Source organism: Pleurodeles waltl, chromosome 3_1 (genome assembly GCF_031143425.1).
Source record: "Pleurodeles waltl isolate 20211129_DDA chromosome 3_1, aPleWal1.hap1.20221129, whole genome shotgun sequence".
Lineage (NCBI taxonomy): Eukaryota > Metazoa > Chordata > Amphibia > Caudata > Salamandridae > Pleurodeles > Pleurodeles waltl.
Genome location: NC_090440.1, coordinates 1,837,952,673 through 1,838,024,761, shown reverse-complemented (window position 1 = coordinate 1,838,024,761; position 72,089 = coordinate 1,837,952,673). Strand labels below are relative to the sequence as shown.

Sequence of the window (72,089 nt, the reverse complement as noted above, 5' to 3'; positions counted from 1 at the left end):
TTTTTAAACTGTTTCCTGTGTTTTATTTAATTACTGTTTTGTGATATTTGAATGCTTTACACTCTGTCTCCTAAGTTAAGCCTTGTCGCTCGTTGCCAAGCTACCAAGGGTTGAGCTGGGTTTAATTTACTGAGACCTAACTGGACCTAAGTGGAGGTTAGTGGCCTATTGCTAAGCGTACGTACCTACCTGCCCTTACCAATAACCCATTTTCCAACATTTTTGGTGAGCAGTGGTGGGATCCTGTACTTGTGTTCAGTATCACATTACAGTTTTAAGTAAAACAAATGTAAAATCCTTTAAATTGTCCTAGTGCAAAAATGTTTTTAATTTTTAGTTTGGATTCATTTCAATTATTGAATTTTTGTGATTTTTCTAAATTCTTGTTTCCAATTTTTGCAAAAAGTTTTTGTTGACACAAAACTATGGAACAATGGAGCTTGATCTGGCTAGCCCACCCACACTGACAGTAGTCCAGCTTAGGGAGTTGTGTACTAAAAGAGGGTTGCCTGCAAGCACTGACCTCAGGAAGGATGTCCTGATCAAATCTCTGACAGCATGGGCTGAGGCCCAAGAGGTAGACTCAGCAGAAGCTCCAGAGGAGGGAGAAGTAGGGGAGGATGCTAGCTCCAACCACTCAGGGGAGGGAGGGCATCTGAGCCTAAGTGAGGATGAGGAAGACCGGTCCTCATTACATACAGTCACTAGGGGCAGACCCAAAGCTAGTTGGGGGTCCCTTCAGGAGGAGAGAACCTGTCCCTCAGGGAAAGAGAGCTGGAGGCCCAGCTAGAATTCATAGCTTTGGAGGCAGAGGAGCTGGCCCTAGAAAAGAAAAAGTGGGCAAGGGAAGAGAAAAGAGATGGTGGCAGTGACAAAGAGGCTGAGGTGTCCATGGGTGGGGTTTTTTGCCCCAGATTACCCAAGGGGGTGGTTCCTGCCTATGTGGAGGGGGATGATATAGATAAGTCGCTGGGGGCCTTTGAGAGGGCCCTCCAGATGAGGAGAGTCAAGCCTCAGTACTGGGGTTCACTTCTTTGGGAGTTGGTTCCCAACTCTGGGAGGGATAGGCTGCCAACCTTGAGGGGGGAGGAGGCAGACTCATACCCCAGTATGAAGAGTTGCTTGACTAAAAGGTTTGGTCTGACCCCAGAGCAGTATAGGCTCAAGTTGAGAGACACCCAAAAGACAAGCACCCAGTCCTGGGTGGACTTTGTGGACATTTCAGTAAAAGCACTAGAGGGCTGGATACAGGGCAACAAGGTAAGTACCTTTGAGGGGCTGTACAATTTGATTATGAGGATGCACCTTCTAACCAATTGTGTCCAAGAGAAGCTCCGCCAGTATCTACTTGACTCTAAGTTGACCAACCACAGAGAGCTGGGGGAGGCAGCAGATGACTGGTTAAGAACTAGGGTTAACCAGAAACCCCCAGGGGGTGATCAGAAAAAGGGAGGACATGGTTCTTCTCAGGGGAAGAACCAAGGGAAAGATGATAAAAAGCCCAAGGAGTCCTCACAAGAGTCCCCAAAAACTTCTCAGGGTGGGGGAGCCCCAAGCCATTCCACTTCTAAGGGGAAAGGGTATCAGGGAAATAATTATGATCCTGCTAAAGCGGGAAAGTTTCAGGAGCTTGCTAAGGCTGGCAAGTGTTTTGAGTGTAATCAACCTGGACACAAAAGAGGAGATGCTATCTGCTCGAAGAAGCCCCCCACTGGTGGGCAATCCCAGGGGGTTGCTAGTGTAGGGTTGGGGGTGGAAGTTGGCCCAGGGCTGGGATCAGGGTACACAGAGGTCACCTTAGTATCCGTGGGTGGGGTGGACATTGCAACTATGGCCACCTTACCTCCCAGCATGGAGAGGTATAGGCAGAGGCCTAAAGTCAATGGGACTGAGGTGGAAGCTCTGAGAGATACAGGAGCCAGTGTGACAATGGTCACAGAGAAGCTGGTTTCTCCAGAACAGGTCTTACCTGGTGTCTTCCACCAAGTGACTTATGCAGATAGCAGAACCAAACTCCATCCCATGGCCATGGTGAGCCTGGAATGGGGAGGTGTGACTGGCCCTAAGAAGGTAGCTGTAGCTCCTGCCCTCCCAGTAGAGTGTCTGCTGGAAAATGATCTTGAAGCATCTGAATGGTCAGAGGTGGAGAGAAGGGTCCGTGCACAGATGCTGGACCTCCCTGAATGGGTGTGTGCTGTGACCAGGTCACAGGCAGCACAACAGGGAAGTGCTGGACACTTGGACCCTGGAACAATGGGCCAAGCCTCCAAGAAGAAGAGGAAGGGCACTGGGTCAGGCTTGCCAGCCCCTACAAGTACAGAGGGTCAGGAGGAATCCAATCCTGAGGGGGAGGGTCTGACCTCTGAGGGAGGGCCACTTCCCCTGCAAGCTCTGCCTGACTTGGCAGAACTGCAAGGGGCAGGTGGGCCCACCAGAGAAGAGTTGTGCCAGGGACAAAGAGAGTGTCCCACTCTTGAGGGCCTGAGGCAGACTGCTGCCAGGCAAGAACAAGGGGATACCAGTGGGACCCAAAAGGTTTACTGGGAGGATGGAGTTCTCTACACCGAGGCAAGGGACCTCAAACCAGGGGCAACCAGGAGAGTAGTGGTCCCCCAGAAGTATAGAGAATTCCTCCTTACCTTAAGCCATGATATCCCTTTAGCTGGACATTTGGGACAGACCAAGACCTGGAACAGGCTGGTCACCCATTTTTATTGGCCCCAAATGTCAGAAAAAGTCAAGGAGTTTTGCAGCTCCTGTGTCACCTGCCAAGCCAGTGGCAAGACAGGGGGCAAGCCAAAGGCTCCCTTGATACCACTGCCAGTGGTTGGGACTCCCTTTGAGAGGGTGGGGATTGACATTGTTGGTCCCCTAGACCCACCAACTACCTCAGGTAACAGGTACATTATGGTGGTTGTGGACCATGCCACCAGGTACCCTGAGGCAATATCCTCCGGACAGTCACTGCTCCCACAGTGGCTAGGGCCCTACTTGGTGTGTTCACCAGAGTGGGGTTCCCAAAGGAGGTGGTCTCAGATAGGGGCACAAACTTTATGTCAGCCTATCTGAAAGCCATGTGGGATGAGTGTGGTGTTACTTATAAGTTCACCACCCCCTATCATCCACAGACCAATGGTCTGGTGGAAAGATGTAATAAGACCCTGAAGGGCAAGATCATGGGTTTGTCTGACAAACTCAGGAGGAGATTGGATGTTCTCCTCCCATGCCTGCTGTTGCCTACAGAGAGGTGCCACAGAAGGGGGTTGGATTCAGCCTCTTTGAGTTACTGTTTGGGCACCCTGCAAGAGGCCCATTGTGCTTGGTGAGAGAGTCTTGGGAGAAGCCTCTCAAGGAGTCCATGAAGAATGTGCTAGATTATGTGCTGGGCCTGCGGTCACGCATGACTGAGTACATGAAGAAGGCAAGCAGAAAACTGGAGGCCAGCCAAGAGCTCATGAAGCTCTGGCATGATCAGAAGGCTACCATGCCTGAGTATCAACCAGGACAGCTGGTGTGGGTTTTGGAGCCCATGGCTCCTAGGGCACTTCAGGCCCAATGGACTGGGCCCTATCCAATTGTGGAGAAGAAGGGTGAGGTCACCTACTTGTTGGACCTTGGCACCCCCAGGAATCCTCATAGGATCCTGCATGTTAACAAGTTGAAACCCCACCAGGACAGGGCAGACATGACCATGCTGATGGTCACTGATGAAGGGAAGGAGGAGGAGAGTGAACCTCTGCCAGACCTCCTGTCCTCAAATGCACAAGATGGGTCAGTGGAGGGAGTGGTACTCTCTCCCAAGTTGACAGACCAGCAACAAAAAGACTGCAAACAGGTTTTGGAGCAGTTTGCTAGTCTGTTCTCCCTGACCCCTAGACTCACCAATTGGTGTGTCCATGACGTTGACACTGGTGACAGCTTGCCTGTCGAGAACAAGCTGTACAGGTTGTCTGACCAGGTCATGGCCAACATCAAAGCTGAAGTGGCTAAGATGTTGGAGCTCCATGTAATTGAGCCCTCTGACAGTCCTTGGTCCAGTCCAGTGGTGCTGGTGCCCAAACCTAATCCCCAAGGTGGGAAGAAGGAATTGAGATTTTGTGTGGACTACAGAGGTCTAAATGCAGTCACTAGGACTGATGCTCACCCTATACCTAGAGCTGATGAGCTGATTGATAGGTTGGGGGCTGCCAAGTTCCTGAGCACGTTTGCTCTGACCTCAGGATACTGGCAGATTGCCTTCAGTCCAGGAGCTAAGGAGAGGTCAGCATTTTCCACACCAGAGGGCCACTTTCAGTTCAAGGTGATGCCCTTTGGCCTGAAAAATGCTCCTGCCACCTTCCAACGGTTGGTGAATAGAGTCCTGTCTGGGTTGGAATCGTTCATTGCAGCTTATATGGATGATATAGCTGTATTTAGTTCCACCTGGGAGGACCACCTGGTCCGCCTGAAGGAAGTGCTTCAGGCCCTGCTTCAAGCAGGCCTGACTATCAAGGCAAGCAAGTGCCAGATAGGGCAAAGCTCAGTTGTGTACCTGGGCCACCTTGTTGGCGGAGGCCATGTACAACCTCTCCATCCCAAGATCCAGACTATCCTGGATTGGGAGGCTCCTAAAACCCAGACTCAGGACAGGGCGTTTCTTGGCCTGACTTGGTACTACAGGAGGTTTGTTCAGAATTATGGGACCATAGTGGCCCCTCTGACTGAGCTTACCTCCAAGAAACAGCCCAAGAAGGTCATTTGGACCCCAGGGTGTCAGAAAGCTTTTGACACCCTAAAACAGGCTATGTGTTCAGCACCAGTGTTACTGGCCCCTGACTATAGCAAGGAGTTTATAGTGCAAACAGATGCTTCAGAGGAAGGGATTGGGCAGTGTTAGCACAAGTGAATGAAGAGGGCCAAGATCAACCAGTTGCCTTCATCAGCAGGCGACTACTCCCCAGAGAGAAAAGATGGAGTGCCATTGAGAGAGAGGCCTTTGCTGTGGTCTGGTCCCTGAAGAAGTTGAGGCCATACTTGTTTGACACTCACTTCTGTGTACAAACTGACCACAGACCTCTCAGATGGTTGATGCAGATGAGGGGGGAGAACCCAAAACTGTTAAGGTGGTCCATTTCCCTACAAGGGATGGACTTCACAGTGGAGCACAGACCTGGGACTGCCCATGCCAATGCAGATGGCCTTTCCAGGTTTTTCCACTTAGCTGATGAGGACTACCAGGGTGTAGGTTAGTACCCATCACCTTTCATTTGGGGGGAGGGGGGGAGTGTAGGAAAATCCTCCCTTTTGCCCTGGTCACCCCCACACTTTTTGGACAGGTACTGGTGGTTACTGACTCTTGGCTGTGCCCTGGGTACTGCTTACCAGTCCCAGGGCCAGTGCTCTGTGTAAAATGGATATGCAAATTAAGCTAATTATAATTGGCTAAGTTAACCTACCTATAGGTCCCTAGTATATGGTAGGTCATGTAGGTTTAGGGACCACAGCATAGGTGGTGCACCCATAGGTACACTTCTGGGGTGCCCAGTGTCATTTTTAAGGCAGGCCTGTCTTGCTGGCTGCTTTTAAATTAAAGTTATATGCAAATTCAACTTTGGAATTAAAAGTAGTTCCAAAGTCTTAAACTACCTTATGTTTACATATAAGTCACCATATAAGTCACCCCTAAGGTGTGCCCTATGTACCCCTAGGGCTGAGTGCCATGTAACTATAAGCAGGGACCTTATAAAAATAGTTTTATAAGCCCTAATGAGGTAAAAACAGCCAAATTCGTTTTTCCCTCATTGTAGTGAATGGCCTCCATAGGCTAGAATGGGGAGACTTTATTTTAATTTTTAAAGTCCCCTTAAATGATGGATACCAAGAGTTTGGTATCAAATTAATTGTTATAATAAACCACACAACTTCCAGTTGTTGGATTTAATATAACTTGTTCAGGTAAAGAGTTTTAAACTTTACCTGAAAAGTTGCCAATTTCAGCCCTGCATTGTTTTTGCTGCTGTGCTCTGATTGGCCAGCCTCTATCAGCCTGGCCAGGCTGCCTTGATGAGGTGTGACACTGGCTTCACACAAAGGAATGTGCCTGTGGGAGGGTATCTCCCATCAGCAGATGGTGAGGCAGGAAGGGGGAGGGCTGCCAAACTGGTCTTTAAAGGCAGAGAAGGACATTTGGAGCAACCAGCAACACCCCCACATCCTGCAACCCCAGACAACTAGGTGCCCCCTTGATTAGATTAGGAGAGGGCAGGAGAGGGGTGTGTTTATGATTTTTAGCCACACCAGTGGGCGGGCTCAGCCAGATGTAACCTCCAAAAATCAGATTCAGCCATGATGGATTTTTTGGAGAATGTTGCCTCCTGGGATTGATTTTTGCCACACTTACCAGGAAGTGGTCATCACAGGGGGAAGGGCCCTGATTGGAGAACCAGGACCCCTCTGCTTTTCACCCAGGAGCAAGGATAAAACTGGCAGACCTGCATCCACACCTCAGATCCCCATCAGATTCCAACAAGGAAGAACCAAAGGAGAAGAAGGACTGCCCTGCTGGACCCCTGGCCTGCACCTGGAACCTGCACTCAGAAGGACTGCACCAGCTGCACACTTGGGCTTCACCACAAGAAGGACTTTGCCTGGCTTCAACTGGTTCAAGGAGGGACTCCCTGTTTGCTACAGGTGAAAAATTGCTAACCAGAGTCCCCTGCACCAACTCCTGAAGAAATCAACCAGCTGACCACTGCCCAGTGGCCAAAAAGGAGTTTGCGCCAGGAGCATTCTGGGAGTTGTATTCCGCACCTCCAAGGACCATCTCAAAACTTCTGGACCCTTGGGGTGAGCTGTGGACCCCAAAAGAACCTTAAAATTACATCTGGGAGAAGCTCCAGAAGTCTGGAAAAGTTTGGAGAACTTTTGAAAAAAAGCTCCTTAGAGGGACCGACCCGCCGCGGTATCTCTAGCCGGCTTGCCTCAACCGCGACCCGCCGTGATTTGCTCATTCGTCCCGGTAAAGAAAATCTCTGAAAAAGAGACTAAGGGGGTTATTACAACTTTGGAGGAGGTGTTAATCCGTCCCAAAAGTGACGGTAAAGTGACGGATATACCACCAGCCGTATTACGAGTTCCATAGGGTATAAGTGGAGGTTGTGGAGGTTGTTCTTTGCAGTGGAGAAGTGTGGCTCAATGGTTAGAGCAGCAGACCCTGATGCAGAGGTCTGGCCCGGGACCAGGGTTCAATTCCCGCCTCAGTGGGTCTTGGGCTCAATTTCCTCGGACCTGATAACTCTCACATCGGTGCCAATCTAATCATGGGTCCCACTCTGTAACTCTGGGCAATAGCTTGCTTAATCTCCACAATGGCCCCAACAGCGCTGGGATGCCTGGCTTCACCTGGGAGGTGCCCAGGAGTGGGCACTTCACAGGGAAAGCCAGGAAGGGTTCCACAGCGGTATGCATACAGCGCCAAGATGCCCGACTCACAGGGTGACAGTGCGCTATACAAGTACGAAGTTTACAAGTTGTAGGGTCTTTCGTGAGGGAGAGGATGAGCTGAGTGTTGTCTGCGTAGGAAACTATGTTGATGTGGTGGGTTCGTGCGATGTTGGCGAGGGGGTCCATATAACGTTGAAGAGCGTGGGGCTGAGCGAAGATCCTTGGGGAACGCCACAGATGATTCTGGAGGCTTCTGACAGGAACGGTGGGAGACAGACTCTCTGGGTTCCGCCTGAGAGAAATGACGAGATCCAGTTGAGTGCCTTGTCACGGATTCCAGCGTTGTGGAGGCGTGTGCGGAGAGTGTGATTAAATACCGTGTCGAAAGCTGCGGAGAGGTCCAGGAGGATGAGTGCTGCTGTCTCTCCTTCGTCCAGCATGGTCCTAATGTCGTCTGTGCAGCAATGAGTGCAGTCTCGGTGCTGTGGTTTCTGCGGAATCCGGATTGGGAGGTGTTAAGTACCTTGCTGTCTTCCAGGAACCAGGATAGTTGGCTGTTTACCATTTTTTCGATGACCTTGGTTGGGAAGGGGAGGAGGGAGATCGGCCGGTAGTTCTTGGGGTCGTCTGGGTCTGCCTTTGGTTTCTTCAGCAGGGCGTTGATTACTGCGTGCTTCCATCTTTCTGAGAAGGTGGCTGGCTCGAAGGAGCTGTTGATGGTTTTGCAGAGGTGGGGGGGCGATGTTGCTGTTTGCCTTATTGAAGATATGGTGTGGGCAGGGGTCCGATGGTGATCCGGAGTGGATGGAGGCCATGGTGGTGGTGGTGTCCTCTATGTTGATGGGGGTCCAGGTGTGGAGGAGGTGGGTGTTGTTTGGAGCATTGGGTTCTTGGGTGTTTGTAGTCAGCTGGTGGGTCTGGGGTTTTAAGCTATTGTGGATTTCTTCTATCTTTCAATGGAAGTGGGTTGCCAGTGAGTTGCAGAACTCCTGTGATGGCGGGGGTTCGTTGGAGCAGGTCCTGGGGGTGGAGAGCTCATTGACGATGCCAAAGAGCTCTTTACTGTTGTGAGCGTTGGCATCGATGCGGTTTTTGAAGTGGGTCCTTTTGGTAGTGCGGATAAGTTGGTGATGTTTGCGTAGGGCATCCTTGAAAGCGATGTGGTTGGAGTTGGTGCCAGGTGGTCAGGTGGTCAAGGTGCCAGGTTTTTTCCAGTCTGCAACATAGCCGTTTGGATTCCTGTAGTTCTGGGGTGAACCAGCTGGCCTTGATTCTGTGGGAAGTGTTTGGAGGTTTTCTGAGCGGTGCGAGGGTGTTGGCGCAATCTTCTATCCAGCGATGCAGGTTGGTGGTGGCTGTGTTGGGGTCTGAGGTCCCAGGGGATGGGGCCCGGGCGAGAGTGGAGATCAGTTGATCCGTTGATATTTTGCTCCAGTGGCGTCGGGGGGTTGTGTGCGGTGGTGGTGAGTGACTGGTTTCTGGTAGGAGAAGTGGATCCGACTGTTTCCATCCGCATAAAGCGTGCCAGGCCTCATATTGCTGTGCTGCACCATTGCCCCTACCGTGCCACTATATTGGCAACAAGGGGGTGCACGCCCTCGTGCGAGCAAGAAAGACGCTGCAAATGAGGAAAAAAAACTGAATGTTGAATCTCCATGAAAAGTGGCATGTGCAAGCAGGGAAAGATGCTGTGAAAGTCCATGCCTGTAAAACAAACAGAAAAAACAAACATTTGCAATGCAATGTGTCTCACGTTTGCTCGAGTTAACGCTATTAGCGTTGTAAATGCCTAACTGGACTTTTCCTGCCAAATAAATTGAAAATGAAAAGTAAAACAGTTGACATAAGCGAGCTGATTCAAAGCACCACGGCTGCCATGAGCATGAGCATGAAGGAGAGACACAAAAGGAAAAAGAAGTTCGTTCACAGTCAAACGTATCAGGAAAAGTACGTATCAGGAAAAATGCAATTATCCATGGAACAGGGTCAGTGGCCAAGGCGTAACAAAACTGCCCCAATGAGGGACAAACGTAAAGCATTTACCAATGATAACAAAGGATTTTTTAAGGGCAAGCTGTTAGAAATGGGGTCTGTAGTTGGCAGAGGTATACACCCTTGTCCAAGTATGGACCACAAACCTAGTCAGGGTAAGTCACACACAATCCAAATTATCCTGTGCCCACCCTCTTGTAGCTCGGCACTGAGCAGTCAGGCTTAACTTAGAAAGCAATGTGTAAAGTAATTGTGCAATAAATCATACAGTAACACAGTGAAAACCCCACAAAAATACACCATACAGGTTTTTAAAAAAATAGGATAATTATCTGGTTAAAGTAAGGTCAAAACGATAAAGATTCAATAAGAACAAGTTGAAATATCACTACTGCAGGTATAAAAAGAGTCTTAAATCTTAGAAATCGACAGTTGTCTCTTGATTACACAAAGTACCTGATTTGCGTAAAAAATAACACGCACGGAGACCGCAGAGGAGGAGTTGCGTGGAAAAATAGGGTGTGCGTCGGATTTTCCAAAGCAGTACAGACGATGCGTCATTTCATTCCACGCTGCAAGGGGCTTTGCATCGTTTTTCGATGTGCAGTCTTGGTTCCTCAGTGCGATGCGGGGATCTTTTTGCCTCCCAGGGACAAGGTGGGGAAATCCTAGGCATGCTGGAAGAAGTCACAGGCATTGCATCGATCCGGTATGGCGATGCGTCGAGTTTTCTGTCACATGGCAGGTGCTGCATCGATTTTCCACTTGGAAAGTCGGCCTGCATTATTCCGGTAGGGCTGTGTGTCGAATTTACTGTCGCAAGGCAGGCGCTCCGTCGAATCTTCACTCGGGAAGTCAGGCTGCGTCATTCTGGTTCAGCTGTGCGCCGATTTCTTGATCGTAAAATGGCTGCACGTTGTTTCCGGCAGGCTGTGCGCCGATTTTTGGCGCACAAGGAGTTTCCTGAAGAGATGAAGTCTTTTTGGCCCTGAGACTTCAGAAAACAGGAGGCAAGCTCAATCCAAGCCCTTGGAGAGCACTTTTCAGCAAAGTCAGAGGGAAGCCAGGCAGTTCCTCTTGACATGTTGCAGGTTCAGGTCCAGAGGTGTCTGAGTTGGTGGGGTCAGAGAGCCAGTTTATATACCCAAAAATGCTTGTGAAGTGGTGGAGACTTCAAAGAGTGGTTTTGAAGTACACAAGTTTTCCTTTCAGTACAGGTCTGTTTGCCAGTGTCCCAGTAGGGGGTTTGGCTGTCCATTGTGTGAGGGTAGGCCACTAGACTTTGAAATGTAAGTGTCAGGCCCTCCACCCTTCCAGCCCAGGAAGACCCGTTCAGTACGCACATGAGTACAAGTCTGACTGAGTGTCCTGTGTTTGTGGTTGTCTGGGTGAAATGCACAAGAAAACTATCAACCAGCCCAGCCTAGACCTTGATTGGAGACAGGATGTAAGGCACAGATGGATTTTAAGTGCAGAGGAATGCTCACTTTCTAAAAGTCGATTTCTAAATTAGTAATATAAAATTCAACTTCACCAATAAGCAAGATTTTCTATTACCATTCTGACAATATTAAATATGGCCTGTTTATCCCTTTCTGATCAGAATCTACCACTCAAACAGTTAATAATGGTAGTCCTAATGCTATCCTATGAAATGAGCAGGCCTCACATTAGTGGAAAACGAATTTAGGAGTTTTCCACTACCAGGACATATAAACCACAGATGTACATGTCCTGCCTTTTACCTACATAGCACCCTGCCCTATTGTGTTACCTAGGGCCTACCTTAGGGGTGACTCATATGTAGAAAGAGGTGAGTTTAAGGCTTGGCAAGTACTTTGAAATGCCAAGTAGAATTGGCAGTGGAACTGCACGCACAGGCCTTGCAATGGCAGGCCCGAGACATGGTTATGGGGCTACTTATGTGGGTGGCACAACCAGGGCTGCAGGCCCAATAGTAGCATTCAATTTACAGGCCGTGGGCATATTTAGTGCACTTTACTGGAGTCTTACAAGTAAATCAAACGTGCCATTTGGGAATGAACCAATGTTACCATGTTTAAGGGAGAGAGCATATGCACTTCAGCACTGGTTAGCAGTGGTAAAGTGCGCAGAGTTCTAAAACCGGCAAAAACAGTGTCAGAAAAGTGGAGCGAGGCAGGCAAAAAGTTGGGGGAGGACCACTCTAAGGTTGTCAGGTCTAACACAAGCCCATGAATGAGTGATAGTGATAGGCATGCAGTGGGAGTGGTTAAAAACACCCAGATATATTACAACAAGACAGAGCGCTTGCAAGCTCAACCCTAAAATACAAGAAAAAGAAAAAAAGTAAACACAGAAGGAGAACGAAAATAAGAAACTGAGCAAGACTGTACAACGAACACAGAGGAAAAGGATCTACTTGAAAAGGTAAGTGCACTCTGGCCTAAAAATTTCATGAACGTTGCTCGTCTGTTTTGCTGCAGCAGCCTCTATCACCTTTTCACACCTACCTCAGGTATGCTTCACCAATCATAACCAAGAACCACAAGGGTGATAGTTAACAAGAGCTTCCCACTACTACTGGGGCCCACAACCCTCTGGTGTAGGTGAGAAAGTGATTGATTTTGGGGGGGAACCCACCATCAGTGCTGAATGGGCTCAGTCTAGCTATGCTAACCATCGTCCCTGGGACCTCTTCTGTCATCCACCAATAGCTTCCTTTAGCCACACCCAGGAGCAATCCACGAACAATGACCAGTAAGGTGGAGCAGGTGCTGCACCTAATCAGCAAGATGCACCACCCCCTTGAGGGGAAAATATACGACTCCTACTGTGGAACTGGCCACACTACTCAATTGGCAGCATTACATACTCATTGCAACTTTTAGTGAGCTGAGTGATCCTGCCACAGCAGCACAGTAATGGCACACCTGGGTAGCAATCCAGAGCTACCAAGAAGACCAATGCAGAAACAAAATGAACCCTGCTCCTCCACTATGCAATATTGAAGCTCTTCCAGAACCTTCCCAACAAAGTGGGTGACACAGACTATGAAGGCGCAATTGCAGCTTTAAATGCTTACTTCAACCCACAAATGATCTTGGACTTTGAGAGGTTCAAACTACGACTCACTCAGCAACGGAAAGAAGAATCCATTGATGTATCTTATGCCAGGCTCAGGGAACCTGCCAGTATTTCCACATATAATGACCCACAGAAAAAAAAGTAAGAGCCCAGATAATCCAGGACTGCCTGTCAGTCACCATTCTATGCCACATCCTACGCAGAGGAGGTTTGCTGCTCAACAAAATTCCCCCCTTACCCGCCACTATGAACTGTCAAACGAAAGGGCTGAACAGATGGAAATAGCATTCAGCAAACTTCCTACAAAGCAGGAGGCTGAACACAAACAAAGAAAGGTGAAGCCGGCGGTCGACATCTCATGGAAGGCAACATCCCCCTCCAACAGAAAGAGGCTGAGCTACAAAAACTGGAGGAGGCGGGTGTCATAGACAAAGTCTATAGTCCCATCGTGTGGGTCTTATCCATGGTGGTTGCAAGAAAACAGAAACTGCTGGGCATCAAATGCATTTGCCCTCAAAAGGGAGTGACACATCACGTCGGCCATCTATGACCTCATCATTGACTTGAATAGGGTGTGCTGGTTCTCTAAACTAGAACTTAATTCTGGTTACTACCAACTGTAACTCCACAAAGACTGCTGGTATTTCACCACTTTTTCAACCCATGTTGGCCTCTACCGGTATGACCACTTCAATTTTGGAATTTCAGCAGAAGTGTTTCACACCACAATCCATGAGGTTCTATCAGGCTTAGAAGGCATCATCAGCACACGCACCCAGGGTCGAAAGCCATTAGCAACGCCTCTATGCAGCTCTCAAATGAATCAGTGAAGCAGGACTCACAATCCAGAGTGAAAAAATGCCAATTCCTTGAATAAGACATGGATTTTATAGTAACATCTACTCTGGCAATGGCATCAGCGTTGACCCAGCCAAGTGTGAAGACATCAAAGAGGCAGCGCCCTCAACATCCCTCTCTACGGTAAGAAGCTTCCTTGGATTTAAGATGTACTGTGGCAGAATATTCCCAATCTGGTGACCCTGGTAGACCCGCTAAGCCAGCTAACTAAAATATCTGTCCCCTGGAAGTGGAGCCAGGTGAGGATGCAGCCTTCCAAGCCATTAAACAAGCCCTCCTTCAAAACACAATTGTGGCATACTTTGACCCAACCAAACAATCCAAACTCATAGTGGACACCAGCACAATCAGCTAGAAGCAGTGCACATGCAGGAAGGCAACAGAAATTGGTGAGCGTACATTGCTTACGCGAGCAGGGTGCTCATGGAAACAGGGAAAAGGTATGCCCACATGGAAAAGCTGGCACCAGTTATTAATTGAGGATGCAATCACTTCCAACTATACCTCACCTTTCAAAGTTGTCACTGATCACATGCTGCTGATACCCCTTTTTGTAAAGACAACCCTTCGACCTATTCCAGCTCCAAAAATATCAGCTGACTGTTGGATACAAGCCAGGGTGCACCAACCCTGCTGACTATCTCCTATGGTGTCCAAGGCCATAGTAGGACGGTAACACCACCCCACTATGGAGATCAATGACCACATTGCCTGGACAGCAGAAGTGGGGTGCCCTTGCATGGTACGACTTGTGGACATTGGTGCAGCAACCATCTCTGATCCATGCCTTCAAAGGACCTATGCCACTGTAAAAATCAAACAGCATGAAGATTTTCTTCAGGATTACACTGACCCTGATGACCCCTACCAACAAGACATCATGCTGATCTGGCACATTAGTCACTGACCAAGGCAATCTCCTGAGAGGACATAGAATTGTTAATCCCCAACAGTTTAAGCAATAAATGCTAGTGCTGGAACACGCAGGATATCAAGAGGCAAAAAAGACTAAAGCAAGACTGAAACAGAAAGACTGGTTCACAGCCATTGACTCTGAGGTGGGGAATACAGAGCCAGATGCTACTGATGCCAAGCAAGCTGAGCGCCTGACAGGCCAATACCCATCATCATGGAAGAATTTTGCAGAGGGCTGTGGCTTATTGGGTCCCTGTAAAATAGGCGTCATGTACTAGTGGTGCCCAATGCATCCTGAAAATTTACAACCCTGAATTTAGCTCCAACCAGGCATTGTCTCGACAAGATACCTGCTGTCTTAAGGGTGACAATGGCATCCCATTTCAGAGCCATGAGTTTCAAGAGTATCTCGAGACGATGGACATAACACCCAAGAAGATGACACCTTGATGGCCGCGAGCTAATGGTGAAGTGGAAAGACTAATGAGTTATTAAGCAAAGCCATCAGGCTTGTCATAGAATGCCAAGAGAACATCGAGGATGTTCTCAGCCAGATCCTAAGTGCATACAAATGCACCCTACACAACCCAAACCAATAGATCACCACCTGACGTACTATTTGGGAAAGTCATTAGAGATATAGGCGGTCATTCCAACCACGGCGGGCGGCGGTAACCGCCCGCCTGGCGGGAACCGCCGAATGACCGCACCGCGGTCAAAAGACCGCGGCGGCCATTCTGGCTTTCCCGCTGGGCCGGCGGGCGACCACCAAAAGGCCGCCCGCCAGCCCAGCGGGAAAGACCCAGCAACGATGAAGCCAGCTCCGAATGGAGCCGGCGGAGTTGCTGGGGTGCGACGGGTGCAGTGGCACCCGTCGCGATTTTCAGTGTCTGCAAAGCTGACACTGAAAATCATTATAGGGCCCTGTTAGGGGGCCCCTGCGCTGCCCATGCCAGTGGCATGGGCAGTGCAGGGGCCCCCAGGGGCCCCACAACACCCGTTCCTGCCATCCTGTTCCTGGCGGTAAAAACCGCCAGGAACGGGATGGCGGGAAGGGGGTCGGAATCCCCATGGCGGCGCTGCAAGCAGCGCCGCCATGTAGGATTCCCTGGGCCAGGGGAAAACTGGCGGGAAACCGCTGGTTCCCCTTTTCTGACCGCGGCTTTACCGCCGCGGTCAGAATGGCCCAGGAAGCAACACCAGCCTGTTGACGGTGCCTCCGCGGTCGTTGGCCCTGGCGGTCGGTGACCGCCAGGGTCAGATTGACCCCCATAATCCTTTGTGCATACTCATAGACCCCTGAGCCTATGGACACCCAGGCAAGTCAACGGTGTGAATGCAATAACGCCAATGCCACCTACACCCGCAAAGCCAGAGTCAAGAGGTTGATTGGGACATTATACAGAACCAATAAGTGGGTGCAAAGTTCCACTTCCAATTTGAAAGATACCCTATCAGAGTGACTCGCTGGAAAGGCACTATGATAAAATCCATGAGAAGTGGCCACCAAGTCACCAGAAATGTTTCAATTTTCAATAAGTGACAGCCAGCCCAGCCTGTGTGACTCAATGAGCCACCAGAACATCGCATGAGCAACTGAGATATGGGTGAGTTCGACTACCCAGAGTCACCAGAGTTTGTGGATTAGCCCTGTCAGGAAACTCCGTCAGGAGCTCCTACTGAAGAGTCCTAAGTTGGATTTTCACTACTGGGGAACATTTCAACCGAGAGACGGATCCTCCCGTACCAGTTGCTGCATAAATTCCGGAGGCCCACGAAGTTAGAAGACGTATGTTTGAATTTAAAGACGTTTTATTGCAATGGTATTTTGATTAAGTACAAGAAATTTTGAGAGGAATGTACTGTGTGGCCGACCACTCCCTGGCAATGCACGCACGCACTCATGAGCCTCTTGAAGCCGAGCACAGCGCCACGTGGTTAATAATTGTTTTGCAGGGAGAATACACGGACTCATGCCAGCTGCTTGCAAACGCACAGAGCCTGTCATGTCTCTTATTGTTGTGCTGCACAGTTGCACCAGTTTACAGGGTGCTATGTAAGGGTTGATGGTTAGAGTCATAGATTGAAAACGTCATGAAGCTGTATTGAAAGGATTCATCAAACTTTTCTGAAAATTTGGGTCAGGAGAAACAATCATTACAAAAATAACCCACTCCATAAAACACTTTGAAAACGTGATTTCTTTAGGGTGGGACACCCCAAAACATGTTCACATTCGAGCTGATTCCGAGTCTTGTACCTCTGGGGGCATTGATGATTCTCGAGAGCAACAAGCAAAGAGCTTCTTCCCCAGGGTCTTTTGAGCATATCGAAAGTACATCATGTGCCCCATGGCAACGAAGGAGGCTGAAATGAGCACAAGCAGGCCAAATGATTCAGGATCAGGCGCAATGATGACCATGATGAAGCGCAGCAGGACTAGGAGATTGTTCATGGAGCTCTGCACGCCATTGACAATGCCGCGCTCCGACTCAGCCACGTTTTCTTGAATCAGCTGGGTCACAGTAAGGTCGAAAGACCAAAGTCCTGTAATGAAAAGAATTTCCATTATAACTTGCTATTAACTTCCACAGCAGTCATATTTAGATGCTTAATTGCTCCAGATTCGAGTCAATGACAAAGCAAAGTATATTCACAGAACTGGAACGTTTGTAAATTGAATTTCTATAATCTCTTAAATTACTTAAGTGCATTTGCAAAACACAAACAATGCAAGAAGGCAACGGGGCATAATTGATTGGTTCAGAAATTTTACTAGGGAGTCAGCATCTTTAAAATGATAATCTCAAAAAGGGGTATGATGGTAGACAAATGGACAAAAAGGACAACTCTGCGTCAAACATGCCTCCCAATAGGTTCTTCTAGCAGAAATTAACCTAGATAGGCCCTCATTACAAGTGGAGCAGTAATTGGTGTGATATTTATAACATGCAGTACATTTTGCCTCTGCCGTGATAGAATTTATTGGATGCGACTGATACCACCAAATTACAAGTTTTGGGGGAATAACATGCATATTGTGGTGTTTACTGTATCATAATCCATACGTTCTAGTAAGTACTGGGCATCCTCCAATAAATATCAGCAGGTTTAAAGGGCAATATTTATAACAAAAATGGTAATATGTTATCGCACATATCGCAATTTAACCAAGTGGCTTGTAAAGAGGGCATTAGTAGTGGTAGTCAGTATTCCTATTATTAAGTTCTTATGACAATACATTGTAACAGCTAGTACACCGTCTTCCCAAGCAAAACAAAGTTGAAACGTGTATTTTGCAGTTGTATTTAAAAGGCACGTCTATCTCTTGATTACGCACGGTACTCCATTCATCTCGACCATGAATGATAGCCAAGAAAATATGTCTTGAAAGAAGGAATGTAATCAAACTTTCTGACTACTGGGTGACTATTTGGCAGCCATTTTGGTTAAGGGCCAAGATACACTGTCAAGGTACACCGCAGGTCTAGATTATGTTTCCTGTTTTTTGTTTCATGAAACCTTTCAAAAGCATGTATGAAACTATTTGTTTGATCTTGAAACTCGTGTAAACTGCTCTTTATGCAATATGAAACGGTTCTGTGGAAAGAGCTCGCTATTGGGTCTTGTTCGTTTCATATAAAATTGATAATGTAACTAAATAAATAAAAAGATAATAGCCCCCTTTGTTGAATATGGGCAGTTTCGTGCAAAGTGGCTTAGGGGCGGACTAAGCACCACTTCGCCCTTAAGTGTTAGATGAACAGGATTATGTCAGACTAGCTCTGGTGAGTCTCTGATGGCAAAGCATCGCGCAAAAGTAAAGGGACAAATTAAAAGTGGAAAATATTATCCACAAGGTATTTTTTAGCTCCTCAACACTTACATATTAAGTTAGTGAATCTATAATGAAGCCCCAGTTGCCCGCTCCGAGCCGGTAGTAAATGGCAGGTGTTGGTGCAGAGTGGGGTTTCTTGGAGTGGGTGGGAAGCAATTGCTCAGGAGAGGATGTGGTATGAAAGTAGGGAGCATTACATGTTACATCATGTTGTAGGAAGAAGTAGGCTCCTGGCTGGGTTGCATTTACAGCCCCAAGCCTAAAGCAATTTTACTGGTTGATTTTTTGCCCTGTATAATCAGTTCTGGTGTCCGCATAAGGGAATCTGGGTGCAAGAACACCAGGCCAGTTATAATTAGGTGGAGCAGAATCCCACCAGGGCATACCACTCTGTCCAACATATAATCGGGCACTAAATGACTAAATTCTTCAAATAGCGTATTGTGCTTCTGAGACTTCATTCCAGTTGTTCTGATGTACTGAAAACCCTCTTCATAAACTGAATGAGAGAAGGACTTCGAGAATGGCAACTGATATCATCAACTAATTTGGCATCCCTCCATCAATCTTCATTATTTATACAGGAAGTGATCCACACCAACACGCTTCCCTTGGACATTTTGTTTCCCGGAATTTTAGCGATCGAATGTTGTGCAGTCAACAAAGATTCCTGTTATACAGCAGATCAATGGTCATTCCACCAGAGACTTAAAACTTCTATGGTTTTCCAAAGACCAGTCCTTATCGCAACTATCTGCAGGAAGTCCAAGGGGTTCACTCGTATTCTGTCACATTTGTCCCAGATCAGAGGCCTTTAAAAATAGGGAAAGCGAGTAAGAACCAGCACCCCTCTGACAAGTTGTAGAAGTACAAGAGCTAGCTGGGCTTGACATCAAAGTATTATTGTAAATTTCTCTCCTAAACCTTCAAAATAAGGGAGGGTTAAACCGTATTTCCTGTTATTCTATGGTTCTATATTCTTGCATTTCCCTCAGTTCCTAGCATACCAGTCCATCATTGTATTGTACAGCTATATTTTCCCAACGCTCCAGTGATACCATGTCACATGTAACAGTATGACATTAATGCTGAGACACAATCATATTTTAGGGGAGAAAACACTTACCAGCTCTAGCAGCAATGATTCCTGCGAACAACAAGCTAACAGATAGAAAGGGTACATAGTAGGGGCTCATCTTCATACCCTCACTTGCAACGCTAGAACTCTCTATCAAGTTCTCCATTCCTGTTGTGAGGTTAACTTCAGTTATTGCATCCAGAAAACCGGATCCTGATGAAATGTTTTTTAACGACTTGATGGTGGTGTTAGTTAGTGAAGACAGGGATGCATCCAAGGGGTGTGTGGGAAGAAATACAGACACTACACATAACATCAGACTGGAGAGATGAGCTATTCCAGAAATAATCCCAGTCCAAACCAGTCCGTAGCTGCGCTGGAGCCTGGTGAAGGCCACAGTCCCTAAGATGCCAACAATAGCCGAGATACCCATAAGAATGCCCAGAACAGAGCCACTCAAGCCCTGTGTGAAGGCGTAGCCCGTGGCTATAGATTCAAATCCCAAAACTGTCATGTAGAGGAAGGCAAGGCCCATTCCAGCCAGGAACACAGGCTGCTGATAGTACGCCACCCAGGCATCTCGGAACGTACAGAATGGTCTGGTGATGCTGTCAGAGCAGCTGGGTGTTTCCATCTCCTGAGGCATCCTATTGTTTGAAATCTTCTCCTCCATCAAATGACCATTTACAGAGGCATTTTTATCAGGCAGGGGTTCTGTAAAAATGAATATATCACATGTTCACATTTTCTCTAAAGGCCAATTACATTTAAATTAGTACACATATATTGTTTTAAAACTATTTACATTTTAAATATGTAATCTAGTTCCTTCTTTATTTATAGGAATTTCCCTTTTCAATTTGCTGTAAACAGTTACAATCCCAAAATCCCACTGTTTTAGTTAATTAACGATTTTAATTATTTTTTAAACAGAGCTGGACTGATCATTTATCAATCAGGAATTTCGAAAGTCAGTGACCACTGCCTCTATCTCTAGCTCCATAGGTTTGAAGGAAACAGACACAGCAGGGAAAAAGAAGAGAGAGCAAACGAGATGAAATAAGAGAGAAGAAAGAGAAAAGAAGATATTAGGAATTAGCATGGAAAGAAACAAAAATTATGTGGGCAGGCCTAGTTTCAACATTTTTGATAGGGATGATTGTGGTTCTCACTCTAGCCGTTTGTCCAAAACTCAATTTGCTAGACACCAGAGGAATGAAAACAAAACATATTACATGGTTCTGAAAAAGTTATTTATCCACGTTGTAGCCCAAGGACAATAATTATGGAGTAATGAATGCTAAGGAATTATTTAAAGGTGATAAAAGATCTTGGACCTGATTTAGAGTTTGGCAAGAGATTATTCCGTCACTAATGTGAAGGATATCCCATCTGCCTTATTGCACGTACCATATGATATAGTGCACTTCTAATGTGGCAGACGAGATATCCGTCATGTTTTTGACCCATGTGACAAACTCTAAAGCAGACCCCATGACTTCTAGGGATAATTGCAGACTGTTCAAAATTGTGCTGTCCTACTGTTTGTTGTTCAGTGAGTTTCACGGACATTCACAACATAGTGTCACCCTTCAATTACAACCATTAGACTGCAGCCCGCATCATACAAAAGGGGTAATTCTTGCTTCATGGTTTTTATGCTGTGACATCGCAACCGGGAAATAATAATACCATGGAGTGAAGTATTTAGTAGGTGTCATTGGCAGTTCTACTAACCAGAGGAATAGCAGATGTTTCCCATGTTGTGATGTGCAGATCACAGAATGTTGCGATTTTCCTGCACAAGTTTCTCGACGTATATCTGGCGAGTGTCAGGCAGAGACCAATGAGGTGCAGTAATCCCAGCACGTTAGAAAATGCTCTTTGGGCATATTTTTACTTTTTGATGCAAAACTGCACTAACGCAGTTTTGCATGAAAAAGTTTAGCACCAGCTTGTGTCATTCCTGAGCGCCAGCGGGAGCCTTGTTTATGGAATGGCGCAAGCCGGTGCAAAGGGTGGGCTAGCGCAAAACAAATGACGTTAGCCGGGTGGAGGTGGTGGTATGGGAGAAGGGGATTTTGTAAAAAAAAATTACGTTAGGCTGGTTAGAGGCAAAAAAATCCATAATTTTCTGACGCAAAACCATCCATACCACATGATTCCTGTTTTGGAAAAGACAGGAGTCATGCCCACCACCCCAATGGCCAGCACAGGGGACCAGTGTCCCCTGGGCATGGCCATTGCACACTGTGCCATGCAGGAGACCCCAAGTTGGGCCCCCGATGGCACTTTAATTTTGTATTTTAAATACTTACCTCTACTTACCCTACTTAGCTGGGATGGGGTCCCCCGTCCTCTAGTGTCCCTCTAGTGTGGGTGTGGGTGGGGGTGTTCCTGGAGCTTGAATAGGGCACCTGTGGACCCATTCCATGGTGTTTAACCATAGAAATGGGTCCACAGGTCCCCTAAAGCCTGGTCTGACCCAGGCGTTAAATAATGGAGCAAGCAAGCTTCGCAACATTATTTAGCCTCTCCTCCCACCCGTACTTTATTTTGCCAATGGGGACAAATATGGGGCTAAGGGGTTCACACCATTTTTTAGATGGGAACGCCTACCTTGCATCTCATTTATGCAAGGTAGGTTCACGCATCTAAAAAATGGTGCAAACTCCAATATTTTGACATTAGACTGTCTAACGTCAAAATATAAATATGGAAATGGCAGAGAGATGCCTCGCTATCTATGATCATTGATCTACATTTATTGCATTTTCTATAAATCGGAGTCCTTTGCCAAGAAGGTGGTTAGTAAGTTTTAATACCCTTGGTTAAAAGTATACCGAATGGCACAACTAATTCTCACACAATGTCACAAAATAATACTTTTGTGAACTACAGCCAGTATTTAATTTGAGCTGGTGGTTTCAATCCTTGGCATTGGCACTTATTTCTGAGAGCCGGCACTTATTTTTCTGCCTCAAGCATTTATGGCGAGCAAAAGACACATATGAGAAAGGCGTAGAAGAGAACAACGAAAAAGCACCAAAAAGGAAGAAAGCAGAAAGCTGCAAGAGTGAGCTGAAGGGGCAGGGAGTGGCTGTAAATGGATCAAAGAGGCCCGAGATGGCTTTAGGATTACTTTGTCTTAGTATTCCATGCGCGCACATTTAAATGCAGCAGCCGGGTGTTTCAAAGGTGAGCTCTGGGCACCGGCACGTTTTTATTTACAAATTAAGCACTGTCTACAGCCTCCTGATTAGCCAGTTAATTTCCATTGGCAGAGTATGCTAGCTGTGCCCATGCTATGGGCGAATGCACTGTTATTTTTATCCCACTGTATCACAGAAACTCAAAAATGGTCCTTGTAAAGAAAAATTGTCCTGTGAATTCCTCACCACAGCCCAAACAGAAACCTTCTCCCTTGATGGCCCACCTGATCAATCAAAAGTCCATCAAGAGGGTTAAACATGGACACAGTTTATTGGGTTTCACAGACTGAGACTCTTAGATATGCTCTTAGCCCAACCTGAGAGCTAAACCTAACTACATGAACTCAAGGAGCTCCTTACAACTTAACTATTCAAGCTTACTTCACAAAACCTAAATACAGCACAGCCATTGGTTTCCTGCCTGACCCATTTGCACTCCTATGGCCCCAGCTCATCTAAAATCAAGCTGGACTTTCCCTTTTTGTCAGCGCTCTCAAATAAACAAAAAGAGATAAATGGTGCTTTTTAAATCTCACTAATACACACATAACTAAATAAATACATATTTAAAGAAGTAGTTCGAATCATACATGTTGTTAAAAAATAGTGGAGTTGGTTGGACAGGTGCTGTAACTAGGCAGCTAAAGGCACACGTGCAACGTGGCTTCTACCTGTGTCAGCAGAATGTTGTATGCCTAAAACAGAATGTAGAAGTTTCTTTTCATTGAGAAGTAGTTTGTCTTCTGAAGTTCACTGCCAAAAATGCTTTGACTGGGATTATCAACTCTCTTTCACCTCCCACCTCAAGGAGGCTCAATGCTGAGCAAGAGGAAAAGTCATCCTTGGCGGCGTGATGGGCACCTAATGGTTCTTTGAGTTTCAATGAATAGCTTGATTGTTTTCTGGCAAACTCTCAATCTGTTTTCCTGGACAGAAAAATCTATACTATGTGCAGTTTATTTCCAGCGCTGCTGCGGTTTGGAAAGCCTACTTCACCACTGCTGGGCTTTCTCAAATCTGGGTTTAGTGGACATGAGACTGTCCCAAGTGCAACAGCTGAGCAAACAAAAGGAGCGGCTTCCATGCCACTTGTCTGTACTGCTTTAGCCATAGAACTTAAACTTAAATGACGAGTAGGGAAGCACGAGGAGCATAGCATTTCTCGGTAGAAGGTTGTTTGGGTGAGAGCAGAGGATTTCACTACTGAATAACACTTTGGTGGTATTTTATTTGTATCTGGAAGATCAGTGAGGTAGCTCAGTTGGCTAAATAGGTTTATCACATTAGTGTGCACAGACCACATTCTGGAATTCTGGCAGGTGTAACTCAGCCTTGTCTCCCTCTGTGGCAGATAACATGAAATCACTGAGTTTCATAATGATAACACCAATTAATATACTGTATGGGATGTCCAAATCGGCTTAGCTATGTAAAATACAATGCTATATGAAGACGTGAAAGCATTAGACGAAAAGGAAAAGGTGCACTGCAAAAAAATTTTATTTTATTTTTTAAATCTAAAAATGCTATCAATAAAAGGTTTGCTGTGCCAAGATGGCCATCTTCCCAGATTTTAGGGAAAAGGAAGGTTGTAAAAACACACTTTTTAAACTACAGTTTTGCATTTTTCTAAATGGTAGACAATTGTTCCTATTTTTTGTTGTTCCTACCTACTTTCAGCTTTGCCGTTTATACCTACTTGCAGTTTGTGGTGGAAACAAGTAGGAAACCAATGGCTGAACCCAGAAAGCTATACTTTTCTGAAAACTACAAGACATTCTGAATTCAGCAAAGGGTCATCATTTCTGTAGATCGCTCATGCTTTTTCAAAGAAACTAACAGTTGAAATAAAAAACTAATGAACATAAGCCAGAAAACTACCATTAGGTTTCTCCTGTAATTTTGTGCTCGGATTGACGATTAACAAAAGTAACATACCGTTATGTCGATCAGACACTTCTGGCTACAGGTATATCTAGTTTACTTGTTGTTCTAAAACATGATATACTGAAAGACAACAACTGAGCAGCAGCTTAAAAAGATTTTTCAGTGTATACCGACTATGCTTACCGGCTATGCTTACATCAGTATGGTAAAATATAATGAATAAAAAATGAGCATGAATGAAACTTATGAAGTCTTCAATTGAGCATGCAGACCCAGAGAATAGTGGTTATAGGTACAACTCTGAATTTGGGGTTTATCATATTATCATGTGGCTCAGCGTGCATTTTGCAAAATGTGTTCTTTCTTGCACACTGGCTTAACTTTGGAAGCGAAAAACCGAGAGAAAGTCAATTCATAAAAACAAATGTTATTCTATTCTATGTTTCCACACTTCTTCTAGTAAAGACAATATCCCATTTGTGTGGGTGGACCTGTGCCCACGACAGTAAAGGCCTCAAAATGCAACATGGAGACATCATATTTTGAAAAATGAAACATTTTGGCAATGTGGGTAGCCTGCAATTCAGGCTTGGGTTCAACCGCCACCCATGGAAACCTACCAAACCCAGGCATTTCTGAAAGCTAGACACCTAGGGGAATCCAGGTTGATGTAACTTGTAGGAATCCCACTATGTTTTATTACTCAGAGTGCTTGGCAAACCTCAAACGTTCGCTAGAGTGTTGCTGCATTTTCTTAGCATTTTTATGCGGTAAAGTTCCTACTACCCATTGTCCTCACACTTCTCATATTATAAACAGTATCACTCTAGTGTGGTTAGGTCTATGACCTGTGACAGGAAAGTCCCCAAAACACAACATGGAGAAATCGCTGTGGGTAACTCTGCAATTTGGGTCCAGGCTTGGCTGCCAACCAGGTAAACCTAACAATCCAAGATATTCCTTACATTTAGACACCTTCGGGCTTGCATTGTTGCCCATGCCTTTTCTCACCCAGAATATTCTGCAAATAAGGGATATGCAAAATTTGCATGATTTTGCTTTTGCAGAATACTGCATAATACTGCAACATTTGGTAAAATTAAGTACAATTATGTGAAATGCAAATCTGGCATTTAAGGCTAAAAGAAACAGTGCAAAAATAACTGTGAAGAGCAACTCATGCTATGTTGTTCAGGTTGTTCCTTTGCACTTGCAAAATTTGCATTTACCAAGAGTTGTATGTTTGCAGTAATTTTTTACAGCAAATTGAATGCAATTAGGCAATGTGACATGGAAGACTAATTTGGGAAATTTGCTTAAGAAGAGTACAGTGAAATTGCCAAAACATCTGCTAATTATGCTGCCTAACACAAATTTCGTCCAGGCTGAATGCAAAACTCAAACATTCGCTAAAATCGCATATTTTCTGCACAATTTACACGAGTGGTGTGCAATCTTTCATAGGGAGAAGTTGGGTGGTAAGAATTTTGCTGATCCCTGCAGATTCCAGAATTTGCCCTCACAAAAAGTGAGAAAAACGCATAAATTTAGCTAAAGTTTGATATTTGTGAGGCATTTTAAGTACGAAAGAGTAGGGAGACCCACGAAGGCCAGACCACCCTGCATATATATATATGTATTACTTGAAATAATCAAAGGTTGAAGTAATGTTATAATTAGGTGAAAATTTCAATGACAACATAACTAAAAAAATCACTGAAATTGGCAAGTTATAGTAATCTCAAGTAACTATACCTCGTGCCCTAAGTTAACTATACTTCATGCCCCACTGCAAGTCAGGTAAACAAATGGCAGCTCCCACCTGGCAAGATCATTTTTAAAGCTCCTGCCAGGTGGAAACTAACAAGTTTACTTTCACAAGCAGGGAGACAGTGTCCAGGAGACGGGCTCCTCAGGACACAGTCAGTGAGCTGACCCCAGGGATGGTGTCCCTGGGGCCTTTCAAGGCCTGGGAAAGGGGCTGTGTGCCCTACTCCCCTGTAATTAAATAGCTGCTCCAGGGTTGGGGTTCCCACAACCTCACAGAAGTTTGGGGAGAGGGGCTGCGTGCCTCTTCCTCTTTTTTAAATATTGGCCCCTGGGGATGAGGTGCCTGAGGCTTTAAGAGGGCTGGGAGCGGGGCCCATCTCCTGTAAATGTGTATGAGGGCACTGGAGGATGGGTCCATAGTGCCTCAGAGAGCTCTGGAAGGGGGGGTCACATGCCCTCCTCCTCTCTCAGATGTATGCCAGGCCCCCATGGAAACCCCCCTCCATAAGGGCTAGTTGGGCAGGGCATGCCTACCCTGCCCTCTTATATCTTTTTTAAAAAGATTTAATGGGGGCGGGAAGGGGGGAGTCCCAAAATGTGTTTTCGCCATTCATTTTTCCATAAGAAAATTAAACACAGCTACAGCTGAAGGGTACTAAGCCAAATTTGGCAGAAAGCTAGATCTTGGCATAGAAAGAGTGCTTTTTGTGATTTATTTTAAATCCGTTCAGTAGTTTTTAAAATATTAGGGCTCAAAAACTTTGTATATTTCCCACAGTGGAGGATCGCAGGAGCAGCAGATTTTGAGATAATATCTGATTGGTTGCCACCACATCAACAACGATCTGGCCATAGCTATTTTAAGACTTAGAACGCATTCCCTCGTCCTGGGAAAACATTAAAAAAAAGATATAAGGAAGCCGTGTAGGGATACCCTGTCCTCCTAGGGCTGATGGACAGGCCAGAGAGACCCCCACCCCACCGGTCGAAAACATATATTATTAAAAATGTCCCAAATTCGCTCATGATGTGTTCTTTGACATCATTGATAACATCTGTGATGGGTCGCTCTGATCCGACCCACACACTTCCATTGCTTGTGCTGTCTCTGCCACGGATGACCTGGTGACTACTACAGACTCCGACGCTTTGGTTGGTTGGTTACAGCAACCGCGGGACCGACTGCGGGTTAAAAGTGGAGTTTCCGTTATGCCGAGGGAAGTGGCGAACTGGAGTGCAAACATCCCGGAACTGGTGACAACGGAGCAGGCGGGAGCAGAGGAGCCACGGAGGAGACCTGAAGACCGCTGGCCCCGGGGAGCCTACTCCTGAGCCGCCACGCTTCCGGAGAAGCGTGGCCTCTCCAGGTACGGAGACGCGAGCGGGGAAAGAGCGGGGAAGGGAGGCGGGAGGTGGAGGAAAGTGGGGAAAGGAGGGGAGAAGGGAAACAGGCACTTTGGGACGGGGAGCACTGAAGGGTATGGTAAAGGGGACGGAGTAAGAAAGCGAGATTATATCTACGTATATAAAAGAAAGGTAAAAGAAAGGCACCAAGAAGATAGAGCATACGCAGAAAAGAGACAAGGGGATGAAGACAGCGGAAAAGTGTATTTAAGTTCTCAAGACAGAAATAAAGAGAGAGAAAGAGAGAGAGAGACGGAAAAACCCACAGTCAATAATAAAGAAGACATACTCAGGACGCAGAAGAGGGAAAAGGTAGGAAGGAAGTCTGGCAGGAGAATCAGAAGAGAGAAAACCAAGAGAAAGGAATAAAGGAGTCAAGAAGACAGCCGAGACAGGGACAAAGAGAGAGAGAGAGAGAAAGGGAACAGATAAGAAAGAATAAGCCTAAACCTCTTCCCCACTTACCGTATCTATTCTCTTTTGTGTTTCCACGCTCCCCGCGAGGTATTGGAAGAAAGAAGGGAAGACGAGCCAAGAAGTCAACAAGAGGACAACCCCACAACCTACCTATACATCACAAACTTTGTATATAATACTTAACGTTTAAACTGTTTCAAGAACAATAAAAAGGCAGTTCTTTGAAACCACAATATTGCTATTCAGCGTCATAAATCTGCCATCCTCGTACAATATCATTGCAATATTTGAAATTGCACCATTGTTGACAAAACTGTGCATGGCGGGGGCGAAAGTTATAGTTAATTTAGGGTATGAGTAATTGTTACTTGACACAATTATAACTGGTAAATTTCAGTGACTTTGATAGTTTAAAATGGTAAGTTTTAACTATTTTCAACAAACTATAATGTCCATTTAACCTTTGTTTTTCTGTGAATTTCTAAGTTCCTTAAATGCAAAGTTAGATATTAGTACCACGCTTAACTATAACATCAAAAGAAGTGTCCTCTAGGATCTTGTTGTGCATGGCTAGTTTTGAAGTGATCTGTCAAGTGGGGGCCGAGAAAACCCCACTTTAGCCAAGTCCTAAAAATTAATGGAAATGAAAAGAAAAGGGGGCAGGGTATGTATACCCTAAGACCCTAGACTTGGTCCTGGGGTCGCCATGGGACCTCGCCCAAGGCTGAATTAATGTCAAAAGAGGAATGGATGACACCCCTAGCTGAGACCTCATTGGAGGCCCACCCCCTTTTTCCACACTCTACAGGCTTGCCTCTTTGCGCACTACTCATTGGGGGATGAAGTCCCCTTGGCTGCTGGAAGGTGTTGGGGGCCAAGAACTCCTCCTGGTACCGCCAGTAAGTCCAACACAGTGATATTCCTGAGATCTCGTTGGAGGCCCCTCCCCCTTTTTCCACCACTCTGCAAAAGCACCTCCTGGCTTACTACTAGTTGGGGGATGAAGTCCCCTTGGCTATTGAGGGTCGTTGGGAGCCAAGAACCCCTCCTGTTACTACCAGTAATTCCCACACAGCAGTATTGCTGAGAACTCATCGAATGCCCCGCTCCCTTTCTCCACCACTCTGGAAATGCACCTCCTGCCGCACTACTCGTTGTGGGATGAAGTCTCCTTGGCTGCTAAGGGTTGTTGGGGGCCAACAACTCCTCCTGCTACCACCAGTAAGTCCCACACAGCCGTTTCGCTGAGAGTTCATCAGAGGCCCCAACCCCTTTCTCCACCAGTCTGCAAACGCACCTCCTGTGCACTACTGGTTGGAGGATGAAGTCCCCTTTGTTGCTGAGGGTCATGGGGGGCCAAGAACCTCTCCTGTAACCACCAGTAAGTCCCACACTGAGGTATTGCTGAGAGCTCGTCTGAGGCCCCTCCCGTTTTCCCCACCACTCAGCAAAGGCACCTCCTGGCTCATTACTTGCTGTTGGATGAACTCCCCTTGGCTGCTGAGGGTCGTTGAGGGCCAAGAACTCCTACTGTTACCATCAGTAAGTTCTACACAGCAGATTGCTGAAAGATCGTCAGAAGCTGTGCCTCTTTCTCCACCTTTCTGCAAACAACCCTCCTGGCACACTACTCTTTAGGGGATGAAGTCTCTTTGGATGCTGAGACTTGTTGGGGTCAAGAATCACTCGTGTTACCACCAGTAAGTCTCACACAGTGGTATTGCTGAGCGCTCACCAGAAGCCCTCTCTCTTTCTCCACCTTTCTTCAAACAACCCTCCTGGCACACTGCTCCTTGGGGGATGAAGTCCCCTTGGATGCTGCGGGTTGTTGGGGACCAAGTACCCCTCCTATTAATACCAGTAAGTCCCACACAATGGGATTGCTGAGAGCTCGTCAGAGGCCCTGCCCCCATTCTCTACCCGCAGTACATACCCGTACAGCCACTCACAGACACATACAGACACTCACAAACCCACTCACACACTCACAAACGCAAACAACCACTCACAAACCCACGAACACACAACACAGTTACTCAGAAACCCTCTCAGACACACACTTAACAGCCAGTCACAGACCTATACAACCACTCTCACACCCACTCACTGACTTTACAGCCACTTACACACCCACTCTGAAAGATTACAGGTTACAATTAGGAAGTAAAATGGCGAAAAAAGCTTCGAAATTCACTAAAAAACAAAAGTTACAGGGACGTTATAGTTAGGAAATAACATAAAAAAATAGAAATTCACTGAAAAAAACAAAAGTTCTAGGGGCGTTACAGTTAGGGAATAGAATTAAAAACAACTTACAAATTCACTGAAAAAAAACGAACGTTACAAAGATGTTATAGTTAGGCTGCAATGTCACATGCACAAAACCATTGAAATTCAGCAGTTATAGTTACCTGAGCTAAGTATAACTTACATCCCCACAATGCACTGCTTATGACTTCCCATATTACCTCACTCATGCATGGTCAGTGACAGCACTGATGACATCTCAAATGACATCACTGAAGACATCATTGAGGATATCATCCGGTGAGTGTGATTCGTAAACATTTCTGAGACTTAAAGAAAGATACTAAGGTACTGCATAAGGTAAATTACTATTCTTTGTGTACTACTAATGAGGGATACTATTTGTAACATGTCATCTGAGTGGCTGTGTGATTGTATCAGTGTGTGAGTGGGTGTCTGAGTGTCTGTATGGGTTGAGTCAATGGACCTTTAACAATTTTATTACACTGAGTTCTCTAAAAACACAATTACAAACCACAAGCAGAATTTAAGCCCTTCCTAAACGCTCATTTTCAGATGCAAATAATGTATTGGAATACAGGAAGTCCTTCTTCAAATCACTGCAAATAGTCCATAGACTCATATTAAACAAAGAATGCCATTGCTTAATACATATGTATTTACAAACATCCCAATATTCTGGAAAATTTTAAATGTTCAAAACAAAAAAATTAGCAAAATTAAATGTTTCCATTAATTTATAGTAAATTGGAAAAAGGTTTAAGGGGAGCAAGCTTAAACAATGTAATTTTGACTTTAAAATAAGAAGTCTCTCATCTAAATTTGGAGAATTGCAATGTATGTACCCTCTTCACAAAACAGTGCTCTTGCTGTCATTGTAAACCCTTTTGGAGCATAATACTTCTCAGCTTTTTCGCCTAGTAGGCGCCTAGATCAGTTGTGGATTTTCAGCTACAAATGACTTCCAGAAGAGAGACCACATCAAAGTTTTTATCATTCCCACACTCAAAAGAATGCTTCTGTAAATAGTGGGAGAGTGAGTAGATTGACTTTAAAAAAAACTTGGTCATTATTATTTCTGTTCAATTCCTTAGGGTGCGAAAAAATGTAATTCCACACTTACTACATGTTGACTTTGTGACCAGAGCCTCAGTCTGATAAATTCAGTTCTGGTACTTCCACAATGACCAGGACTCTCAATGCTGAACAGAGTGAAGTACTACGCTAGTAAGGCTAGCCCTAGCTATGCACAGCTGTTGGCACACTGGTTTCAGCTATGTGCAATGGGGTTGGCCAAAGACGTTTTCTGAAGTGCTCTGAATATCCAGAGAAGCCTTCTGTATGGCCACCCATCCCCCCTTCATGCTGCCTTCAACTGAGGGAATCATTGATCGGCTACAGGGTCCATGGAACCCCAACAGACAATGGGAAAAAGAGTTCCTCAGCCAATGGGATTCATTTATGTTTTAAAGTATGGGCCTGTGAACCCTGCATTTCCAGGCCCAAGGACAGTCTGTGAAATAACAGGCACAATAGGCAAAAGAATAATCCTTTGAAGCCTACGCCAATCTTTTTGTTCCACAAATATCTGAAAACGTATTTACAGGATGGCCCCAAATCACAATGAGTTTATATTCTGAATAAAGTTCGAGTTTCATGCTAAGTTTGTCGTAATTCTTTTCAGAGAAAAAATATTTGGGAGTTAAACTGGGTAAAATCAGCCTTTTTGACCACCACCACCGTAGACAGAGCTGATTGGAGCTGGGCATTCTGAAACTTAGCCACTTGCTATAATTATCTATACAAATTGTGTGCAGATTTTTCAAACGACAGCAAGTTATTAACAAATAAAAAAATATTTTCAATTAAAAGTGAGACCGATCCATAACTACTGCACAGTCACTGTCGCTGATAGTATTACAATTCGTAAACGCAGATGATTTGTGAAACGGTGATAACTACTGTTGTCTGCATTGTACGGTTGGTGAAAGTGTGAGGCGTGGACAAGACACTGGTGATGGCTGTATGATTTTCAGACAAAGTTCTGTGCGCACTAGGGTGATGAAGGCTTATCGTCTTATTGGTCACATACTTTTGGCTGCTGACATCTATTTACAGACCCTCAGCTAAAGGATTTAACCACTGTTAACACACTATGCAGAGGGCAATAATGCTTCACTATGTAAGACTGTATGAACAAAATATCTTGTGGTGCAGGCTCTGTAATTAGTTGTTATTCACAGGATCCCTAAACCAGTCAGCAGACTAGCTAACCACTCAAAAAAATGCATTCTGTTACAGTGATTAGACTGAAAATTGAATTTTACCAGGTATACAGTTCTGGTTGGATCAGTCTGCCACATTCATCATCATAATCAAAGAAAATTTATACAGACAGATTTCAGGCATAAAAGCACAATTCACATAATATGGCAAAAAGTCCTAAAAACTGATAAAAACTTAGTATACAAATGCTTAAAAACATAAAATATCTCATTTAGGGCCATTCCTAAGTTTGGAACGTATCATGAGTCTAAAGCTTGTCCATGACTTTTCCTTATGGCTAATGCACATTTGATTAAATTAATCACTGCATAACAAATCTGGAGGGTATCCAACTTTTGCAACATCATTAGGGCTGTCCTTTTCTGTCTACAGTTGGCTGCATGGAGAACCAGGACCAGAAAGAGCTTCCTGTGCAAAGTACATTCCACAAAATAGCATAAAGTGCAACATGGTCTGTTTTGTGACAGAATCACAGGGACAATTGGGAAGATCAACAAACCAGTACCCTGGAGGGATATGCAACAAGAAAATGAATTAGTTTAAAACGGAACCTGGTGAGATAAAATATGTACCTCTGATTGCGAATTAGTGTGAGATAAAACTCCGAACCTCATGAGGGTTTAATAAGCATATAGTTTAAATCTCTCTAGGATTGGAAAAAAATCCCTCTGACGTCCTTCTTCTCTCCTCTTATAAAACAACTAGTTAACCAGGGGTTTAGTACTCCTCGTAAAAGAGTCTGGGTTTGTAAAGTACGCTTCGATTCATAATGTCATAAAAACTGATTTTACATATTTCAACCAGAGGATGGCCCCAGCATTATCCAATCGGAGACAATCTTGTATGATTTTCCTCATGAGACTTACTGCTGGAGTAAACCAGATTGTCAACCTGAGTAGTAGCGTGCTGATTTTAATTCTGTCCTCTATATAGTTTGCTCCAAGTTCCATATGACGAGCATTAGTAAAGAGGGACTGTGGAACTGCCAACAAATTATGAAGAAACTTGTTCTCTAATATTTGAAGGGAATTGTCTTTTTTATAACCCAACATACCTGCTCCATAGGTCTCTATTGCAACACATTTGAAGTTATAAATTGCAGAGAGTTCTTTCACTGGTTTTTGCCCCAGCCTTCTTGCAAAATCTAAAATAGAGTCAATTGATCTCTGAAAGTGCAGGGAGCATGATCTACACAAAAAGTCCCAATCCATCTTGGAATCAAACTCAATCCCCAGATAAGTATAAATTTCTATTTTAGCTATCTCTATACCACCCAGTTGAAATCTCATAGTTTTCGTTCTTTTAGGGCCCAATATCATGGCAAAAGACTTGCCTAAGTTTGTTTTCAGGCCTAACTTATCCATAAAGAGCCTGAATCCATCTAACAGGGATTGCAGCCCCATGGCCATTCGCACAATCAACACAGCATCGTCTGCATATAGCAGTACTGGGTTTGATAGCTGCTTGAATTTAGGTAACTGCTGCTTGCAATTATGCCCAAGATGGGCCACACACCCATCTTGGGCATAATTTCCAGAGAAAGTTTCCCATTTATCGCATACTTGATTTTCTTCATAGTGTCTGAATGCATCTTCTACAGCAGGTTTATCAGTGGCTTATCAAACACTAGTTTATCCATAATGGACCACAGAATGGGCAGGTTTACCATATCAAAAGCACTGGAGAGGTTCATAAATGCTATATGAACAGACCCCCCACCCTTTGCACTGACACACTCCCGAGAAAAAGCTGAAGGTTTAGGCATTAGTCAGCTGTGCCACCTCCTTTGCAGAACCCATATTGTACCCTGGAAAGTAGCTGCCTTGCATCTATCCAAGCCTCCAGTTTGGTTGCAATAATCCTAACCAAGATCTTATGTGCACTGTCCAAAAGGGATATTAGTCGATAGCCACTGGACAGGTTTTTGTCCCCTTTTTAAAAAACTTGTACCAACACTGCCACTTTCCATGCTGAAATTATCTGACCAGTGACAGCGGCCCTAAAAACATTACTTACAACATAACATTCGATTTAAAAAGATCCATAGGAACCCCATCTGGGCCAGGTGCTTTCCAAGCTCAGCCTTGGTTAATTGCTGCTGCCATTTCCTTTACCTGAATTGACTGACTTAATGAATAGAGTTCTTCCTGCCTCAGCAGTGGTTCAGCAGAAGTTACTGAAGCTGCAATTTCCCTTTCACTTCTAAAGACAGTAATAAAGTCCTCTACCCAAAAGTGGACATTGATGTTAGGGTCGACACTATGGGGGTTATTCTAACTTTGGAGGAGTGTTAATCCGTCCCAAAAGTGACAGTAAAGTGACGGATATACCACCAGCCGTATTACGAGTTCCATAGGATATAATGGACTCGTAATACGGCTGGTGGTAAATCCGTCACTTTTCCGTCACTTTTGGGACGGATTAACACCTCCTCCAAAGTTAGAATAACCCCCTATGTCTATTATAACCTGAAAATAGGGATTTGTTCACAATCGGTCAAAAATGCAAGTTATTCTTTGTTATAGTTGCCTTCTCGAAGCCCTCCCATGTTTCCTTTACATCTTACAAGCCCTGCGGGACTGGCGGGAGCCTGAAACTACAATAACCAGCATCATAAGCACCTGGAGGAGCTCTCACCTTCTACTGACCACCCTGCCAGCGCTTAATAGCGCACTCACCTCCCACAGTGCATGATACATCTTACAAGCTCTAAAGGAGCCTGAATCTACAATTACCAGCATCATAAGTGCCTGGAGGCACTTTCTGCTTCTACTGCCTGCCCTGCCTGCTCTTAATAGCACACTCACCTCCCACATTGCAGGATACATCTTACAAGCAGTGCGGGACCGGCGGGAGCCTGAAACTACAATAACCAGTATCATAAGCTCCTGGAAGCGCTCTCTACTTCTACTGACCACCCTGCCAGCGCTCAATAGTGCACTCACCCCCCACAGCTCCGGATACATCTTATAAGCCCAGCGGGACTGGCGAGTGCCAGAAACTACAATTAGTCGCATCATAAGCGCCTGGAGGCACTCTCTGCTTCTACTGTTTGCCCTACAAGTGCTTTATGGCACATTGACTACTCAAAAAAATCACATTTGTGCAACTGTGACAAAGCATTAATAGGTTCCTCTTATCTGTGCTGCCATGCACAGATATTAGGTTTAAGTTATGTTTTTATAAAAAGCAGCGTTCACCCTGGGAAGGGTACCATGCTGCTTACAAGCAAAAACTCAATCTCTAAGCAACTTGAAGTGACAGAGAAAGGTTTGGAAGAAATATCCTGGACTAACAACGAGTGGAAACAACCAGGTCTTCAATAATTTCCTAAAACTATATATACTGGACTCTGGACAAAGATGAGAGGTAACAAATTCCATTTGAAAGCAGCTGAAAAGGCAAACATTTTGACATTCAAAATTAATTTATCTTTGGGTCTTAACAGAATTTTAGAGGCATGCCACCAGAATCAATGAAATAGCAAATATTCATTCAGAATAAAAAATGGCTTTATGTACCAAACACATTGTTGTGAAGAAGGTATATTATTTTACAGGCAGCCAGTGAAGCAGGGCATGGGCCACATGCCCATGGCCAATCTTACACCATAATTCTGGTTTAATAATCTTTTTTTATCTGATAAAATGAAAGCTCAGGATGGACAGATTTACATTAATCCAATCGAGAAAACATGAATGCATTGAGAATCTGAACCCTAAAAGGGAGAGGAAAAATGTAAGACCCATTTTAAAGAATGTAGTTGAAATTAAAAGGACTTAACAGCAGATGAAATCTGATCTCTGTTTGTCAAAGAAGTGTTGATTTTTACACCTAGAAGTTTTACAATGGGTACAGTGCCAGGCAAGGGTCCCAAAGTCTGAGATCTAAAAGGGACTTCCCAAAAGGGAACTGGTTTTCACAGGCAAAGAATTTTGGATCTCACTCTTAACTTTTAGATGGTTTAAACTCATCCTGTTTTGGGTGGAAACAGCTCTACTGATAGCTTTACAATAAATTAGGTATCATCTGTTTAAAGAAACCAGTCAAACATAAACGACTGTCTACTGTTAGCCTTTGGTATTATACACAAATTAAACAGCAGTGATGACAAGGAAGAGACTAGGGGAACGGCACAAACACAGGGTCTAATAAACAAAGTTAAAAGAGGAAAAGGGATCTAAAATAAACTCGTTGAAAGAAAGTTAGTAAAGCTAAATCCTTTCTCCTCACAGAATTCTGTGGCTTATAATGTCAAATGCTGGCAAAAGATCTAATTAAATTAAAGCAGCTGAGATGCTGGAGTCAGCACAGCAGAAAAGATAATCCGAGACCAGTAGGACAATAACTTTGGTACTGCGACCTAGGTGAAGACCCTTCTGGTCAGGCAGTAAAAGACGATTATCCTCTACGAACTTGAAAAGATGGATACAAGTATATTCCTCCAGCAGTTTAGCCAAATAAGGCAGCTGGGAAATTGGTCAATAATTGACCTGGCTGTCCGGGCCAATAGTAGCCTTTTTTAATAAGGCAATGAGGCAGGGCAATTTCACAGGCTCAGGCATCATGCCAGTAAATAGTGAAGCATTAATAAGGGCCTGTATTATGATGCATCGAGCACACTATTCATGTTTGTGCCACAGCACACCTTTAAAAAAGGCTCACCTGCGCAAACATGAACAGTGCACCAGATTACAATAAATGCAATGCCTTCAGAGCAGCGGTGAGCTCGGAACTGTCCTGGGGGCAGGGCATTCAGTGAAATAAAGAGCAGCTACGCTTATCAACAGCTCTGGAATTCACTGTGCAGGAGGCACCCGACTACAATTCAGTGAGGGGACATAGATCCCCTCGCAGACAGGTGCAGTGACTGACTGCACATATTTGGCGTGGATATCTGGGGGGTCCATGGGACCACTTTAAGTCCCTGCAGAGGGCTGCCTTCAGAGGGCATACTGCCAGTGTACTATCTGCAACCTTTTTGTTGCGCACTGTCAGTGCGCCTCCTGACAGCTTCCTTGCCTTTGTGCCCACGTCCATAATATGGCGCAGGAGTAAAGAGACAAAGAGATCTCCTCATTTGCCTCATCCCCTCATGCAAAAGAGAGAATGCCCTTTCACATGTAGCACTAGCACTATTGGTATTACAGAAGAAACTATGCAAGTGCCAGTGGCGCCTTCTGTAATACCAAAAGGCCCTGGGACAAACAAAGCAGGAGCACACACCTGTTGAGCCCCCAGGGCACTTTCTGTAATACAGCTTCAGGTATGTTGGAATCTAACAACAAATGTTTGTGTGCATCGTAGGTGGTAATGGTTCCCAAAGTGTAGTTAGTGGTTTTCTGGGAAAAAAACTATTGTAGTAAACTCAGTGGATGGAAGTGTGTCAGACCATCAAGAAGACCAGTGAGAATATCTAAAGGGGAAGAAAATTGGGTGTTGAGTTTGTAGCAAAGAAACATGATTGGTGAAAATCTTAGACACAAATAAATCTGCAAAATAATTGTACTTGTCCATTGAGGTTGAGAACCCAACCTGCTTAGGAGAATCTTTCAATTCCTTGACCAAAAAATACTGCATTGCCTCTGGTAAATTATTGAAGTAGAATAAAGATTATGCTTTCCTAATAGCGTGCCCACAAGTATGGGCGAATTTCTTGCATTCTGCTTTCACTGCATGATCATAATCTTTACCGCTATGGCTCATGGAAAACCCAGATACAAGAAAGGCATCCTAAATACAACGCTCCACCTTCACAGAATGCTGAGATTGACCACTGTGTTTTGCTTGCATTAAAGGTTCAACTCTAGGGTCATGTAGCTCACAGGACTAGTGGGCCAGTTTATCTGCCTGTGGTATGTGACCTTAGGGACACAAATCTATCTATTAATGAAGATTTAAGAAAGTGTTTTTTGGTCCTCTGCTTACGATATTAAGAATAGTTAATGCTCACATGATGTCAGGGAAAAACAGCTCATTATCCCTTATCATGTCCCCTGGCCTTAACCTTAAGTCCATAATTGTGCGGCAGGTAATTGACAGTCCTTAGTGTCCTCTGCTGGGGATGGTAACCCCTGTTCATTTCCTTAGCAAAGGACAACAAGACTTAGAAAATGAACAGATTTCAAAAGCCTAGTAGCTGATTACATTTTAATTTAAAAATCATTAAAAAGTCCTAAGACCCTGTACAACAAATGCAGCCCTCTTATCATACTGTACACCTATTTTGGATGAAATGGTGAATTATTCCAGTGCAAATACCTTGATCATGAAATGTTCATACAACAGACAATATTTACAATACCTTTCTCCTCATTCAGATGTTGCATTTCTTGTTCATCTCCTTTCTGACCACCTTTGATCGCCAGGGCTGGAGTCTTCTGGTAAACTTTCCAAAGTATGAAGTACTCCAGACCCATTGACAGAATGTTCCAGCCAGCAATGAATCCACAACCAATCACCAGGGAGCCAAACGTAATTATCTGTCCCACTGCTAATGGGGATAGTATATTGGTCACTTGGTCAATTCTTCGCATGGTAGCATTCATTTCTAGAAAATAATTCTGGAAATTAATGAAGCAGCATACAGCTGCTGTGAATACATTTCCAACTGAATTCGTTTAAAAATCCTCATTTGACTCCAAATAATATTAGATTCTTTACTAAATGGATTGATGTCACTCTTCTGACCTAGATAGGGGCATGGGAAAGAGAGGTGTGCACAAGATAGAGGGGCCACCAAAAAAGGGCAGGTTGTTCATTGACAGTTTGAAGAGTGTGGTGTTTGAGGAGACTATTATTGGCCATGCTGTAGAATTCTCATCTATCCCTTAACCTGAGAGTATTACCTGTGAGTCAGCAGCAACCACTACTATGCACTGCTTGTAGCTAGCACATAAAGGTGAAAGATGTTGAGTGAACTTCTGATTCAAAAGCTAGCTCCTATCATAGTGTAATAATGTTTCCGATAGTCATGGAACAATTAACAATCTGATGATGAGCAATTCATGAAAATGTGAAACCAAAAAGTGTGCTGTTGAATCCTCTCTCATCCAGATCCACTGCTGTGCATGATGGTACCAATTGCAAGTAAAGCCTGAGAGGCTTGGAACTGCTTCCTGGTACAAGCAGCCTTTCTCTTGAATACTCTGCCAATTGATGTTCAGACCCAATCCAAACTCCTTAAAGACTGGTGAGTAATTAAGAAATTGATTGTTTGCTGTTTAGAAACAAACACCTCAGTAGCATCACTCAAACCTGGAAAGTACCAGGACAGTTATAGCACTTTATAACATTTATTTGAATTTTTGTGTAGCAACCTGAGTGCATGGTATATCAATCCCCAGAAGCATCTAGAGCCATATCTAGCCTTTATTTGTTGTGCAAGGATCTACATAACCATACACATAAACAGGATAGCAGTGATACTATATTCTAACAAAGGACATGAATCCAGAAGGTTATCCTTAAACTGTTCTAGACAACAATATAAGCAGCACTTTCTTAGTCCATCTTACATAGCTTAGCACAGCACAAATGGTTTAAACAAAGACCCAATAGATGTTCTTCCCTATGGATTGGAGTAAAAACCACCATGTCCTTATCCAAGGTTTAATATTGTCTTGCTCAACTTGTATAGATGTTTGTTCATATTCCTCTGGGTGTCTTTTGACATACTAGTGTAGCCAGTTTCAGCATGTAAATACCATTCAAATCAGAGTACTCTTACCTGCCAAAGAGTTTTCATTTTCACCAGCGACCACAATGATCCAGTCTCGCTGAATTGTGATGGATGTCGCAGTACTGGCTAGGACAGCAATGGTACCATTGGTGATAACCACAAGGTAGCAAACCGTCTGACATTAGGAGGCATAGAAATGTATTAATAATAGAAATTGTCAAGGGCAGGTGCTGTAAATCAAACAAGTGCTTTATATCTTTCACAAATTGTAATAAAGTGCAATATGTCATATGCAGGAATAAAAAATATTAATTGTTCCATGGTCAAACCGTGACAGCTGAGACATTCTGTTTGTGGCTTAGTTTGGTTGTCAACTTTCACAAATGACCAGTCTGTGTTCCTTTGACTTTAAGCAGGTCAGGTACGTCTCCCTCATGCTTTGGGCAAATCATACAATTTGACTAATTTGGTAATTCATTTAACAGTGTAGGCGGATCACCATATAGGGACATGTGATTGCCCTGCAAAGCCATAAAGCCCATCCAAAGCAGTCACACCATTTGGAGGTCTCCAGAGGTTTCTACAGGACAGCCTGGCTTTACTTATCAGTGTAATCAATAAGGTTAATAGACATTTCTAGGTCCTTCTATCAGCCTGATGAGTACAACAAACAGACATTTCTGAGCTCTCGAATCAGTGCGATGAGTACAGCCAATGCACATTTCTTGGCATTTCTAGCAGTGCAATGACTACAGTAAGTGGACACTAGGCCCTTGTGTTAGTGTCATGACTACAGTCAAAGGAATTTATTGGGCTCTTGCATCAATTCACTGATTGCAGCCAGTAGGCATTTCTGTGCTCTTGCATCATTTTGATGAGTACACTCAATGGACATTTCTGGGCCCTTGAATCAGTGTTTTCAATGCAACCAGTTGACATTCCTAGACCCTAACAGGCTGACGAGTATAATCAATGGACATTTCTGGGCACTTCTATCAGTGTGATGGGTAAAGCCAATGGAAATTTCTGAACACTTCTATCAGTGTGGTAGGTACACTCAATAGACTTTTTTGGGCCCCTGTCTCAGTGTGATGAGTTCAGCCAGTGGACAATTCTAGGCACTTTTATCAGTGTGATGAGTACAGGTCTTGGACATTTCTGGGCTCTTGTGTCAGTGTGATGAGTACAGTCGATGGACATTTCTGGGCTCTTGTAGCAGTGTGATGTGTACAGTCAGTGGACATGTCTAGGCTCTTGTATCAGCATGATAAGTATACTCAATTGACATTTCTGGGCCCTTCTATCAGTGTGATGACTACAGCTAATGAAGATTTCTGGACTCTTGTATAAGTTTAATCTAAACAGGCAATGGACATTCTGGGCCCTATACAGCCAGTGGACAGTTTAGGGCTGTTCTATAACTGCAATGAGTATAACCAATTAACATTTCTGGGCCATTGTGTCAGTATGATGAGTGAAGCCAATGGACATTTCTGGAGCTTCTAGCAGTGTCATGAGTACAGCCAGTGGACAGGTTGGGCTTTTGTATAAGCGTGCTGAGTACACCCATTGAACATATCTGAACCCTTGCATCACTGTGATGAGTATTACCAGTGGCCATTTTTGAGGGCCCTTCCATCAGGGTGAGTACAATCAATTTACAATACTTCTGTGCCATTATTGATGTGATCGCACAAGCCTAACAAACAACAGATGTGCATCTACATATTCTTATTTACCCTGTGGCCCAGTACGGGACATTGGGTAAACAGAATTTTTTTTAATGAGAAGCTCCTTAACATCCATACTCCATCCCACTTTATTGCAGATTAGTCTTTCTTATGACAAAACATTTCAAATTCTGTCTCTCAAAATGGAAATCCAATAGGACTCACTCTCTGAAGAGATGATGCATTGATTCCAACCAAAATGTGAGGCACCCCTTACAAACCTGTTAATATTAGCTTTTCCAAGTCTATCTATCTTTTTTGGCTTACTACCAACGACCACGTTTTCAAGATATACTTTTGCAGAGTAAAAAAGGCACATTTTAGTTACATTTTGACTAGTGACATTAAGGTATTGAGCAACTTAGGTAAAATAACAAAGGAAACAACATATCATAACACACACCCCATAACTTTAGTGGAGGTGTCCAATTTAACAACAGTTATAATTATCCTGTATTTTAGAAGGATATTTTCTTTTATGTATGAGAATCATTTCGCCGAATTCCCATTACAGTCAGAGGTGTCTAGGCTTTAGTTATGACATCTGGAGCTGTGTACCATTAGTGTACAGGGGCACCAATATTACCAAATCCCAGATTGTATAGCTAAGTACTTGGATTTAATACTTGATTCTCAGGATAGCTAGTCACCTCATTCAAAGGCTTACACAAGGAGGTGATGAAGGATGGACACTTAGAAAACAGAAAACGCTACTAGCAGTCCAAATGGATAACTCTTCCTTTATTTTTTTACAAAAGGGCAGAACTTTAGAATAGGTAAGGAGAACACACTACACATAAAACAGTGATGAGCAAGGACATCATGGCCCAGATTCTCAAAGGTTTAGCTTCCATTTAGCATTGTTTATTTAATGCTAAACCAACACTAACCATTTTTTGGTATTCACAAACTAATACAAATAGGTATTTGCGTTGGTTTGTGTGACAAAGTAATGAAAAGCAGGGAAATATTCAGCTTTTCATTACTTTGTGACAAGTGGGTGTTACATGGGTGATAAGTGGGCGTACCTGTGCTACCACCCATGCTATTTGACGCAAAATCCTATTCTGAAACATCAGAAGAAAAGGTTTAGCACCAAAAATTAACACATTTGAAAAGCAGGAGCTAAACAGGGAAATGTTTTTATTACTTCCTGATTTTTCAACTTTGCATGTGTACTGTACAGCACACATACAAAGTAGGAAATGCATTTTAACTTGTCTAGGCTTAGTATTTTGTACAGGAAGGGCACCCTTCCTGTACAAAACCTATGCTTGACTCACACACACACCTTAGCACTATGGCGCTAAGGTGTCTGTGTGGCGCACAGCAGCTGAAATCAGCACTGGTGCTAGGGAGAAGGGAGGGGAATGCCATATCTATGTGAACATGGTGCTCTCCTGCTCTCTCCTTGTCACGCAGCACAGCTTTTTTTGGCTGCTGCACTGCGCTGTGTGACACCTTTCAGGATCTAGGCCCAAGTCTTTTGTACCTTTCTGGCTGAGGATATGAGCCAAAACTACTATTTTAGCACTCTGAAGTGGTCCAGTACAGGCAAACTTGGAACATGGATTGTTTACCTGCACAGTTTGCACTAGGTTTTAACTGATTTGCACTACATTCAGCAGGGTGGACTATTGGAACACTACTCCAAAGTCGTGGGAGGGATGAGAGGACCTGGTCTGGCAGTTCAGACTCCTGTTGGAGCATTATCAAGACTGATTTGCATAAGGCTGTGTCCAAACTGAGCTAGCATGTTGTACAAAATAACGATGGACTGGAAATGCTGCCCGAGTAATTACCAGTGGCTGACATTAATTCAAGCATTCTATCCATCACTTTTTTCTATACTTCAGTATGACACACTAGGTGGGATGAGAACGCCCAGATGTGGGTTCCCTGTACACTGTGTCACTGGAACCAAGCTATACGTGACTGATGAGCCCTAATAACTGTGAAAGCGGTCCTTGGTTGCTTGTGTCCTGGTTCAGGGAGGACCTGGCCTGGCTGTTCAGGCTGGACTGCTCCAATCGGAGAAGGGTCAAGGCTGATTTGCATCTGACTGGGTCCAAACTGAGGTGGCATGGTGTGCAAAATAACAATGGACTCTGATGCAGCCCGAGTAATTACCAGTAGCCGTCATTAATTCAAGTATTCCATGCATCACTTTTTCTATACTTCAGTGTTCAGCCTAAAGGTCACAATTTTTGCATCATTAAATTTGACCTAAACATGCAATAGCTTTTGTGAATTTGTCCCGTTAACTTCCATACTACAGGTAAAAGTTCCATTAATCTAAACCAAAAAACACACAATTATTGCAATTGTTGATATTTAAACAAAAGCAAGTTGAAATGTTCATGCTTACAAGAGGCCATCCTTGATACAGGGATATCAGTTCCACCTTATAAAGGAAGATGACGATCAGCATTGCAGCACAAAAGGCAACTGAGGCATTCTGAACAATCAAAGAAGTCTGTGCCACTGTTTAAAAGTCCAAAGGTAAGTGGATAAGTCAACATTTTGTGCAAAGATTTCCCATACATCCTCATTCCCCATAAAAGGTATCAAGAGTGAATAATAGTATGTTGGATTAGTACCTTTCAGTCTTGCGTTCTTGTCTACCCAGTCTCCAATAAGGGCCCCAAAAACAAGCACAGACCCTGCAACCACAAGGCCGTAGACAGCTGTTAAGAGTAGGCTATTTCCATAGAGTTCCACCAGAAAGACAGAGACTGCAAAGTGCCACATCCGATCTCCCTGCAATGACAAGATTTTTTATAATGAGTTTTTCAAAGATCTCACCAAGAAATGCAGATTATTGGAGTAAAAAGCAGTACACTAAAAGTGGCTTGCATAAACCAAGAAACGGTGGGCACTGGTGGTTCAGACAGACAAAGCAATGTACGAAGCTAGTAATCTGAAAGGGTACACAAAGTAACGCACAGGTGCTCCTGGTAGACAACAGGAAAATACAGATGACATGCAGAAAGGACCTAAATGAAAATGTACTAAGCCGTACATGGGAACACAGAGGCCCAGGTGTGTGTACCTGGGGTAAAGCATGCTTCAGTGTTGCAGCTGCCTCCTGGTTAACATAGTTGTTTAGTTCTCTCCTGAACATTTGCAGCAGAGTCAATGCCCTTAGCTGAAGTCTGAGACTGTTCTAGTGCAGGAGTGGTATGTGGGAAATGAACTGACTACTCAAGAGTCACTAGGATGCTTGGTGGGGGTAATTAGTGCAGGGAATGAAAGCACAGGAGTAGGTGGGAGCATATAGCTAGAGGGGCTGCACAATTAGGATGGTGCTATGGCATGTGCCAATTTAATAATCAACCCGAGGAGCACTCCCGTCATTGTGTTTTAGAGGTACGCACAACGCAAATGCTGCCATTGGCCTTACATGCCAGTTGTACGGTGGCTTAAGATATAAAAGAAGTGAGCATATATGTACCGTGGTTTAAGATACAGAAGAAGTGGGCATATCTCAGTGTTGCTCAGTATTGCTCAAAGATGGTTCAAAGAAATGTGAATGATTGCAGCAGGCAACTCACCCACGTAGACAGAGCATGTCCCAGATAAAGCAGGAACGTTGCAGATCTAAAGGGATTGGCAAGATGCACTGCAATGGGAACAAAGAAGAGAGATGATTACACTGGACAGGTCGTTTATTTGGATATTTATATTTTAAAGGGGACTCAACCTCAGCATGCACTCTTAGAGACAACGCATTTGAGACAATATACTTCTATACATTTACTGTTTAGGATATTTTGCACACACTCATTTTATAGCAACCAACGAACACCTGTGAATCCCCAGATCCCCCAGACAGAAACAAAGCCCTCTAAATGTTTGCCAACACTGCATCTGGTACTAGATTTGCAATACCCCGCTCTTGCGCTTTCTTGTTATTGTATCTGGGACCAAGGGTGTCAGTGGATGTGAAATTATGTGGTGGACATATTCTGGACCAGCTTAAAATCACAAAGTTCATTTCCTGCTGGGTTTAGTTTATATCTGCAAAATATAAACAGCAGTAGGACGTATTACTTTTTTGTGTCATCAGTGTAACATATAACAGTACCTAACGTTTATCTCTTCCAACACTGAATGACTATCTGATATTATGATTATGTTCTTTGTGAACCGTATAAAAGGACAATTCGTTATCCCGCTGTACAGATGAAGCCTTCAAGCATCCGTAATTCTTGCTATTTCAGCCACTAAACTGGGAATCAGGCTCTGCTGGTTGGCTGCCTGCACAGCGAGTTGGCAAAGGGTCGGGCTGAGGAAGGGTGCGCGCTCGGGGGATCCTCAGTAGTCCTCAAAGGAGCCAGGAGCGGACTCCACAGGGGTTTCCTTTTATTTTATGGGCGTACACCTGGCGATCAGCAGACGGTTTTTAATAATAGCTGGTAACACGATTCAGATCGGAGGTACCTTTAGGACTGGGTGATACAAGTCTGATGCGTATGGTTGTATAAGGAAGTGCATCGTATTGAAGAGGATGTGTCAACACTCCTATCAATAACCTCAACCGAGGCTGACACGCAGAATCCACTTGATAACCACTGACTAAACCTATGATTTAAACACATACCCAAACATGCAACAAGAAAGGAAAGAGCCAGGCACACCTTACTAATCGCACCTAAATATGATATAATGTCTTCTGCCAGCTGTTGCGGTTAAGGGCACTGATGTTAACAGGGTAACCGTACGCTTTACAATGAAGGATAGACCAACTGTGGAGACAGGTCTAAGACAAAATCAGCTGTGAGATCAGTCTACTTTGACCTCACACGCTATTTGTCATCTAGAAAGTAACATGTTATCATCATACCTTTCTAGAGTGAATGTCATTTAGAGAAAGAAAATAGTTTTTGGATCATTGGTGTCAGGTTTCTGCAACCCATAAACACTCTTCTAGAAGCAAATTCAAACAATGTGCTCACTTTCCCTCTGAGTGTTTCCACAAACTGTGGTGATCTACTCTTCGGCTGTTTAGACTTTTATTAAAACTCCGTTTCTAACAACATAAGAATAAATGCTGCTCTATTTACAACCAATATTTTTACGTCTGGTCTGACAGTGTAGCGATCTGCACGACCTTTTACTGCCAGTTCTTTAAAGCACATAAAGTGGGCTTTTGCTAAGCCAATAACTGTTCTTTTTCCCTCACCTCATGCTATTGGCTTTTTCGTGCATCACTCTGTCTCCTATGCAACGCGCGCACTGCAGCGCATGAGGCACAATTGTACACCTCGAAATTATTCTGAATCATCACAAATTAAGCTATGTCATAGATACAGTAAACACAGAAAGCAATATTTATGTTTTGTTCACCACAGCGTTTTTTTGGATCTGGTGCTAACCAAGACCTTTTGATTTTACAAAAAATTATATATATAATACACGTATAGGGGCTTTCAGATAGCCTTCTTCATCCATTGGTCTGTTACTGTGTCATTCGCATATCTGTTGCAACAGGACAACCCACTTTATCCATTGCTTATATCTAGTGTGACTGACTGAATTTTTCCTCTGCACATGTGGAACAGTGGAGTAACAAAGGCCCTCACACCCCCTGCTGTGCAGGGGAGCTCCTAGCTCCAGGGGGCCCCCTCAGCACAGTACTCTGGCCTGAGAGCTCCTGCGTCAGTCAACAGGGTGGACTCCCTCCGTGTGCTGTGCAGGGCGCCCCCCTCAAGTTTCGTTATGACACTGATGTGCACAGCCACTCCAATAAATATTGCACTTGGGGCCAGATGCAGGAAGCATTTTACCAGTCACAAATGGCCTGATGGGCTGCTTGCGACTGGTAAAATGCATTTTCCTATGTACCAACCCTATCTTGTGAGGCATTACCTATTTCCAACTCGCAAAATGTGGTTTGCAAGTTGCTATTAGGAAGGGGCCTGTAAAGAGCATCCTTTCCTAATAGTGAGTCGCACTGGTATATGGAATGTTTAGCGACCGGGAAAGGGGTCGCAAAACATTGATACTTTATCGACTCCTTGAAGGAGGCAGTAACCCATTCGCAAATATGACGGGGTTCTCAAGGGACCCCTCCAAATTTGTGAATGGGAGCCCAACATTTTCTCAGAGCAGGCAGTGGTCCCACGGACCACTCCCCAATCGCAAAATACTAAAAGAAAACTTTTCATTTTTATTTTTGAAATGCATCCCATTGTCCTTTAATAAAAATGAGCTGCATTAAAAAAATGCCTTCTTTAAAAAGCAGTCACAGACATTGGGGTCTGCTGACCACAGCAGGCCACTATCCCTGTGAGTGCTAGCCATTCCCAATGGATCGCAAATTGTGACCTGCCTCATGAATATTAATGAGGCAGGTCCCTTGAGACCAATTTGGTAATCACAAAAAGTGTCTCGGACACTGTTGTACATCAGTGTTTACGACTCGCAGTGTGTGAATCGCAAAAAAATGCATATTGCGAGTTGCAAACGCTGTAGGTCATACAACTGGCCCTAAGTGACTGGGCTAATGGGCCAATGTCTAATACAATTTCACACAAACATTTGGTTCAGTCTGTGAACCTTTGCTCAGCCCCACACACTTCTTGTCATTGCTTCCTTCGGTTCACAATTGCCCCTGCAACCGCTCTGCCTCACCCCTTCCCCTGAGACTGAGGCTCACTGGATTCTGCTCTGCACACCCACTCATGAAGCACCTCTAACAAACTTGCATCCCACTTGTCATCTATTTCAAATGTAGAAAAATGAAGTGCTAACTTAAGTATAAAATATTTGTTAAAATGAAGGTTTTCTTCAATACTTTTCTTTATTTGATAATCATTAAACAGTACTACTTTGTTATCACTTGTCATTTGCACGGTCTGTACAGTTGGGAAAATCAGTCACAGCTGCTGGGTTTCCTCATGTAATACAAACATAAAACAGCAAATGCTAATTAAAAAAAGCAGTGTAAACTTCAAATTATTCCTCAGTGATTATCAAGATTGTTTTTGTCTGCACTTTGAGATTCTGTTTTCACTAGAAAGCCTTAGATCAGTAAACCCATTTCCACTTGTTTTCTGGTCATGAAAATACTTACTCGTAATTGATTTAATAGGCTGTGATATTGCTCCATGTTTAATAGGAATATAGGCCACTTATAGAGTGTGCATGGCAACTGGCTTTCTTTTTTGTTCACTAGAAGCATTGTCGTTAACGCAAGAAATGTTTTGAAGTTCACATTTAAAAAATATCACTTTTAATGATTGTCTTCCAATGCAGGGATATAATCTGATGTACAATGATAAAATACTTCTGTATGTTAAAGAAATACACTTTTTAGGTTTGACCTAGAGACAGCTTTACCTGCCAGCCTCAGGATAAAAAAAACATAAAAATATGTACATATACAGCAACACATGGACTTTCAGTCAGCCTTCTTCATCTAGTGGTCTACTGTATTAAAGTGTCATTCTTATTTTGCTCCTGCCCACCACAGCATATAACATGGAGTAGTAGGTCAGCCCACTTCACCCATTCAAGCTGTCTTGCTCCATAAGTGACTACATTTTTCCTGTTTATGTCTTCATCTGTAGTGGAAAGGGACAGACACAGAGGGGAAAGGGTGACAGTAAAAATAATTTATCGGAGGGGCACTTAGTAGAACCAGAAGACGAAGCGTGAACTGTATACCTTTAAAGTAGCTCTTTAATTCTGGAAACATTGACAATTTCAGCACAAAAAATGAAACTTTAAAATAAACCATAAAAATATAAATAATAGCACTAGCAATTAGATTAACACTAATCTAGTTACCCTTTGTGCGTATCTGCATTGTTTGTTAATTTAAAAAAATATTTTACTAAGCATGCCTTGCTAGGAAACATGTTTTACAAAATATTAAGCACATTAACATGTTATGATTTATTTAATTGAATAACAATATTCCTTTCTGAAATGCCTGTAGCACATGCATGATGCTTGATATGACGATCCCAGAACTTGCCTTTCTATTTCACCACACTTCTCCATGATCTGAACTGTGAGCCACTTACAGTTACTGAAACAATACTTCAATTGCAACAACAGGTTAGTTAAGGCAGAGCTTCCATGAAGGACATCTGGAATTCAGCTTGTCTTGACAACAGTATTCCAGGGCACAGGAAATTAAGGAGCTAACACACATTACATATGTGGTTTTGTCTTAAAAGTTAAGTTCCCAGTTGTTTGATGGTATCGTGTGGAGGTACAGAGATGTGGTATTTGGCATAAAGATAGACTGTAATACTATAAACAATCTCAAAATGCACACATTTGTCTTGTGAGTCTGACTGTTCCCACAACCCCCACTAACCACAGTTTAGCCCAAGTGTCCATCAGCTTCTCAAAACACACTGTTTGCACTGCCGATTCATGTGGTTTATCTCCAGAAAATGATGTTCAAAGGTTATTTTTGTCACTAACACCTGTAGCCAGAGTTTGCGTATCTACATATGAGAATATACTTATTTTATATTTATATTATTTTATATTATGCGTTAGTGCCGTAGATTGCTCAAAGATTGAGGCAGCTGCTCTGGCGCCAGTCACATACCCAGTAAACAAGGTATTCCCCTTCTGCTGCTTTCATGCCCTTCCTTTTCCATCTATTTGGGAACGTTGCAACTCTGTTGCATGTGTCAAGCTTAATCTGTTCCAGAGGGAAGCATGCCCTATTGCTTTCTGTGTTATTAGAACATTGGAATGCTGGGGGCTCCATTGAAAACAATGGAGTGCTGCGGGCTTTTACTGGCCGGTAAAAGCCCGCAGCGCCAACATTCCAATGTTCGCTTTGTTCACAGTAACAGCTGTGAACAAAGCCTCACGGAGGCCGAGGGGATTTTAATCCCCTCGGGCTCCGTGAACATTTTTTATTTTAAATAGAACATTCTGCCCTGAGTGGCAGAATGTTCTAATAGCCTTAGAACCCGCCGTAGCGGGCTCTACCGGCTATTAAAGTCCCTCTCCCTTGTTAAATGCCCTCGCCTTCGGCTCGGGCATTTAACGCGGGGAGCGGGCCTTTAATAGCCGGTAGAGCCCGCTACGGAGGGTTCTAAGGCTTTATTCTTGTCCCTTTTGTGAAGCAAACCTGAACCCTGTGTATATCACTTTTTGAGGCACTGTCGATTGCTGAATATTGTAGATTGTAGAGGTGACTCACAGGTGGTTTAGGTAGGGCTGTAAGCATGGCTCTAAGGTTGTATGCCAGTGTGCTCATCTCATGAACGTGTGTTGTGTATTTTAACAAACTATGTAGGATTATCTTTAGGGTCTAGGAGAAAGTGTCGTATATGTCAATCTCTTGACTTTAAATTATGGGTTATGTGAAGTTTTTAGGGAGTGATCCTATTAAGGAGAATAGAGTATAAACTCTTTTTGGAGAGTTTTTCAGAATTTGAAAACGGGAGTGACACCCTTAAAGTCTATGGAGGATCTTTGGTAGTTACATTGGTATATATCAATAGACAGAGGGTAACATACACCTTAAGATTGATGTGTCCATGTTGCCTCCTGATCAATTTGATCTATATGTTATGTTGTCATTATCCTATCATGCCAAATTATATAGGTCAAATACCTCAATAAAAAGAATTTGGAAAAAAGGGTGATTTGAACCGGTATGCTATTTGTCCAGTATGCAGCCAAAGGTTATGCACATTATCAGGACTGGTGATACAAAATTGGGCAAAGGTATAGCTTGCTGAATTACTTCAAGTCCAAAAACTCTATAAGACTATACAGCATGGGCAATTTCAGAAGGAGTACATAAATAAGTTTGTTTAAGTTCTAGTGACCATTATAGTATGCTGTTTGAGATAAAAAAATATTTATGTGTTTAGCCAATATTTTACTTTATTAGTTTGATGAGGTTCTGGTCACATCCACAACAACAGAGGTTTGCACAAACCATGACAAAACCAAACAAGCGATAACAAACCCAAAAAGGCTGGTGGCCAATGACAGACCGATTGGATTTGTCAATGCGTGTTTTAATATTGTGGTCAGAAATCAAATACAAGCCAAACATATTGGCTATGCCTGTACTTGTTTAAACATTGAATACGCAGCCCTTATCCAGTGCCCACTCCTCTCATTACAGCTGTAATTTTCTTGCTGTCCTGACCCTAGGTGCTTGGTGATCTGAATGGCATATGCACCTTCATACTAAGTGAGGGTTAGTGTGCTTCTAAAACGTGCATAATATTTAAGAAATTTGAGCACACGTATCTCTAAGCAGTACTCACTCAATTCACTTGTTTTAAGCACTACTAAATGACCAAGACAAATTCCTTCAAGTGGTGAGAAGCCAGGTACTGGCATCCCACATAAAATAACACGCTTTGACTCGCAGCAGAGGGAGAAACAAAACCTGCTCTTCACTGACATTGCCTTCTTAGCGCATTTTGTCACAAGATATGTGTTCTTTTTTAAGAGCCAAAATAGCTTCGTAAAAGCCAGTAGGTTTAGCTTTAATGTTAAAACGCACAGGTACAGTATTTGCGCTTTCATACGCTTGCATGCGTTACACATTAAAGCCAGACCCATTGGTTTTGCCAATGCTTGCCGTTGCAATTCTAGGATAGGATTCGAGCTACCTAACTCGAAAGCAAGCTTCAGGTTTTCACATGCGTTATTTGCAGATGGTTTATTTTTACCAACCAAACGTATAACAAAGCACACTAGGTGAACACATAACACAGTGAAGCTGCTCCCCATCTCCCACCTCTTCCATTCTGAACAGTCACGTTGTCAACAAATGCCTTCTTATTTGGCGCATTCCAGTTGAACGCGCCCCTTCTATTTCAAAACGGCTGTCAACTGCTTGAAAGCACGAGTTCAGTAAGTAGCTGGTGTCGCCATGCCATGCACTATTTTACAAGTTTCAAGGTATTCATTCACAAGAGAAATGCCCAGTACACTTGCACGGCACGCCACGGAGCGCAGCGTCTCTAGGCACTTTGAACTAGTAATACACAGCGGCTACGGACTCACCACAGCACGCTTTGCTAGTTTTCACACTCGCTTCTCCGCTCATGCTTCCAGCTGGGAACTTGTTTTCCTCCTTTGTCATCATTTCATGTACATCAGAGATGGCGCATCTTTCCGCTTTGCTCTGCTGTTGCGTCAGTGAGTGTTGTCTTCAGGACGCTGGGTGGATTTCCGACTTACAACTGAGCAGTGCCCGGTCACATTGTGCGGCATGTATTTCACACACTACGTACGCTGCTGCTGTCACCATACTTGGCCTCAGGTGAACATAGCTCAGGGGGGCAGCTGCCAGGCAACCAGTACCAGCGCGTCACAGGTCCGTTACCTGACTCTACTCTCCGCTCTGTCAGGTTACCTGCCTGCATGTCATATGGCTGTAGGAGAACCCGAGAGGACACCGGAAATCTGTAGAGTGAGGAGGCGCACACTTTGTGCGGGAGTTTAGCAAAGCGTAGGTTACTTACCAGTAATTACGCTGATTCCACATTCTTTCCCCCCATCGATCTCCATTTCAGTCCTGAGACCCTGTCTCACTACAGACACACTTAGGAAGCAACATTCTTCTATTTCCATAGAACAATATCAACCACTTTAATTATGAAAGAGAAATGCAATCCCAACTCATTATGGGGTTCGCTAAATTCCTACTCACCCAGTGAGGTTGGGCAGGTACGTGATTTATGGGATGAGAAATGTGGAATCAGACTAATGAAGATTATTTCAGGTATAACATAAATTCTATTATAAAGTGAAATACATGCCCATGGCAGAAATCATGCCAAATATCTAGTTCAATTAACTTGAAATCATCACATACACAACAATTTGTCACACACATCTTGCATTCAGAACCTTGTATCAAACTGCAATTCTGAATCCTGGGGCAAATTTAACATATAGGCCCTCATTCTGACCTTGGCGGGCGGCGGAGGCCGCCCGCCAAAGTCCCGCCGTCAGGTTACCGTTCCGCGGTCGAAAGACCGCGGCGGTAATTCTGACTTTCCCGCTGGGCTGGCGGGCGGTCTCGTTCAGACCGCCAGCCAGCCCAGCGGGAAAGACGCTTCCACGATGAAGCCGGCTCGGAATCGAGCCGGCGGAGTGGAAGCTGTGCGACGGGTGCAGTTGCACCCGTCGCGTATTTCACTGTCTGCGCAGCAGACAGTGAAATACATGTAGGGGCCCTCTTACGGGGGCCCCTGCAATGCCCATGCCAGTGGCATGGGCACTGCAGGGGCCCCCAGGGGCCCCGCGACCCCCCCTACCGCCATCCGGATCTCGGCGGTCCGACCGCCGGGATCTGGATGGCGGTAGGGGGGGTCAGAATCCCCGCGGCGGTGCAGCAAGCTGCGCCGCCGCGGAGGATTCAATGGGGCCGCGGTACACTGGCGGGACCCCGCCAGTGGTGCCGGTCCGACCGCGGCTTTACCGCCGCGGTCGGAATCCCCATTGAAGCACCGCCGGCTTGTCGGCGGTGCTCCCGCGGTCCTCCGCCCTGGCGGTCAAAGACCGCCAGGGTCAGAATGAGGGCCATAATGTGTTAGACTTTTCATCCTTGGCATGGTCTCCCTTAACTTTTTGCCTCTGTTTCCCAGGTTGTTGATGTGTGCTGGACTCTGATTTTGCTGTTTTTGTTACACTGGGCACTTTAACACTGCTAACCAGTGCTAAAGTGCAAGTGCTCCTTTACAAAATGTGTATGTAATTGGCTTATCCATGATTGGCATATTTGATTTATTAGTAAGTCCCTAGTACAGTGCACTAGAGGTGCCCAGGGCCTGTAAATCAAATGCTACAAGTGGGCCTGCAGCACTGGTTGTGCCACCCACAGAAGTAGCTCTGTAATCATGTCTGAGACCTGCCACTGGAGTGTCTGTGTGTGCAGTTTTAACTGTAAATTCAACTTGGCAAGTGTACCCACTTGCCAGGCCTAAACCTTCCCCTTTCTTACATGTAAGACAACCCTAAGGTAGGCCCTAGGTATCCCCAAGGGCGGGGTGCAGTGTATGGTTAAGGGAGGACATATAGTAATGTGTTTTATATGTCCTAACAGTGAAATATTACTAAATTTGTTTTTCACTGTTGCAAGGTCTGTCCCTCTCATAGGTTAACATGGGGGCTACCTTTAAATATGATTAAAGTGTAGATTCCATTTGGGAGCGGATGTACATGTGGAGTTTGGGGTCTCTAAGCTCACAATTTAAAAATACATCTTTTTGTAAAGTTGATTTTAAGATTGTGTGTTTGAAAATGCCACTTTTAGAAAGTGGGCATTTTCTTGCTTATTCCATTTCTGTGACTCTGCCTGTTTGTGGATTCCCTGTCTGGGTCAGTTTGACAGTTGGGCTGGTTGCACCTCACACTAGACAGTGACACAAAGGGAGCTGGGGTGTAGTCTGCATTTCCTGATGAGCCATCTGTGCTAGGAGGGAGGGGAGGAGTGGTCACTCACACCTGAAAGGGCTTTGCCTGCCCTCACACAATGCAGTTTCCAACCCCCTGGTGAGTGTCTGGGGCCTGGCTTGGGCAAGGCAGGATTTCACATTCAAGATACACTTTGCTTTGAAGTAGGCCTACTTCAAAGGAGAAATTGGGTATAAGAAGAGCACCCAAAACCACAGACTTTAGAACACTTCTGGAAACCAAGAGGAACCTTTGCCTAGAGAAGAGCTGAAGAGCTGAGGATGAAGAGCTGCCCTGCCTGTGACTGTGCTTTGTGGAGCTATCCTGAAGTTGCTGCTTCTGCCAGAGTAAGAGGGCAAAGCCTGGACTTTTTGTGCCTTCCATCTTGTGAAGATCTCCAAGGGCTTGATTTAGAGCTTGCCTCCTGTTGTTTGAAGTCTCAGGGACAGCAAAGACTTCGCTCTGCCAGCACTCTGGAGAGACTCATACTCTGCCAAGTGGTGCCCATCCAGTTCCTGTGACCCTGAAAGGAGAAGCTGGCAGCCTAAGAGGAAGAAATCCACGCACAGAATGCCGTGCGGGGAAAAGATCTACACAACTCCGATCTGCGGCTGAAAAAACGCCGGGCAGCCAGCTTCGCGGCTGAAAATCGACGCTCGCCTGCAACGCGACCGAAGAATCGATGCACGGAGCTGGAGAAATGACATACAGCATCGCTGACAGAGGCTGGTGAGATCCCAACCAGCGCTGCATGGTTTTCGGATCATCGTGCGGCTGGATTTACGACGCAAACACCACTGGGCATGTAAAAACAACACAAGGCCTGCCCGAACCCGAGAATGCTGACCGGATCGACGCATTGCTCTCCTCCGGAGGGAAGAAGCAATGCACCCAACCCGATGAAAGGAGAAACGACGCAAGGTCTCACTTGCGAGTGAAATCGACGCATCGCAAGCTCTTTTTGACGCACACTCGCCCGTGTGGGGTTATTTTTGATGCACTCAAGGTACATTTTCACGCTAACATTGTTAGTGTATGTTTAAAACTACACAGAGACTCTTTTTGCTTTTTAATTGATAACTTGACTTGTGTATTGTGAATTTTTGTCGTTTTGGTCTTGTTTTGTTTAGATAAATATTTTCTATTTTTCTAAACCTGTGTTGTGTCATTTTGTAGTGTTTTCCTTAAGTCACTGTGCGTGTTGGTACAAATACTTTACACTCTGAAGTTAAGCCTGCCTGCTCGTGCCAAGCTACCAAGGGGGCAAGCGGGGGTTAGCTGAGGGTGATTCCCTTTTACCCTGACTAGAGTGAGGGTCCTTGCTTGGACAGGGGGTAACCTGACTTCCAACCAAAGACCCCATTTCTAACACAATGCATAACTTAGGTAGATTGTCGTGTCCAAGTCATTGCTGCACAAATATCAGTTAGGCATTGTGCCCATGAGGTCGCCATACTACTGGTCAATTGAGCCTGAACCAACCCTGGAAGCTCAAGACCAGAATTCACAAAGGAAACTGAAATTGCCTCATTAACCCAAAGCCTTAAGGTAGAAAGGGAAGTCTTTCCACCTTTATTAGCCTGACCAAAGTTTATACACAATGAATCATACTTTCGATAGCCATTCCGGAAAGGTAAATTTTAGCTGCAATAACTACATTGAGCATTTCCTCCTAATCAAATCATTTTTGGAGGATAAATCCGGAATATTTATCTCCTGAGAGCCATGAAATGTAAAATCACCTTTGGAACATATTACGGCCTAAAACCTTAACACTATGCTATCCTCATAGATCATCGGATAAGGGGGACATCTATTTCCTAACTTTCTGGCCACAAGAGAAAGAACCTTCAAGGCTAGGAATTTAAGGATAACTTCCTCAAAAGGTTCAAAGGGATCTTTCTGCGCAGTATTTAATACTAATGAAACAACCCTGTAGGGAAACATATTATTAACCCTGGGTCTCAGATCCTCAAAACTTGTCAAAACACCAGAAGTCCACTTTTCAATTTCAGATAGAGCTCCCCATGGAAAGGGAAAGGCTTTAATGGTCACCAATTGTAGCTTCAGGTTAGAGATAGACCAACCTTATTGAAATCCATCCTGTAATAAAAAAAAACTGCAGCATAAGGGTACAAAGTAATAAACCATACATGGCCCAGCAACATTTCCCTCAGAAGGCAGAACCTGTGCCTTTTTGGTCAATATGGATAAACCAGGACTTCTACCTCTTCTGTTTTGATTGTTTACAGTAGGTGAGTTATTGGAGAAATGGGAGAGAATTCAAATAACACTTTCTTTGGCCACTGACACACCAGTGCATTCATTCACCCCTCCGGCTGAATGATCCTAGTAAATTCAGAACAATTGAGACAAGAGAGTATTGAGGTACTCCTCAAACAGATCCACTTTTAGACTGAAAAACCTCAAACATATCTCTTGAAATGCCTGAATCAAGAGCCCCAGATTTTTAGATGAGGCTAACGCTCTGCTTAGTTTATCTACTACCTGATTACTCTTTCATTTTATATGAACAGCCCTGAATGAAGTTAGATTAATCTCTACCCAATTGCAAATTGTTTGAACTAGATGATTGTGAGATGATGATCCTGTGCCAATCTGCCCATTTAGATTGCCCAAAGAATGATAAATCCAAATATCTCTCATGGATAATTACAAATATTGGAGGCCTAACTTAAAAAAGTAGATCCCAAAACTGCCAGTGGCATTCTGCCTCAGCAAGCCTTTCTAAAAGTCTTGGCTGATAGGAGGAACATGTAAATATGCACCCGGAAGGTCCCAAAGGTTTCCTTCCCTACCAACAGAACTACCAAAAAAGTTACTTGTTGAAGGGTCTTCATTTTAAAGTGTATCGTCCTTAGGAACACATTCAGGTATTTTAAATCTGTTATGAGGCAGTACTCGCCTGATGATTTTTTCACCAAGAAAACCAACAAATACCATACCTGTCCCAACTATGGAAATGGTACTATTGCATTCTTTTGATTTAGGATTAATACATTCCGATCCAGAGCATTTCTTTTTGTCTTAGGTTCTGTGGTAGAGGAGTCAGAAAAAGCAATTTTAGGGGATGTCTAGCTTTGAGAAACTACTTGATTTTCCATTTGTCTTTGATCTTCTCCTGCCAAATCGTATGGGACAGGTGTAATCTTCCTCCAACCTCCTCCAAAGAACTCTCTGCATAGTCAGGAATGCTGACATATTAGTTGATGGTCCTTAAATTTGGTGCCTTGAGCTCTCATAAGGTTTCTTGATTTTATCTTTCTAAACTGGTATTTAAATGGCTGCATATGCTTCCCACTTTTAAAAGATTTCTTGATTGCATTTTTCAAATCTTCCCCAGCTAGGTTGTCCCCTGAAAATGGCATGTTTAGTAGGCAAGATCCCACTTTCCAACTCCTCAAATAAAGGTGCTGTCTTGCAGCCACCATCCCACTTGTTGCCATAGTAGAAGCCTTTAAAAAGACAAATGTTATATCAGCGAGATACTTTGAATAAGGTTCCATAGCTGTCAGAAGCTGGAACACATCAATTCATGCAGAAAGGTTGCTGAAAGGGACTGAGTGTCCTTAATTAGGTACTGGGAAGTGTTGTAGAATGCATCTGTCCTATTGACATGCAAAGCGGGACTCGGGGAAAGGCTGGTGGTGCCCCTCAGTGGTAGCTGGATGCACTTCTTAATGACTCATTTCAACTACCTTTAAGCTACTAGCATCTCCAATGAAAGGGCTGACATATCAATAACACCATCATGCCTGGGTTGCTAACATACTCCCAGAATTTGAAGTGACTATGCGCCCCTCCTCTTGTGGGACACTACCACTTACACTGAATCAGGGATCAATAATCCATCACCGAGTTTTCCAGAAAGCCAACCATTTTGTAATATAATCCACAACCAACATTTCTTTCTGACTTGTATGACAAGTTACAGCCCTATTTTATATCTATATTTGTAAAAGAGGCAGAGTTGTGAAGCCAATAAAGATATTAAGATAATGTGATGTCTTCCAAAGCAATTTTGGCTTCGTGAGTCATATTCCTTTATGCACATACTTCAGCCACACCTACAAAGGCAAAGCTTTATGCCTTAGGGATCTGATCGCATCACAGACACCTTCAAATTTTCTATCAAAATTTGTGATCTTATTAATCATCATCAGTGGAAATAGTCATTTATGATCACTGACTTTTTTGGGGCCTGGAATAAAATATTTGTTGCTCCACTATTTTTTTACTTATTATAGAAGTAGCAAACGGATTAGAATATTTATAAAGAATCTAAACGGGAAAAAATGCTGATGAAGAACCAATTTATTTAACTCTATTGTGACCTATAACTATCATACACCGTCCAGCTATCACCTGTGCCATGCCAGCTCTTACATTCTGCACACTATCTACTGGTGAAAGGCAACGTACAACCACATGCTTTTGTGCTGGTTATGACTGTTATCACTGATTACTGTGAGAGAAAGGCTTTTGCTTGTGCAGTGTGAAGCTGGCCACTAGCTTTTTTAATTATACTGTCTAATCCGTTGAGCAATTTTAATAATGTCTATTTTCAACAAAATATTCCCTGGTTATACAGCTATTGTGTATTGGGTGTGACTCTTTGTTGGGGCACTTCATCAGGTGATTCAAACTTTGCATTCCGTGCGCCACAAGTGCCCAAAGGTGCAGCACTGATCTTTGATCTTGGTTCACTGACCCATGCTATGGAGTTTGCACTCGACCAAGCTCCTGTACACTTGGTGCTTTCTGTCCTTCTTGCAAACCCCTTGGATCAGTACAGACTGCTTCTATTAGGGCTGGAATCTTCAGATTTCTCACCAGTCTCATGAAATTAAAACAAATCATGAATGAAAAATAAGACATGGGGCCTTTGGGTCAGCCCTCTTTATCCATTGGGCTGTTCATCTGTCATCCACCATTTATTTTACATACCAGTCAGCTTACAGCATGAGACAATATTTACGCCCATTTCAGGCATTTTCTTTTTTGCACTCTGAGCTACTGCGTTGTTTCCTGCTCACATGTGAACATCTGCTTAAAATAAGTCCATGTCAAAGTTAGGCATGTTGGGCCAACACTTTACTTCGCCAACACTTTTTCTTTCCACTCTTTTATATTTTTTAATTTTGTTTGTCATCTGTGTCTTTTTAAACTGTATATTTAGGTTACAGAAATTTAAATTCAATAGTACAGTGTTTCCCAAACTGTGGGTGGAGACCCACTGGTGGGTCCCAGCCAATGTTTGGTGGGTCTTGAAAGTTCAAGCAGTAAATACGATGCCTTTAAGTACTGCATTTATCTTGTCACATTTGCTTGGCTTCCAAGAAAGAGGTCAAGCTATGTCTTCTGACAAATTGCTGCTTATCTTTTTACCAAGGAGATAGATGTTTTCAAACACTTTTTACTTTACAGTCAGACAAAGAAAAGTAAAGTGAATTATGCAACAGTCTCGCTGGGTTACAGACAATGTGAAAGGATAGGCTGTAGGGTGTATTTTTTGTATTTGTAACACACAACAAAATGTAAACACTTGCATATGAACTGTACATGTACACATTCAGCAGTTAGGAAACAGAATTGTTTTTTGTTATTTTGAATTGTGATGGAAGCTAAGATTTTACAGGATAAAAACAAATCAAGGCACTTGTCTTGGTGATGCACAAATTATAAATATTCACTGAAACATTATCATTTGTGTGCAACAAAGTTTTCTCAATGGAACTGTCTAGCAGTGCAAATGTAGTGGCATTTCCAATGGAAATTGTGGTTTTCTATAAATGACACTGTGCTGTTACATGATGCTTTACTTACCTTAAAAAAGTCACCTGCCTCATGACGATTAAAGCTAGGTGGGATGAGAAAGTGTGTCCTTGTAATAAGTGGGTTGTGGCTCTAAAACGTTTGGGAAGCAGTGCAATAGTACATTTGTCTTTGTACAAATAAGAGCCATATTTCCTGTGTGTGCATTAAAACGAAGAAAGAGTTTCTAAACCTGTTCAAAATACACCTCCCTACTAGATACCACAGTCTTCTATTACATTTTACATTTTCTTTATTTTCATTTATTCTACATTGAGCCATATGCTTGCAATAAGAATCTGGTTGCTTTGCCATTGTTTATTATCTACGGTGTTTCTTCTTAGCAATGATTCCATTGATACTTTTTGGTTCCAGAATTTATTCTACAATAAGGCTATATAATTTTGTATTTTGGAATCCCTCATTGCTTTTCTATAGTGTGTCTTGATGGCCAAGGTTTGTGCTAAATGTGTATAGTCTGTTTATAGGTATGTAGGTACTTCATGGGCCAATAAATTATTGTTTCTTTTTTTCCTTTACAAGACGGGGGAGGTGGGGGTGGATCTTCGATTCACTAGATCTCTTGTAATATTGTACACAACCCATGTGTACTTGTGTCTGTTCTTAATAATGTTCTTAAATCCAATAAGTGAGATGTTGAGAATTATCAATTGTGGTTAGTAGGCAAGTTAACAAACCTGTTCTGTTCTGAATTTGCATTTTCTGGAAGGGGTGCTTTCGGCAATTGCTCCTACTGCTGAGGTTGTTTGTTTAGATTGGAATGTTGAAGGCTTAAGCAGGCATTTGAACAATGTTAAGCTTGTGAGGCCTGTTTGCTTAAAACAAATCATGAAACCCCATTATCATTAAGCTTACCAGATTTCTGTGTCTACTACATAAAGGCTAACGAAGTATCTATGGGGATACTTGCATGGAGACTGATTAGTTGCATTTAAAGGCAAATAATTAAACAGATCGTTCATCTGAAACAAGTTGAAAGGTATATAATAAACATGAAATATCAGTAAAATGACCAAATAGCGTGACATTTATGATACATTTATTTTGAATACTGATTTTCATTATGGACTAGGATTAATATGGAGGAATATCCTTTGTATTAATGAAAGCAAGATTTTTCAACTAATTATTCTGATAAAAAGTATTTTAATTACAGTTTATTTGTAGATATCTCTTTACCCCTAGGAATTAAAAATTAATATCAAACGTTCAGACTAATGGTATCAGAGCTCTCATGGGTGTGTCTAAGTAAGGACTGGAAGAGATTAAGGGCCATATGTATGAACACATTTTCCCATAGACACAGAATGGGTAAAACCCTTTGATACATCTGGCCCTAAGAGACCTCTTTCTTGGTCAATATATAATTAAACTGAATGTTTATTTGCCAGTGTGATCCTATTTACTAATATGTTTCTGTGAATGAGTTTAAACATTTTGAATGCAGATATAAGTGATCCTTTACTTCAAACAATGACATCTTTGCTTCTTTTTGTGAAGCACCTTGCAGCAAATTTAAAGAGGGCACTACACTAGGATTTGCCATTTTATGAAATAGTGCCATTTTGAAAGTTTTAGCTGAATTTTTACAGCTCACTATTTAATACAATATTGTATTTTATTAAAGTTTTGATGCGCATAAGACCCAATATGAAGTGTAATTAAAAATATAGGTAGGAATGAGGGGCGCTCGAGAGTGTGCAGCAAGATGGCCATACTGTAGTGTGCCCCAGCCGGGGCACCGCACTAGTCCGACCAAAATCCTAGCCAGAGGCATGCATCCAACATAAATTTCACTGGCCCTGCAAAAAGTATGCACCAGGGGCTACACTCCCTCCTTCAACTGGGCCCGGCGGGTCAGAATGGTGAAGCTGTGATGATGGGTGTCATGCTGTCCGGGGCCCAAAATGGCAGCCGCAAGCAGCGACTAGAGAGAGATTGGGCCGTGAGCACTGTCCCACCTGCATTGAAGTGAGTGCAATATGGATCACACCATCACCCCGTTGATCCCTGACTGATGATCCTGTGGCAGGTGGAGACAAGGACTAACTGGCTGAGGAGCTGCTGGTGCCTCTGTGGGATAAGGGGGGCTGCTGAGGCCGGGACTCTGGGCCTGATTCCACCAGAGGCTGCTGAAAGTGGCGCACTCCCCTAGGTGCCGCTGGTGAGCGCTGCCGGGTGGCTTGAGTTGCATGCTGGGGAGGAAGCAGGGACCCATTGGAGGTAGAGTAGGCCGTGACGCTGGGCCTCGCTGGCAAGTGCAGTCTGATGCTGATTGCCGGCAATTAACGGACCTGGCCATGGCTACACAGTGATCCAGCCGCCGGGGGCTGCGAGTGTCTTTACCACAACAGAGGCCTCCTGAAGTGAGACGATGAATTGGTAATTTGCTGGGTGACCTGCAGTGATGAGGGGCGGCCTGCCAGGCCTCTGACTGTGGATCGACGCCGTTCCCCATGGGGGGGAAGTAGGCGGATTGGGGCTGGAGGGCTCTCTGACGTGATGACGTGGGGGGCCCTGCCCATTGAATTACCTGCATTATAAGGTGGCCAGGTGGGCTTGTTGTGGCTGACGGAGGGGTGCCATCTCCTGTGCGTGCATGCATGTGGGCTCCCCCTACAGACACATCCTCCCTCATTGTTCTTGGCCACAGCCCTGCTGCACCTGTGTGCACATTTGGTGGGGAGACCACATAGGGTGGGCTGTGTGGTGAGGAGGACCACAATTACATACTCACATGGCCGGACCTGTTGTTGGCCCTGTCAGAGGAGCTGCTGAGACCCTTACTTTTCCTCTGGTTATGCCTGGTGGAGCGCTGCCTGCATCACCCTGCATCAATAAACAAGCAACAGCAGCGTCTCAAGCTTGAGTCCCGGTGACTCCCACCATCCCAGCGGACCCCGCGACTGCAATGGAGCATGACCTGGTGACGCAGTGGGTGACCGCTCTTGGGACAACCCCACTGGCCATGCAGTATTGCCTCCAGTCTATAGACGGAAAGATAGACACTCTCAATATCTGTATGGACCACATGGCGACAAAGTTGGACAAACAAAACATGCACATAACTGAGGCAGAACAGTGAATCTCAATGACGGAAGATGCGCTGCAAACAGTCACCTCAAAGTGCCTCAACATGGAAACGGTCATAGTGTTGGTGCAAGCAAAAAACAGAGACCTGGAGGAAAGACCCTGGAGAAATAATTTAAGGATCACAGAGGTTGCTGAATCAACTAACACCGGAAAAATGGAGTGCTACATGGAAAGCCTCTTGAGGGACATATTTGGAGGCAACAATCTCTTGACTGTGCTGGTGGGGGAAAGAGCCCATAGGTCACTGGTGACTCGGCCCCTGCCGGGGGCACTGCCAATTCGCATCATTGCAAGACTTCTCAACTACTAAGACCGGGAAACGGTTCTTCACTTCTCAAGGGAATAGAAATCCATCCAATATCAAGGAGCAGACATTGCCTTCTACCCTGACTTCACGGCGACAGTGCAGGCTGCCTGTAAAGTACAGGAGATAGGTGCCCTGTGGGAGGCCTTCAAAGTCACCCTACAGGGATTCTGTATAGGAAACCAGGTGGGGGCCCTGAAGAGCACTTGTAGCTGACTCCTGACAATAGAACATAACATAAGAGGAGGTGGACTAGGATGCCACACTAGATACCCGAATTCTTGCTGATATTAAAGAGCAGATTAAAGAATATAAAGAGGAAGCATTGCGGGAGGACCATTTCCTTTCGAAGCAGCATGTAGCTTGCTAATATGGGGAAAGAGCCTGCCTGGGCGGTAGTTTGGTGCATAAAATATCTGAAGTTAGAGCGCACGCAAATGTTGTGACCATTGAGGTCCCTGATGGCACGCTTCAACACACTACCACACAGATCCTCAACACTTTCTGATTGTTACATTCATCTATATGATGCGCAACCCTCGGCCTCTGGGAGGGAGATAGCTGAATACTTAAAGGCTATCCCCTTTGCTTGGCTGTCTCAAGGGCAAGGGCCTACTTGGCTTAGTCAAACCACTGCACCCTGCTAATCGGAAGCTTACGTCGATAGTTCTATTACTAGCAAAACGTAGAACTGCAATCCACTGGGGGGAAAAAATCTGTGCCCACTGTACAACGCTGGCTTAAAACATGGCATATTGTCTGGAACAGCTTGAACTGTATGCAGAGAAGCTACCGGGGCTCTCGTGACCTAGGGACATTTGAGGCCTGTTCACTTCGTACCTATTATCCAGACAGGATACATGTGCATTATGATGGAGTGTAGGGACCTATTTGTCATGATGTTTAACTATGACTAAAATGCAGTGTTTATTCCATGCTAACCGCCTCATCCTGCCAATGGTTATTGTTGCACACCATATGACTGAACCTTGTTTACTTTGGTGTATGCTGAAAATGTAATAAAAAAAGAAAAATATAGGTAGGAATATATGGTGAGGAAGGGAATCACCTAAATTAAAGGGGTATGAAAGAAGAATATTGTTGGACAGTTTGATCGTGATTGTGAATTAGCTGAATGTATGTTTTAAAGGCAATTTTACTGGCTAGTGAAAAAAAGGTCAGTTTGACGGTTATGGCAGCACATAATAAACCATATTTCCTAAAACAATGTTCATTTAAACCCAGTCGGCCAGAATGTTAGAGATTAATGAAGTTGAAGATTCTCAATCATTTTGGTGACTGGAGATGAGGAGGGCAGATGACTGAAGAACATTGGAGAGGTACATATGCCAGAGGAAAAATGGTTTGACTATCTCCAAGGGCTATATGAGTCAGTAGGGCACAATACATGGCAAGGACTATGACTATTATGCAATGTTGTTTGGACAATCCATTTAACTGTAAAGGACTATTGTGCCAGTGGATCAAATGGTATCAGCAACAAAATTTCAAAACTTTGCTCAAACGACTTAAATAAAGGAAATACTATAAGAGTGAGAGTATGGGGTTTATCAAAAAAGGGAGCACAGTATGAAGAGAAGTAAGAAGAATGTAACAGAGAGAGTATATTGGAAGAAGTAGAAAAGGGTTTGTGAAAAACAGGAGTAAAGTCAGCGAGGGTGTAACAATTGTAAAAAAGGAGTAAAGTGGTTATGGGCATGCAAGGCAGGGAGGAGAGTCTTAAAAGAAAGGGGGAAGTCCCCCTTAAAATATCAAACACAAACAAACAAAGGTTTATTCAAGAATGGCTTCCAGCAGGTTGGTTTCATCAACCTGATGAATGCAAGCCTAAAAGAAAATTTGCCAGAAATGGTTCAACTAAATATACTTGTCAGAACCATTTCATTGTGTTAGATTTTCATGGAGATCACATTCAACCAGGCTGGCAAACCATTGCATTCTATTGCATCCCAAGACATTGTAGCTACTTGTTTGACCTGTCAGCCTTAGGGGTGTCTTCCCCCAAATGTTTTTGCATTCCTCCCCTTATTTTTGCTGATCTAGTTTTTGTTGACCTTAGGACTCTGCACACTTTACCACTGTAAACCAGTGCTAAGGTGCATGTGATCACTTCTTTAAACATGGTAACATTGGCTTCCCCCAATTGGCATATTTAATTTACTTGTAAGTCCCTAATAAAGTGGTACTGCATGTATGAAGGGCCTGTAAATAAATTAAATGGTACTTGTGTGCCTGCAGCACTGATTGTGCACCCAGTTAAGTAGTTGTTTAAATATGTCTCAGGTCTGCCATTGCAGCCTGTGTAGGCAGTTTTAAACAGTGATTTCTATCTGGCAAAAGAAACCTTTTGACAGGCCTGAATCTTCCTTTTTAAAACATATGTCACCCCTAGGGTAGGCCCCAGATGGCCTACCCTAGGGGTGGCATAAAGTGACGGGGGCAGGGATTTTAAAAGCTAGTACTTTTGGGTTTTAAATGTCGTGGTAGTGAAAAACTCTTAAATTCATTTTTTAATATTGCAAGTCCTACATCTTGCATAGGATAACATGGGAATTAACTTAATACATTTAAAAAGGTGTAACTTCCAAATGGGAAGAGATAATCAGTTTGTGTTTGGTGTCTTTGGAATTGTAATGAGAATTCCTCTTTTATTATAAAGTCGGATTTTAAATTACAATTTTGGAAATACCACTTTTAAAAAGTTGCCATTTTCCTGCGTTTGCCATTTAGTGCCTGTAGCCTTTCTCTGGGTCTCATGACTGAGTGTAGCTGACAGTTGGGCTTTGCATATTTCTCCTACACAGCTACACTCAATAGAGAGCTTAGGGGGTCCTGTATGGGGCATTACTGGCAAAATGGCATGGTTGAAGCTAGTCACAGCCCTGGTTACACTTAAATAGGCCGTGTCCTGCCTCCACGCAAAGGTCTGCATACCACCTGTAGTTAGTCTGGAAGGAGGGAAGGGAAGGCAGGAAGCCTGTGTACTTCAAAAAAAAATTCTAGAAGCTTCCTCGCCTTCCGGAGGAATAGTGTAAATATTCCTGAGGTATAAATATTGGACATTAGACACCACCTCTTCAGTAAACTACTGGACATGTGGAGACTCTGCCAGGAAAATGACTGCTGTGTTGATGAAAGGACTGCCACTCTGCTGGACTTTTGCTCTGAAGGAACTGCTGCCCTGCTGTGTTGACCTGCAACTTGATGCCCTCTTGCCTGGGTGAGAAGGAGTGGACCTGCATCTGTTGAACCCAGGACCCCAAAGTGAACCCAAGGGCTAGGTGGCTGGCCGCCTGACTAGAGCTTCTGGGACAGAAGGCTCCAACAACCTTGATCCCAGCACCTGGACTTTACCATATATGAGTCCTACCCTGCCAAGTGGTACCAACCCAGGACCCTTGAAAGTGGGACTGAAGGTGCTATGTCAACCCATCTCTGGACCCAGCAAAACCAACGCATCTCCTCTGTGTACAGCACAAACCTGAGCAGAACCGACGCATCGCCTCTGCTTCAAGCATTCTCCTGGCACAAAGGACTCCACATCGACCTCTCTGCCAGGATTGGAACTGCCGGCTATGCAAAACTTTCCCGGCGCCGGCCCTCTCATCACAAATCTCTCATTGATGGCACCCTTGATGACGATGCAGGTTCTCGCATCAGAGCTCTCGAACGTCTCAGAACTGAAACCTCACTTCAACTGTGCGATGCATCCCCAACACTGTACTTTACATTGTAAGCCCTTATCCACAGGATTCTTAACGATGATGCAGGATCTCTGAACCAATGCATCTCCTCGGCTGTGCAACATATCCTCTGCACAGGACCTCACAATGCTCCACAAACCAGGATTTATGGTAGACTTGCTCAGCTGGCCTTGCTGGGTTCCTGTATCTGGCACGCGCTCCATCACAGTTGGCCTGAACATGTGATTTTGTTCCAGTTTTGCGCAACCACATATCCATAGTTGGCGCTTTGTGCTTTTTGGTGCTCTATTTACTGAAATATTTAAACCTGCATATCACCGGTTCTACTGATTAGATTTTTGTCTTTTTGTTCTTGTTTTATTTGTTAAAGAATAATCTATCTTTCTAATCTGATGTGGGATCCTTTTGTGGTGTGTTTTACTGTGTTCCTGTTGAAGTGTTGCACAAATACTTTGCACTCTGCATCTGTGCCAAGCTACCACAGAGTTTTCACCATCAGATTTTGACCCAGAGCAAGATAGAGATAAACACACTAGGGGGAAAGAAGAGAAAGACAGAAAGATCAAGACATAGGAGGAAAGAGGGGATGAAAAAGAACCTGAAAGCCTGAAAGAGTCGGATAAAGGGCCACAGGGTGTCCAATGGTGGATTAATGAGGCATGAGGTGGAATTCAGGACTGTGCATCCTTGGTATTCAGCACCCTGACCTTCGATTGCACCGCCCATAGGCTTCTCAACAAAACCTGGACCCCAACACTTGTCCTATTACTAAATAAGCCATGGTGAGTCAAGCAGCAGTGTAAGCCACCCTCACAAACAGATGCAGCATGGGCAACCACTGTGCAGACCTCCAACACAGAAACAAGGTACAATGTGGATAGCAGCAGAGTAAGTTTATCTCAGAAAGTAGGTTTAGTATTAGAGCACCTTCTGACTTGAAGCCTTCCTCACACAACCTGTACACATTACAGCCAGAAGTGAAGGGGGGATCTGCCAAGCTAGCAATTGGTAATATGTAATGGGGCACACTTTCAAGCGGTTGTTGATTTCTATTGAACAGTAGCTTGCATGCTATAATTTTTATGTGTATGCTTATTATGATAAAACCAAAACCGTAGATCCCAAGATACAAACTGCTGTTGGTTATAAAGTTAGGACTGACTGACGGTGTCATATATGGCATGGAGCCCACTGGCCCCACGCAGTATGTGACACGTATGCAAGTCACATGTACTATAACACATCCGAAGTACACCAGGCACCCTTCTTAATATTTGAGAATTTATATAGAGCATCAAACACAGGACACTCACTCTTACTCTGGCACACCTTACTATCTCTATTCCCCAATCAATTAACCAGCATACACAATGATCTTCTGTAGATCTCTGTAACTTCCTGCTCTTCTATAGGTCTTAGGTAAGATTCCCAGCGGCGGTTGATGATCTTTAAAAGTGATGGGGCATAATACATGCCAGAAGTTCTCCTCATTTTTTTCTAATTTTGCCTTGAGAGTTTCCCATACATTAAGAAATACTTTCTTTATGCCAATGCCACCATATTTATATGGGTACCCTCTATGGCAGTAATGATAGGATATTCCAGCACCAGAAGTTTGCAACTTGTATTGCCTAAATACCATGCATGACCCATATGTCAAAAACAGCATCCAGTATTTCAGAGGCAGCATTTTATCATGGTTTGCTTCATCCAACCTGCCCACTCACTGGACGTTTTTCTTCCAGAATGTCAGAGTCTGCATTTGACCTTGGGTGCACTTATGTATGCCAAGAATTACCTCCACAGTGCCAGTGAAAGCATTTTGCCACAGGAGCCCCCATGCCAATAATTTCTTCCAATATGCAAGCGCTAGGATGTTTCTAAAGTGTCCATGGCAATAATTACTACTAGGATGTTGGGTTTGCATTTTGCCATGGGTACCCTTTCTTATGCCAGGAATTATCTCCAGAATGCCAGCAGTAGCATATGACTTTGGGTGGCACCATTAGCCCAGAATAAAATTGAGTATGCCATAGCCTGCAGCAAACTCACAATCATAAGCATGCAAATAAAAACACTCTAACTAACTCACACTCTCTTACTCATACTCACTCCATCTTACAATCACTCTCTTCTCTTCTCCCACCCACAGTTACTCACACACACACAAACATACTCACTAGTTCCCACTCTCACTTACAAACACACACTCACCCACTCACCCTTTTACACTCTGTGACTCTGTGCCCCGGTGACACTGCAATTGCTGACACATTGATAGCTACACACCTAATACCCTTCCAGCACCTTCTTACAATGTCCAATCACTCACTCCTTATATTGCACTCACACTCCTTCAATCACTCCCTTGCACTAACTTGCACTTATTCATACAGTCTCTCAAAATCAAGATTCCACCCACTTTAACTCTCACTGACACTCTCAAATACATTCACACACACTCTAACTCAATCTTAGCCACTGGCAGTCACTCACAAACTCACACATACACATGCATGCACAGAACAACACCATTTTATTTTTCTTAATTTGAGTCCTTAAATGGCAACTGGGAGTCTCCATTGCAGCAGAAGAGCAGGAAGCTGGTGCTGGGCATTGGAACCAGCAAGGCATGATTCACAATGAAGAGTCAGACAGAGCAGCAAGGGCAGGTTTAAGCTTCTTCATAGGACTAGTCCTGGCTCCTTGATATACCTCCATAAAACAATTGTTGTCTACAGAGTTTCATTTTTGATTTGTGTTTTTATTTCATTAGAGAAGTAATTTAGCTTGGGTAGACATTGCTAACCAGGGACAATTGTTTCTGGACGACATTTTTAAAAATGGCGGATGTGTTGCAGTGATGATGTAATATTTTAGGAACCATGAGACCTATATACTTCATTTTGGTGTTAAAACATAAGTTGACATGGAGGCTCTATAATGATGTGTTTTAGCCATCATATTGTTAATTTATTTTAATATTCTTTTTGTTTCAGGTTTTCTGTTAAATCATATTCGTAAACATGAGCGAAGCAGATGGTAGCAGAGGATCTTCAACTCCTAACAGAGGGCCTGATTACAACTTTGGAGGAGGTGTTAATCCGTCCCAAATGTGACGGATATACCACCAGCCGTATTACGAGTTCCATAGGATATAATGGACTCGTAATACGGCTGGTGGTAAATCCGTCACTTTACCGTCACTTTTGGGACAGATTAACACCTCCTCCAAAGTTGTAATCAGGCCCAGAGTCTTGCTAACTACAAAATGTGAGGACTCCTTCAACAAAGAAAAATTTGTCATATGCAAAACTACTCTAAAAGAAAAGCCAACATCAACTGTAGCTGGACAGAAATGAGTTTGAGATGTTGCAGAAATACGGCAAGAAGAAGTTCACAAAAGATTGAAGCTGATGGGTGAAGAGGACCAAATATTTTATCATTGTGCTACAAGTCATATACAATGGAAAAAAGCCTGGAAAAAAATTGTCACAAAATAGCAGAAACCAGTGAATCACAACAAGAATCCGAGTATTCTGAGAAAGTGATGACAACCAAACCCAATGCTCATCCACTTAGAAGATTGATGGCTACCCCTCATCCACCTCCAACAATTGATCAGAAAGCAGAGGATCTTCAATGTGTTATCTGTGGTTTAGCCAGAACAAGAGCCACAGGGATTGACAAAAGAACAAAGTACAGAGTTTGTGAGCCTCAAAGGGCAAACATGTTTTTATCTGCAGCTAGTTTCTTCCAAAATGACCTTTTCAGTTGAGTATCTGATCTAAACAGCAAGATGAATGTATTTGCAGAGGACTTGCATGTGTGCATGCGGGCATACATTTGAAAATATGAATGTACAATGAGCTCCCAGCAG

General features: G+C 43.9%; 1 protein-coding gene across 1 annotated transcript; it reads right to left on the bottom strand.

The window, feature by feature from the left end:
* Window positions 1–16,113: 16,113 nt before the first annotated feature.
* LOC138283623 (ferroportin-like) lies at window positions 16,114–52,913 on the bottom strand. Its single transcript, XM_069221561.1, has 8 exons — window positions 52,835–52,913; window positions 45,379–45,446; window positions 44,425–44,584; window positions 44,193–44,308; window positions 40,143–40,269; window positions 38,718–38,963; window positions 19,218–19,883; window positions 16,114–16,800 (listed from the first exon to the last, which is right to left on the bottom strand). The coding sequence occupies exons 1-8, from the start codon at window positions 52,911–52,913 to the stop codon at window positions 16,484–16,486; spliced, it is 1,779 nt and encodes a 592-aa protein (XP_069077662.1). The 3' UTR covers window positions 16,114–16,483.
* Between the last annotated feature and the right edge of the window lie 19,176 nt (window positions 52,914–72,089).

Excerpts from the sequence above, each read along its gene's own strand:
- LOC138283623 (XM_069221561.1), bottom strand. The coding sequence starts at position 52,913 with ATGACAAAGGAGGAAAACAAGTTCCCAGCTGGAAGCATGAGCGGAGAA. Across the intron at positions 19,884-38,717 it reads ACATCTGAATGAGGAGAAAG|AACCCCTGCCTGATAAAAAT; the intron begins GTATTGTAAATA and ends TCATTTTTACAG. Across the intron at positions 16,801-19,217 it reads AATCATTGCTGCTAGAGCTG|GACTTTGGTCTTTCGACCTT; the intron begins GTAAGTGTTTTC and ends TTTTCATTACAG.